Source organism: Coregonus clupeaformis, unplaced genomic scaffold (genome assembly GCF_020615455.1).
Source record: "Coregonus clupeaformis isolate EN_2021a unplaced genomic scaffold, ASM2061545v1 scaf1101, whole genome shotgun sequence".
Lineage (NCBI taxonomy): Eukaryota > Metazoa > Chordata > Actinopteri > Salmoniformes > Salmonidae > Coregonus > Coregonus clupeaformis.
In genome coordinates this window covers 1-51,562 of record NW_025534555.1, presented here as the reverse complement: position 1 = coordinate 51,562, position 51,562 = coordinate 1, and the positions used below count along the sequence as shown (strand labels likewise).

Below are 51,562 nucleotides of genomic sequence, written 5' to 3'. Positions count from 1 at the left end.
CCGTGTTAGCCTGTTGAGCTAAACCTAGGCATCAGCTCGGGGAGCTAACTCAAGTCTTCAGGTCTCAATGTCAGGCTACCCTAGTCACGCTAGCTTACTTACAGTCACAGAAGTGCAACAGGCTCTCAAATTATGGACGAGGGCCCCTTAATGTGCTTGTGGTCCTCTCCACTCCTCTCAATCTCTACCCTCTCTGTCTGCTTTTCTATTCCCACGTCGCCTGTTCAATAATTCAGTAGAACGCTTGCTACTGGCAGAGCATATTCCTGCTCCCCCCTCTCCGCGCTGGTCTTGTTCAGGATATCTAGTGAACAGGGATCTGAAAGCCTTGTAGGATACACATACAGTGGGCTTTAATGAACCAGGGGTAAAAAGCTTCTTCAACATTAAAATGCATGAGACCTTGAGAGGAGAGAAGAGAACGGCATCCTGGGAAGTCAAGGTAAATAAATACTAATAGGTTTTCCTGAAAATAAAACACTCAGATGACGCTGGCTCAAAACAACAAGTGTGTCAGATAAAAGGTTAAGCCAGTTGGCGCTCCTGGCCCTCAAACAAAGGTATTTTTTCCTGCCCCGTAGAACAGTTTTGTGCTTGGCCCGCTCTTGCAATATGCTACTGATTCACAGAGATGCTCTGGCCTGAAGCACAGTTAGTGTATAATGTCAAATAGTGGAGAACATTTCGAAACAGGCCTGTGAGCCCCACAAGCATTCCCTTTTTTGGGGTTGTTTTCAGGGTATACCAGGGTTTTTGGAGGAACCTGAGAGAGAGGGAGGGAAAACGGAGGCAAAAGAAGACAATGTTGCTCCACCCTATTAAGATTCCGGTTCGCTTTCCATGTGTGTGTGTTTCTATATACAAGAGTGTGTTTGTGCGAACGTGTGCGCATGTGTGTATGTATGCGTGCATATATAATAAACACCAGGCTCTCTTCAGGTCGCTGGTTTCTCATTCTCACAGGATAAAAAAATAATTTGTTTCCATGTGAGTCGTTTTAAGTAAGAGAACATTAACTTTATGTACATCACACAGGGTTTAGTTATAACACAAAGCGACTGCATAAAAACTATTTTAAAGGAAGTCATGTAGTCATGGCAATAAAAACAAGTCAACCTCAGGAGGATGGGGTAAAGTGCAGTAATTGCGCTCAGTCTTTTGAACTGGTTGATCATGGATTGTCTCTTAGGCATACAGTGCCTTCAGAATGTATTCACATCCCTTGACTTTTTCCACATTTTGTTTGTGTTACAGCCAGAATTTAAAATGGAATAAATTGAGATTTTTGGTCACTGGCTCACACACACAATACCCCATAAATATCAAAGTGAAATTTAATTTTTACAAATTTATAAAAAAATGTAAAGCAGAAATGTCTATAGTCAATAAGTATTCAACCCCTTTGTTATGGCAAGCCTAAATAAGTTCCCATAATAAGTGTGCAGTATTAGTGTTTAGCATGATCTTTTTAATGACTACCTCATCTCTGTGCCCCACACAATTATCTGTAAGGTCCCTCAATCGGGCAGTGAATTTCAAACACAGATTCAACCACAAAGACCAGGGAGATTTTCCAATGCCTCGCAAAGGGCACCTATTGCTATGGTGTATCAGCACACCCAGTCACTGCAAAGATACAGGAGTCCTTCCTAACTCAGTTGCCGGAGAGGAAGGAAACCGTTCAGGGATTTCACCATGAGGTAAATTGTGACTTTAAAACCGTTATAGAGTTTAATGTCTGTGATAGGAGAAAACTGAGGATGGATCAACAACAATGTAATTACTCCACAATACTAACCTAATTGACAGAGTGAAAAGAAATCATGTACAGAATACAAATATTCAAATACATGCATTCTGTTTGCAACAAGGCACTAAAGTAATATTGCAAAACATTTGCCAAAGCAATTCACTTTTTGTCCTGAATACAAAGTGTTATGTTTGGGGCAAATCCAATACAACACATTACTGAGCACAACTCTCCATATTTTCAAGCATAGTGGTGGCTGCATCATGTTATGGGTATGCTTGTAATCGTTAAGGACTGGGGAGTTTTTCAGGATAAAAAATAAACGGAATGGAACTAAGCACAGGCAAAATCCTAGACGAAAACCTGGTTCAGTCTGCTTTTCACCAGACACTGGGAGATAAATTCACCTTTCATCAGGACGATAACCTAAAACACAAGGCCAAATCTATACTGGTGTTGCTTACCAAGAAGACAGTGAATGTTCCTGAGTGGCTGTGTTAGTTTTGACTTATATCTACTTGAAAAACTATGGCAAGACCTGAAAATGGTTGTTTAGCAACGATCAACAACCAATTTGATAGAACTTAGAAGAATTTTGAAAAGAGTAATGGGCAGGTGTGGAAAGCTCTTACAGACTTACCCAGAAATACTCACAGCTGTAATTGCTGCCAACTGTGCTTCTACAAAGTATTGACTCAGGGGTGTGAATACTTTCTGTATTTCATTTTCAATACATTTTCTATAATTTTTTAAAACATGTTTTCACTTTGTCATTAACAGGGTATTGTGAGTAGATGGGTGAGCAATTTTTTTAAATTTCATCCATTTTGAATTCAGGCTGTAACACAAAATGTGGAATAAGTCAAAGGGTATGAATACTTTCTGAAGGCACTGTATTAAGAAAGAGGGTGGCAGGGGAGCCATTTGGACGTGACACCAGGGACAGTCTCTAGTAGCGTAGAGTAGAGTAGGTCCAGGCCAGGGGAGCGATTTGGATGTGACACCAGGTCTGGAGGTTACGTTCTGTAGTTGTCGAGGCTTTGAAGGGTGTAGGTTGCCACAGTATCAAATAGCCAACCACGGGTGATGACCGTGGCTTTCCTCTGGAGGGCTGTGGAGAAGACACAGGAAGTGAGGATGAGATATATGTTGTTATGGCAACACCCTCAACAACAATGGCCACAGGTGCATTCAACAACAACAGGTAGACACAGTGATATGACATCACACACAGCGGATCGACTTCTTACACCATTTGCTCTTCCCAATGTGAGCGTGGCCTTGTGTTACCTTGTGTATGGGCTGATGTGTGTAGTGTGTGCGCGTGATGTGAATATGTTTGATTAAAATCGATGGTGCAGAGGGGCTAGCAGGTATACTTGGTTACCTGGGAGAGCCTGCGGACATTGGGTAAGAAAGGCCACATGAAATATGCAACTACACAAACCAGACCACCAGGAGAGGGATTTATTGGGTGTGGAGCTGTTTGTAACTTGCTATATTTTATGAAAGAAATCGCATTTTGTGGCACAGAATTGATATTTTTCACAAAATATAGCATGTTAAAAACGGTGCCCCATAGGGATGCTGCTGCACCACCTCTCTCTCCTCTCCCTCTTTAACACCCCTCCCTTTCCACTTTCCTCTTCAGCTTTATTAGTCAATTTGTTACAGTGAACAACAATTTATTTTCTATTTGTTTCTCAGACCCCCGATAGTATGCACAAACACAGCTTTTTCTCCTCCTGACACGCTAGAGGTCTATCCCTGTGCAGTGCTTCAGCCTCAGGGCGTGGATGACTTATGTAACCGCCCTGTCGCTGGCCGGGATGGCACAATAATCACAGCATTTCGGGACGGAGTCTAACGGTGTGTGTTTGTGTGAGAATGTGTGAGAGTGAGAGAGAGAAAAACTTTGAAAATGTGTGTGTGAAAGAGAATAATATTCGAAATTTTATCAAAATTTTTGTGTGACTGTGTGTGCACCCGCGAGTGAGAATGTGTGTGTGTGGGGAAGAGTGTGTGTTTCCACTTGTGAGACTCACCTTGGTAGTTTATTGGTGATTGGTCCGAGCCTGGTTGTACCACTATTAGCTGACGAGTTTTCTGACAAAAGAATAATATAATTTAAAATCCCCTCTTCCCCTCTAGTGTATCCCGAATTATCCACTCAAGTAAAGAACAAGAGTAATTTAGTATTTCTCCACTTTCAGTCCTTTCAGTGCAGTTGCAACACAGGTCTTACAAGTAAAGGCCCACACTGTGATATTTACAGCCGATAGACACAGTAAGCCCTTCTCCAGGGTTCACACACACACAAACATATACACAGAGAGGATACTTGAGCATAGTTTTGGTTGTTGAGTGTAGTAGTGTGTGGATGTTAGACTTGTAACGTGTGAAGAGGGAACTATCTGCATCTATCTTGCACTGACTCTATGCATACTTAGAATACTATATTTACACTATATACAGTGAGTGCCAAAAGTATTGGGACAGGGACACATATTTTGTTGTTTTGGCTATGTACTCCAGCACTTTGGATTTGAAATGATACAATGACTATGAGGTTAAAGTGCAGACTGTAACTTTAATTTGAGGGTATTTTCATCCATATCGTTTAGAAATTACAGCACTTTTTGTACATAGTCACCCCATTTTAGAGGACCGAAAGTATTGAGAAAAATTCACTTATACGTGCATTAAAGTAGTCAAAGGTTTAGTATTTGGTCCCATATTCCTAGCACTCAATGATTACATCAAGCTTGTGACTCTACAAACTTGTTGGATGCATTTGTTTTGGTTGTGTTTCAGATTATTTTGTGCCCAATAGAAATTAATTGTAAATAATGTATTGTCATTTTGGACAATGTGCTGTAATTTCTAAACGGTTCACCCGATATGGATGAAAATACCGTAAAATTAAAGTTACAGTCTGCACTTTAACCTCATAGTCATTGTATAATTTCAAATCCAAAGTGCTGGAGCACAGAGTCAAAACAACAAAAGAATGTGTCACTGTCCCAATACTTTTGGAGCTCACTATATACACTCACTCACTACACTAACACTCTCACACAAACCCACACTTTCATACTCATCATATGCTGCTACTCTATTCTTTATTTTACTCGTATTATTATTACCTATCCTGATGCATCGTTGGGAAGGGCTCGTAAGTAAGCATTTCACAGTAAAGTCTGTTGTATTCGGCGCATGTGACAAATAACATTTCATTGGAAGGTCAGACAGACACTCTTACCTGTTTACCAGTGAAGAGAAGAGGCTCTTTGACCACTGTCGCGCCGCAAAGCTCCACCATCCACTCCATCTGACCTGGAGAAAAGGGAGGGGGCGAGAAAGACATACTTCCTGATTAAGAGACAGAGGTCAGTGAGTTTCCCAGAGCCTTCATTAGTAACGTGGCTCTTAAAAACCTCTGCACGTCTACGAGTGATCCAGACAACTCGTAGGGCAGCCAAAGGGCGTTGTTAGATGCTTTTTTGCCCTTCCGCGTCACATTATTTACAGAACATCTCTGCTAAACATATAATCAAGATGTTTAGGCTCTGTCTGACAGTACAACTTGGTCTCAGAGCATTGCGTATAATTCTGTACGTACATCAGAAATACTCCATATGGTATGCATTAATTTGAGGATGTCCATCACCCATTTCGTATAATATGCTACGAATTACAATTCATATTATGTTATGAATTTTCAAACAGTACAATATGCTACGAATTTGTAAAATGTACTATACACTACATGACAAAAAGTATGTGGACACCTGCTCGTCGAACATCTAATTCCAAAATCATGGGCATTAATATGGAGTTGGTCCCCCCTTTGCTGCTATAACAGCCTCTACTCTTCTGGGAAGGCTTTCCACTAGATGTTGGGACATTGCTGCAGGGACTTCAAATCAAAATCAAATCAAATTTATTGGTCACATACACATGGTTAGCAGATGTTATTTAGAGTGTAGCGAAATGCTTGTGCTTCTAGTTCCAACAGTGCGGTAATATCTAGCAAGTAATATCTAACAGTCCCACAACAAATATCTAATACACACACATCTAAGTAAAGGAATGGAATAAGAATATATAAATATATGGATGAGCAATGTCATTGTCAGAGCGGCATAGGCTAAGATGCAATAGATAGTATAGAATACAGTATATACAGTGGGGAGAACAAGTATTTGATACACTGCCGATTTTGCAGGTTTTCCTACTTACAAAGCATGTAGAGGTCTGTAATTTTTTATCATAGGTACCCTGCAACTGTGAGAGACGGAATCTAAAACAAAAATCCAGAAAATCACATTGTATGATTTTTAAGTAATTAATTAGCATTTTATTGCATGACATAAGTATTTGATACATCAGAAAAGCAGAACTTAATATTTGGTAAAGAAACCTTTGTTTGCAATTACAGAGATCATACGTTTCCTGTAGGTCTTGACCAGGTTTGCACACACTGCAGCAGGGATTTTGGCCCACTCCTCCACACAGACCTTCTCCAGATCCTTCAGGTTTCGGGGATGTCGCTGGGCAATACGGACTTTCAGCTCCCTCCAAAGATTTTCTATTGGGTTCAGGTCTGGAGACTGGCTAGGCCACTCCAGGACCTTGAGATGCTTCTTACGGAGCCACTCCTTAGTTGCCCTGGCTGTGTGTTTCGGGTCGTTGTCATGCTGGAAGACCCAGCCACGACCCATCTTCAATGCTCTTACTGAGGGAAGGAGGTTGTTGGCCAAGATCTCGCGATACATGGCCCCATCCATCCTCCCCTCAATACGGTGCAGTCGTCCTGTCCCCTTTGCAGAAAAGCATCCCCAAAGAATGATGTTTCCACCTCGATGCTTCACGGTTGGGATGGTGTTCTTGGGGTTGTACTCATCCTTCTTCCTCCTCCAAACACGGCGAGTGGAGTTTAGACCAAAAAGCTATATTTTTGTCTCATCAGACCACATGACCTTCTCCCATTCCTCCTCTGGATCATCCAGATGGTCATTGGCAAACTTCAGATGGGCCTGGACATGCGCTGGCTTGAGCAGGGGGACCTTGCGTGCGCTGCAGGATTTTAATCCATGACGGCGTAGTGTGTTACTAATGGTTTTCTTTGAGACTGTGGTCCCAGCTCTCTTCAGGTCATTGACCAGGTCCTGCCGTGTAGTTCTGGGCTGATCCCTCACCTTCCTCATGATCATTGATGCCCCGCGAGGTGAGATCTTGCATGGAGCCCCAGACCGAGGGTGATTGACCGTCATCTTGAACTTCTTCCATTTTCTAATAATTGCGCCAACAGTTGTTGCCTTCTCACCAAGCTGCTTGCCTATTGTCCTGTAGCCCATCCCAGCCTTGTGCAGGTCTACAATTTTATCCCTGATGTCCTTACACAGCTCTCTGGTCTTGGCCATTGTGGAGAGGTTGGAGTCTTTTTTATTGAGTGTGTGGACAGGTGTCTTTTATACAGGTAACGAGTTCAAACAGGTGCAGTTAATACAGGTAATGAGTGGAGAACAGGAGGGCTTCTTAAAGAAAAACTAACAGGTCTGTGAGAGCCGGAATTCTTACTGGTTGGTAGGTGATCAAATACTTATGTCATGCAATAAAATGCAAATTATTCACTTAAAAATCGTACAATGTGATTTTCTGGATTTTTGTTTTCGATTCCGTCTCTCACAGTTGAAGTGTACCTATGATACAAATTACAGACCTCTACATGCTTTGTAAGTAGGAAAACCTGCAAAATCTGCAGTGTATCAAATACTTGTTCTCCCCACTGTACATATGAGATGGGTAATGCAAGATATGTAAACATTATTACGATAGTATAGAATACAATATATACATATGAGACGAGTAATGCAAGATATGTAAACATGATTAAAGTGGCATTATTAAAGTGACTAGTGTTCCATTTATTAAAGTATGTATGCAGGCAGCAGCGCCTCTGTGCTAGTGATGGCTGTTTAACAGTCTAATGGCCTTGAGATAGGACTTGCTTCCATTCAGCCACAAGAGCATTAGTGAGGTCGGGCACTGATGCTGGGTGATTAGGCCTGGCTCGCAGTCGGCGTTCCAATTCATCCCAAAGGTGTTCGATGGGGTGGAGGTCAGGGCTCTGTGCAGGCCAGTCAAGTTCTTCCACACCGATCTCGACAAACCATTTCTGTATGGGCATTGCTTTGTGCATGGGGGCATTGCCATGCTGAAACAGGAAAGGGCCTTCCCCAAACTGTTGCCACAAAGTTGGAAGCACAGAATCGTCTAGAATATCATTGTAAGCTGTAGCGTTAAGATTTCCCTTCACTGGAACTAAAGGGGCCTAGACCGAACCATGAAAAACAGCCCCAGACCAGTATTCCTCCTCCTCCAAACTTTACAGTTGGCACTATGCATTGGGGCAGGTAGCGTTCTCCTGGCATCCTCCAAACCCAGATTTGTCTGTTGGACTGCCAGATGGTGAAGCGTGGTTCATCACTCCAGAGAACGCATTTCCACTGCTCCAGAGTCCAATGGCGGAGAGCTTTACACCACTCCAACCAACGCTTGGCATTGCGCATGGTGATCTTAGGCTTGTATGCGGCTGCTCGGCCATGGAAACCCGTATCATGAAGCTCCCGACGAACAGTTATTGTGCTGACGTTGCCTTCCAGAACTCAGTAGTGAGCATTGCAACCGAGGACAGATGATTTTTACACGCTACGCGCTTCAGCACTCGCCGGTCCCGTTCTGTGGGCTTGTGTGGCCTACCCCTTCGTGGCTGAGAAGTTGTTGCAACTCGACGTTTCCACTTTATAATAACAGGACTTACAGTTGACTGGGGCAGGTCTAGCAGGGCAGAAATGTGACGAACTGACTTGATGGAAAGGTGGCATCCTATGATGATGCCATGTTGAAAGTCACTGAGCTTTTCAGTAAGGCCATTCTACTGCCAATGTTTGTCTATGGAGATTGCATGGCTTTGGGCTCAATTTTATACACTTGTCAGCAACGGGTGTGGCTGAAATAGCCGAATCCATTAATTTGAAGGGGTGTCCATATATTTTTGTATATACAGTGAGGGAAAAAAGTATTTGATCCCCTGCTGATTTTGTACGTTTGCCCACTGACAAAGAAATGATCAGTCAATAATTTTAATGGTAGGTTTATTTGAACAGTGAGATACAGAATAACAACAAAAAAATCCAGAAAAACGCATGTCAAAAATGTTATAAATTGATTTGCATTTTAATGAGAGAAATAAGTATTTGACCCCCTCTCAATCAGAAAGATTTCTGGCTCCCAGGTGTCTTTTATACAGGTAACGAGCTGAGATTAGGAGCCCACTCTTAAAGGGAGTGCTCCTAATCTCAGCTTGTTACCTGTATAAAAGACACCTGTCCACAGAAGCAATCAATCAGATTCCAAACTCTCCACCATGGCGAAGACCAAAGAGCTCTCCAAGGATGTCAGGGACAAGATTGTAGACCTACACAAGGCTGGAATGGGCCATCGCCAAGCAGCTTGGTGAGAAGGTGACAACAGTTGGTGCGATTATTTGCAAATGGAAGAAACACAAAAGAACTGTCAATCTCACTCGGCCTGGGGCTCCATGCAAGATCACCTCGTGGAGTTGCAATGATCATGAGAACGGTGAGGAATCAGCCCAGAACTACACGGGAGGATCTTGTCAATGATCTCAAGGCAGCTGGGACCATAGTCACCAAGAAAACAATTGGTAACACACTACGCCGTGAAGGACTGAAATCCTGCAGTGCCCGCAAGGTCCCCCTGCTCAAGAAAGCACATATACAGGCCCGTCTGAAGTTTGCCAATGAACATCTGAATGATTCAGAGGAGAACTGGGTGAAAGTGTTGTGGTCAGATGAGACCAAAATCGAGCTCTTTGGCATCAACTCAACTCGCCGTGTTTGGAGGAGGAGGAATGCTGCCTATGACCCCAAGAACACCATCCCCACCGTCAAACATGATGGTGGAAACATTATGCTTTGGGAGTGTTTTTCTGCTAAGGGGACAGGACAACTTCACCGCATCAAAGGGACGATGGACGGGGCCATGTACCATCAAATCTTGGGTGAGAACCTCCTTCCCTCAGCCAGGGCATTGAAAATGGGTCGTGGATGGGTATTCCAGCATGACAATGACCCAAAACACACAGCCAAGGCAACAAAGGAGTGGCTCGAGAAGAAGCACATTTAGGTCCTGGAGTGGCCTAGCCAGTCTCCAGACCTTAATCCCATAGAAAATCTGTGGAGGGAGCTGAAGGTTCGAGTTGCCAAACGTCAGCCTCGAAACCTTAATGACTTGGAGAAGATCTGCAAAGAGGAGTGGAACAAAATCCCTCCTGAGATGTGTGCAAACCTGGTGGCCAACTACAAGAAACGTCTGACCTTTGTGCCAACAAGGGTTTTGCCACTTGTACTAAGTCATGTTTTTCAGAGGGGTCAAATACTTATTTCCCTCATTAAAATGCAAATCAATTCATAAAAATTTTCACATGCGTTTTTCTGGATTTCTTTGTTGTTATTCTGTCTCTCACTGTTCAAATAAACATACCATTAAAATTATAGACTGATCTTGTCTTTGTCAGTGGGCAAACGTACAAAATCAACAAGGGATCAAATACTTTTTTCCCTCACTGTATAGTGTATGTTATGAATATGCTAAACGTATGATATGTTACGAATTCTAGGTAGGTGGCTAAGTGGATAACGTTAGCTAGCTGGCTAATGTTAGCTAGGCTATGGGTTAGGGTTAAGGTTAAGTTTAGGAGTTAAGTTAAATGGTTAAGGTTAGGGTTAGTGGAAGGGTTAGCTAACATGTTAGTAGTTGCAAAGTAGCAAAAAAGTAGATCGTAGTTGAAAAGTTGCTAATTAGCTAAAACGCTAAAGTTGTCTGTGATGAGATTCGAACTCGCAACCTTTGTGTTGCTAGACGTTCGCGTTATACGTGCCCAATCTGTGATTTAGTGCATTATTATTGGGTAAGCATAATAAGCCGCCTCAATAGCCTATTTGCAGCCAGTGGCATGTATTCATGGATGCCAAGGGACCCAGGCTACTCCCAAAAAATTGTCTAAGAAAAAAAGAAAAACACATAAAAGAATGTACTTTTCGTCTCTCTGCTTCAATTCACAAGAGCGGAGAAAGCATCCGAGTGAGCAAAACATCGCAAATTTCTGTCTATGTGAAGCCCATCTATCTGATGCCGTCTGGTCAAAAGGAATATGGTATTGTTGCCACCAGTAGCATTGAATACAAGGGAAGCCAGCAAGCATTTGGCCTCCCTTGATATATATATATATATATATATTATTTTTTTACAATTATAGCCAATCAGCGTTGAGCTAAACTGAGTGAGCTCAACTGTGAATGGTCCTGGCGCACCAAAAAAAAAGTCTAAAGGGAAGCCAGTTTAGATTTGGCTTCAGACCAATCATATCACCCCGAAAGCCAAACGTCATTTACAGAAAAAACTTGAATTGTTGCATCTCGTTGTGTTGTTGTCTTCCGGTGGCTAGCTAGCTAGCTAAAAAAGGCCCTTTCCTAAATTAGCCATGGATGGAGACAGGGATTTGGACTTGTGGTTTTACTTAATTCTCCGTACTGGCAAATGATTATAATGTCGATTCTGATCCAACCATAAATTCATACATTGTGCCACTGGCCTGAAAGGATGGAAGTTCAACATGTAGATAGATGTAGTAGGCTAATGTTAACTAGCTGGCCTGGTATTTTATCCAGGTAGCCTAGGACAAAAACTAAACCGTGTACTGTATCATGACAGTGTCATAGACCATTTAGGCAACATGAAAGATGGCATTGGCGTTTCTCTACAAGTAGGGTGAGTCAACATGTTTTTTTTTCTACTTGCGCACACACACACACACACATCATATTTAGCTGACGTTGATTGGACTAAATCTTTGTTGGTATATTTTAGTTGTCACTGTATTAGCATAGGTGATTAGATTATGTTGAAGTTGAAATGGTGATGGAATAGTGGAGGCAGCGCCTGTTTTCTTTGCGATTTGTGGTAACTCTCTGTGGTTCTAAATCAATAGTTGTTTAGTAGTCAGAAAATGTCGGAAACATTAACTTGTTTGACCATGCTGTAGGTCAAATAACTGTTTGTTACATGCAATATGCTTTGTGGACTTCACTAGACAAATTTTGCTCTCATGTTTTGTGATGAAACAAAAGGTGTGGTTGAATGTATTCTGCCACTGTGTCTTCTTATTGTCTCGGCCTTAGGCCTATGCATCACAGTGTCAAGACATATGAACTAACAGGTTATAGAGCAAACAACGCAATTATCACAACACGTAGGTTGTAATATGGCTTATTTTCCTGGCTTCGCTTCTCCAGTGATTTTACCCACGCACCGCTACTGTTTACAGCCATAGGTGGTAATATCTCTCGGAGCTGATCCCTAGTCAGTATTGTGGAATGATTCTAATGTTAATTTTAATGAAAGCTGATCCAAGAGCAGCACTGCTTTTCTTTCAATCCTATCAGTATCGACACATGGTCTAACGACGCACTTAGCGAACATTCTCTCTACATTTAAAAGTTGTCTCGAGGCCCTGTTCATCTTAAGTAACAGTCAAATCAGAAGGCCGCTAAACCTCGTCATGGATAGGTATCGACTCCTTCATTCACCAAGTCACAAGACTTCATTTCCTCTTTATCTCCTCTCCCCCGTCTTCCACATCACCAAAAACGATTTAGAGCATGGATTCATTACAGGATTTGATCACGCGAATGGGAAGAGATAGGGAGAAAAGTATAGCGGGGGATGGACGTAGCAGTGGGTTGGTGGAGAAGGAAGATGGGGGAAAGACCCTCACCATGTGTCAATCACCACATAGAACCTGTCCATGGGACTCCCGAGTGGCGCAGTGGTCTAAGGCTGTGCCACTAGAGATCCTGGTTCGAATGCAGGCTCTGTCGTAGCCGGCCGCGACCGGGAGACCCATGGGGCGGCGCACAATTGGCCCAGCGTCGTCCAGGGTAGGGGAGGGAATGGCCGGCAGGGATGTAGCTCAGTTGGTAGAGCAGTTTGCAACGCCAGGGTTGTGGGTTCGATTCCCATGGGGGGCCAGTATGAAAAATATACAAATAATGTATGCACTAACTGTACGTCGCTCTGGATAAGAGTGTCTGCTAAATGACTAAAATGTAAAATGTAAAAAAATGAAGACCATGTAAATTCTCTCTGACGATGAGATAGTGTAAAACGTGTCCCCCCACTTAAGTTCCCATCTTCTCGCCATATAAATTCATACCCAGAGGTCACCTCGGGTTTAGGTTGGTTTTGCGATGACTACACCGACTGCATTGCTTTGAAGTATTACTTTATTCACTTTGTTTATGTCTTCAGTCTGTCTTGTTTATGTCTGTCTTCATCCACAGGTGGTGGTGTGATGTTCGGGGAGTTTCCATCATATTTCTTAGCTATACCTGGGGTGGCCAGCCATTCTCCTGGAGAACTACTGGGTGGCTTGTCATTACATTCAGTACCCTTTTCACATTAACGAGTCCACACAAACAGAGTCGAAGCCGAGCTGTACTTCCCTTCACTGAGCTAGCCTGGTTATGCATTCACCATAGTGGCTGGAAACGTTTGGCACAATAGTGTGAAAAGGGTATAATGTTGCTGCTCAAGACTCAGGACAGACTGTTGGACAACAAACATGGGGGAAGGAACATTTCCTGAAAAACTATATATTTTGTGGGTCTAGCCAAGTCGTTATTGGAAAATATAATTTGTTCTCTTCAGGAAGAAAAACTTAATTCCAAATATTACAAGGTTAGAAACGGAAATTACATTGTGTGTAAATCAACAAGCTACACAGAGGAACCCAACCGCAACATTGATGATTCTTTGCTTTCTGGGCTCGGTTCAAAGCACTTTGTAATTGCAATCTATATCCCAGAGAAATAACAAAATAATTCTGCACCAACAAAGTGGCACTCGTAGACAAATGCCAAGTCTCCAGCGCAGCCGGTGCACCCAAAACCACAGTTTTATTCATACTTAACTTTTATTCAGCCAGGTAAGTCACGGATAAATTATCTTTTGCAATAACCTCGTTCGTCAACATGCAAAAAGTTAAACATTTTCAGACTAAAAATAACTTCAAAATGTCTGCCTCATTTTCTACTTCACGAGAATCCTCATTTGGGGAAAGCCAAGTAAATGCACATGATGTAGAGATGATATAGATTGCACTTATTGTATATGATCCACACAGTGGAAGCAGGCAGGTAAATAATAGATCCTGTTGAGACATGTTGCAGAGGAGAACAGACTCCAGTTGTGTACCCTCTCCACGTGAAAGAAAGCCACAAACACATGCATGCACGCACGCCCGCTGACACTAGAGACATTTAGCACGCAATCTATAGCAGGGGTTCTAAAAGCGGGGTCCACGGACCCCCAGAGTTACTGCAGGGGGTCCACCCCCTCCGTTTAAACAACAGATTAAATAATTTTGGCCAAGGGATCTGTGGAATAAGTTGAGGAAGGAGTACAATACAATGTAATATTAATCTACCATTTATGTTCTTAACCCTGGGCAACATGGGCCTGGGAGGCTCACAGGGATATTGGTATCCACAGTACTCCACCAATTACAATTATTATTTGTATTTTTTACACTAATTTAAAGTAACTGTCCAGTGAAAATCTAACTTTTAAAAGTTAATATTCTATTAACTCATACCCAAATAATGTTGACTCATCCTATAGGTCGTATTTGTGGCCAATGTTCCCTCTAAGCTGCACGGGTGAGCGGCCGCGCACCTCCTCCAGGACTGCCTCGTAGAAGAAATGCCAGGCCGCGAAGAGACGAAAGAGATTGAACTTCACTGAGTTCGCCCCATTAGTTTGCACTATATAGATCAATGATCTTTCTGTGATCGAGTCAACATTATAAATCGGCCCCTTTTCAATGCAACAAACCAAAACAAATCTAACTTTTCAAGATTGAGTTTGTGATTCTGTTGTAGGCAGAGCCAGAGCGCAATGCAGTAGAATTCTATTGGCAGGGGTAGCCCCCGAGTGGTCTTTCAATCACCCGCAAGTGAATGCGCTTTTCAGATCAGTTCTGATCAGAGATCAGAGCGCAGAGCCGCGTGTGTGCACATTTTTTGATATCCTTTGCTAGTTAGCAAGTTATTAGTCCAGTTATAGATAAGTATAGGTCAGCAATGGGGAGTTACTGCTTCCTACAAGAGCACAAAACGTGTAGGCTACATTTTTTTGAAAAGCCAGTCAGGTAAAAAGCTAATGTCTTAATTAAAGGGCCGGTGTTGTATTTTGCGACAGGATTGAATATGTAAATAAGCCAATAGGCAGAGGGGTAGCCTACAGTGTCTAATTATCTGTATGGTAATAATAATTACTTTTATTTTGTAAAGTGGGTTTTTGTTGCATCATATAACAGAATACAATGCAATTTACAGTCACCTATTTGGCCCATGGGGTTACAGACTTTTTTTTAAAAGTCTCATGCAATGTTGGCCTGCATTGAACACCACATATATGCTCCTGTGGGATATATCATAGAAATCAAAAGCTATTTCCATGTGAAAATGTTATGGGATTTGATTAATTGGTTTTGTTGGTAGGCCTACATTATGCTCAAATAGCCACAATAGTCGGCTAATGTCTAAAACTGTCAGGGTACAGCCTCAAAGTTTACTGTAAACGCATGCCGGAAGAAGAAAAATGTTTTCACAACATTTAAGTTTCCGGTCACAAGACCTAAAATTTGCTCAGTGCCCCAAATAATTAGAGGGTGGAGCCTCCCGAGCGGTGCAGCAGTCTAAGGCATTGCATCGCAGTGCTAGAGGCATCACTACAGATCAGGGGTTCGATCCCGGGCTGTTTCGCAGCCAGCCGCGACCGGGAGACCAATGAGGCGGTGCACAATTGGCCCAGCGTCATCCGGGTTAGGGGAGGGTTCGGCAGGCTAGGATGTCCTAGTCCCATCGCGCTCTAGCGACTCCTTGTGGCGGCCAGGCGCATGCCCGCTGACTTCGGTCGCCAGCTTCCGGGTTAAGCGAGTAGTGTCAAGAAGCAGTGCAGCTTGGTGGGTTGTGTTTCGGAGGACGCATGGCTCTCGACCTTCACCTCTCCTGAGTCCGTACGGGAGTTGCAGCGATGGGACAAGACTAACTACCAATTGGATATCACGAAATTGGGGAGAAAAATGGGGTAAAAAGTACTAAAAAATTGAAATTAAATAAAAGAGGGCACATTGTTTGTAGCCAAAGCATACATTTGAGGAAAATAAAACACTTAAAATAAAACAACCTCAAACTTATATCTCAAAACAGACAGTTTAAAAAATGCTTGCCATTTCCTCATTGAGGATGATGTCACCCTCCTGAGTATGAGCTGGCCAATCAGCAGTCTACTTGCATGACTATTTTTAATGACCGATATATACCCACACCATTCTGTTGTTGGGGTATGCCCACATCATTCCAACAAAGAAAAGCAGATTTTGAACATGCATAATTACAATTTTTTGGAAGGAAAACCGTTTCTCTCATATTGTAATTAGTTATAGGTCATGGTTCATAGAAATCTGGAAACAGTGGGCAGTTACATTAAGCTTTAAAACCGCAAGGTTCTCTCTCTGCCTCATTGCAAAATGTGTAGAATTGCAGGATATTAGCTTTGAAGCTGCAATATTTTCTCTACAATGTAAAGAGCTGGGCTTTTAAAATATTATTTCCCACTGCCCGAGACTTGCTTCGTCCGGCCATGCACTGCCGAAGTCAATGTAAAACTTATTGTATGCTTTAAATCACTTGAGTTGTGTTCTGATTATGAGGGGGTGCCTGATGAATTTGCTATCACAAAAGGGGTCCCAGGCCCCAAAAAGCTTGAGAACCCCTGATTTATAGTGCACACACGGACGCCGAACGCATGCACCCACACCCATTAGCCAAGCCTGCATTGATCCAGCCTGCAGAAATACACAGAAGGAGTACTTTGATGCCCCAGGACCTTCACCCATCCATCCAACCACTCTCCCACTATACGGGGACGAAGGGGAAGAAATGTTTTTGCATGACGGAATATGAACTCTCCTCTACCTCTTCCGAACAGTGGCTCTTCTAATACGGAGTGGACAGGGAGGACAAGATACAGATATCCTTTACAGTCTCTTTCCATCAGTGTTTGCCTCTTATCAAATTTGTGATGAAGGGAGAAGATTGAACCTCTGAACCTTTACTACCTACAGTGCCTTCAGAAAGTATTTATACCCCTTGACTCAGGGGCGCAGCTTTCACTGGGGAAATACAGAAATATCAAATTTAAAGAAGTATTCATACCCCTGAGTCAATACTTTGTAGAAGCACCTTTAGCAGCCATTACAGCTATGAGTCTTTCTGGGTAAGTCTCTAAGAGCTTTCCACACCTGGATTGTGCAACATTTGCCTATTATTCTTTTCAAAATTCTTCAAGCTCTGTTGAATTGGTTGTTGATCATTGCTAGACAACCATTTTCAGGTCTTCCCATAGATTTTCAAGTAGAACATTCACTGTCTTCTTGGTAAGCAACTCCAGTATAGATTTGGCCTTGTGTTTTAGGTTATTGTCCTGCTAAAAGGTGAATTCATCTCCCAGTGTCTGGTGGAAAGCAGAGACTGAACCAGGTTTTCCTCTAGGATCTAGTGGTTTCCTTCCTATCTGGCAACTGAGTTAGGAAGGACGCCTGTATCTTTGTAGCAAATGGGTGTATTGCTACATCATCCAAAGTGTAATTAATAACTTCACCATGCTCAAAGGGATATTCAATGTCTGCTTTTTTTCCCCTCTACCCAAATACCAATAGGTGCCCTTCTTTGCGAGGCATTGGAAAACCTCCCTGGTCTTTGTGGTTAAATCTGTGTTAGAAATTCACTGCTCGACTGAGGGACCTTACAGATAATTGTATGTGTGGGGTATGCAACATGTGACTAAGCACATTTTTACTCCTGAACTTATTTAGGCTTGCCATAACAAAGGGGTTCAATACTTATTGCCTCAAGACATTTCAGCTTTTCATTTTTAATTAAATTGTAAACATTTCAAATGTAATTCATTTTAAATTCAGGCTGTAACATAAAAAAAAGTGGGAAAAGTCAAGGGGTGTGAATACTTTCTGAAGGCACTGTACTTGAGGCTAAAAGGATTCTACAAGAAGAGTGAAAGATTGCGTCTTAAGACAATTAAAACATCTTTACATGTTCAGACCTTTGGCACCAACTTCACTCCACAGTTAGCCCTAAGGGCAAATCATTTCTGTATAATGTACAGGTAAGTGGCAAAATAAAGGAAACACTTGAGTAAATGAGGGATATAAAGTATATTGAAAGCAGGTGTTTCCACACAGGTGTGGTTCCAGAGTTAATTAAGCTATTAAAACATCCCATCATGCTTAGGGTCATGTATAAAAATGCCCAGTTGCCCATTATTGTGGCTACCATGGCTAGAAGAAGAGATCTCAGTGACTTTGAAAGAGGGGTCTCAAAGGAGCATAGGGGGTTTAAAGGGTGTGTGTGTGTGTGTGTGTCTCAGTCACCAGATCTCAACCTAATTAAACCCTTACGGGAGATTCTGGAGCGGTGTCTGAGCAGCGTTTTCCAGCACCATCAACAAAACACCAAATCATGGAATGGTGTCGAATCCCTCCGATAGAGTTCCAGACACGTGTACAATCTATGCCAAGGCACACCTACGTTTTTCTGGCAGCTCGTGGTGGCACAACGCCCTGATAAGACACGTACGTGTTTTCTTTATTTTGGCAGTTACCTGTAGCTCCTCTTGTGACTCTGCCACAAGTGAGGTGATAGGCATATATACTGTACAGACAGTGCCTTTGAATGTTTTCAGACCACTTTTTCCACATTTTGTTACGTTACAGCCTTAATCTAAAATGGATTAAATAAAAAGAAAATCCTTACAGAAAGACAACCATCTCTGCAGCACTCCACCAATCAGGCCTTTTTGGTAGAGTGGCCAGATGGAAGCTATTCCTCAGTAAACGGCACGACAGCCCGCTTGGAGTTTGCCAAAAGGCACCTAAAGGACTCTCAGACCATGAGAAACAAGATTCTCTGGTCTGATGAAACCAAGATTGAACTCTTTACTGAATGCCAAGCATCACGTCTGGAGGAAACCTGGCACCATCCCTACGGTGAAGCATGGTGGTGGCAGCATCATGCTGTGGGGATGTTATTGAGCGGCAGGGACTGGGAGACTTGTCAGGATCGAGGGAAAGAAGAACGGAGCAAAGTACAGAGAAAACCTGCTCCAGAGCGCTCAGGACCTCAGACTGGGGCGAAGGTTCACCTTCCAACAGTACAACGGCCCTAAGCACACAGCCAAGACAACGGAGGAGTGGCTTTGGGACAAGTCTCTGAATGTCCTTGAGTGGTCCGGCCAGAGCCCGGACTTGAACCTGATCAAACATCTCTGGAGAGACCTGAAAATAGCTGTGCAGCGACGCTCCCCATCCAACCTGACAGAGCTTGAGAGGATCTGCAGAGAAGAATGGGAGAGGCTGTAATCGCGGCTGTAATCGCTGCCAAAGGTGCTTCAACAAAGTACTGAGTAAAGGGTCTGAATACTTATGTAAATGTGATATATATATATATATATATATTTTTTTTACATTTGCAAAAATGTCAAAAAAACAGTTTTTTCTTTGCCACTATGGGGTATTGTGTGTAGATTGATGAGGGAGAAAACTATTTCATCCATTTTAGAATAAGGCTGTAACGTAACAAAATGTGGAAACGGTCAAGGGGTCTGAATACTTTCCAAATGCACTGTATTTTTGCATTTTGAAGGTGGATTGCACATTTTTGCTTTTTGATTGACTTTGGGACTATTTTTTGTTAGGATTCTATTTGGACTTGCTGAACTTAGTTTTTGGTCTAGTTGAAGAAAGTGAATTAGTTTGGTGGATTGAAATGCTTTATATATATATATATATATATATATATATATATGTCAATATATGCATATTTTGCTCACTTTATTCATTTTGTCTGTCTTGCTTTGGTTACTCATATGAAGACATAGGAACACAGTATTTCTTTGAACTGTTATATTGTAGCATGGTTTGAGATCCAAGCTGGTTGTTACACTCTAGGTATGACTCATTCACAACTTTTAGTATATTCTCAACCCTCCCACAGACTATCAGCACATTGTCATTTTTAACCATTCAATAAATTGACAGGCACAAAACAATGGGCTTCAAACTGTTCCCAACGAAATGAGAGAACTACTCCTCCATGCCAGTGTGTGTGTGTGTGTGTGTGTGTGTGTGTGTGTGTGTGTGTGTGTGTGTGTGAAGAGAGAGTGTGTCAGTGAGTGAGTCCTACAGTTCACAGTGGTAAATGAGGGGGAGTGGGTAGAGAGAGGTGGATTCATTTTCTTGTCTCTAAAGAGACAGCGGTACTACCAGGAGTCCTGGGGAGGCTTTCCATAAATGAATGTCACCTTTTGTTTTTCATGAATGCCAGGCTTCTTCCTTTTCACTTTAAAAATAAATAAATAAATGAAAACAGCATAATATCTCTTGTTCCATTAGCCGACGTTCCCAAAGTTCAGCCGATTAGCTGTCACCTGCAAAAGGCTCTAGGGGAAACTGATGATACTTCTAGTTCAAATGGATTTCTATTTTGAATGAGGGTGTTAGTAGTGAGAGTAGTGTATTTTTTCCCAAAACATTAAAAACATCCACCACTGCCAAATAAATCAATGGTATTTTCTAAAATAAAAAATTCAAGCAAACCTAAAAAAGTGTTCCATCAATTTCAATCCTCCAACCATTTCTTGGCGAGGTGAGATTGTGTGTAGTATGGTCTGTAGTAGGTTGTTTTCTGGTCGGCGTTGCGGTCACTTACCAGTGGTCATATCGGTGAAAGTGCCTTGGAAACAGATCTCGTAGTCCTTCATCAGCAGCTAGGGAGAGAGACAGGAGCTCAGTTTAGATTTAGTGCATTCAGGAGATAATACCCTTTTCCAGGTGGGGCACAAAGGCCCAAAGCAACATTCAGGCCCTGTGGGACCATAATGTTCCATTGAAATCAGTGAAGCCAAGGTTGGGGGGGTCCACCCTGCCTATATAATTGTGTGGAAAACACTGTTTCAAACCAAAAGCCCTAACTGCTTTTGAATCCAGTATGGTGTCGAAAACAGAACATGGGGACAAAAAAGGCTCAACAGCTGGAACGACCTAGCTGTAATATTTGGAGACGCAGCTAGCTCTACACTTAACTAGCTATCAGTAGCTACTAAGGGTAAGTTATAACCTATATTTATTTTTAATCTGTACATACTGGTAACCAGAGTCTTTCAAAAGGAATTCAAGACATGGGTGATTTAACGTTAGCTTGGCTCTCTGTGTTTAATACCGTGGGGGGAGGGGTTGGTTTGCTGACTGAGAGCAATGGCTAGCTAATATGCTAACTATTCTAGCTAGCTAACTAACTGGCTGAATAAGTTACTTCTGCGTTATGAAAGGAACTAGACACGGACACGAATTATCCGTTGGCAGTTTATTGTAACCAAGTATTGGTGCTAAACCGTGTGATATTGGATGCTAGTTAGCTATGGCGTCATAGGATACGGTGCCCTGTGCGGTTTTCACTGAAGAATACTGTACCAAGTTAGCTAGCTGAATAAACTAAGTTAGAGTCTATTCCTGGAAACATTGATTACAAAAATTATAATTTCTAAAGTGAAAGTTGGAAGAGTTGTATTTGAGTGTTTCCGTGAAAGGTTAGTGAGGGAGGCCTCCCTTCCCCAGATGTTTAGTTAATTTCATTCCGATCTCCTTTGCATTAGTGTAGCCTTTTCTGTAGCCTGTCAACTATGTGTCTGTCTATCCCTGTTCTCTCCTCTCCGCACAGGCTATACAAACGCCTAACACCGCGTGGCTGCTGCCATTCTAACCTCGTGGTCCCTGCACGCATGACCCACGTGGAGTTCCATGTCTCCGGCAGCCTCTGGAACTGCCGTTCTGCGGCCAACAAGGCAGAGTTCATCTCAGCCTATGCTACCCTCCAGTCCCTCGACTTCTTGGCGCTGACGGAAACATGGACTACCACAGAAAACACTGCTACTCCTACTGCTCTCTCCTCATCTGACCATGTGTTCTCGCATACCCCGAGAGCATCTGGTCAGTGGGGTGGTGGCACAGGAATCCTCATCTCTCCCAAGTGGACTCTCTTTCTCCCCTGACCCATCTGTCTATCTCCTCATTTGAATTCCATGCTGTCACAGTCACTAGCCCATTCAAGCTTAACATCCTTATCATTTATCGCCCTCCAGGTTCCCTTGGAGAGTTCATCAATGAGCTTGACGCCTTGATAAGTTCCTTTCCTGAGGATGGCTCACCCCTCACAGTTCTGGGTGACTTTAACCTCCCTACGTCTACCTTGGACTCATTTCTCTCTGCCGCCTCCTTTCCACTCCTTTCCTCTTTTGACCTCACCCTCTCACCATCCGCCCCTACTCACAAGGCAGGCAATACGCTTGACCTCATCTTTACTAGATGCTGTTCTTCTACTAATCTCACTGCAACTCCCCTCCAAGTCTCCGACCACTACTTTGTATCCTTTTCTCTCTCGCTCTCCTCCAACACTACTCACTCTGCCCCTACTCAGATGGTAATGCGCCGTCGCAACCTTCGCTCTCTCTCTCCCCCGCTACTCTCTCCTCTTCCATACTATCATCTCTTCCCTCTGCTAAATCCTTCTCCCTCCAATCTCCTGATTCCGCCTCCTCAACCCTCCTCTCCTCCCTTTCTGCATCCTTTGACTCTCTATGTCCCCTATCCTCCCGGCCGGCTCGGTCCTCCCCTCCTGCTCCGTGGCTTGACGACTCATTGCGAGCTCACAGAACAGGGCTCCGGGCAGCCGAGTGGAAACGGAGGAAAACTAGACTCCCTGCGGACCTGGCATCTTTTCACTCCCTCCTCTCTACATTTTCTTCCTCTGTTTCCGCTGCTAAAGCCACTTTCTACCACTAAATTCCAAGCATCTGCCTCTAACCCTAGGAAGCTCTTTGCCACCTTCTCCTCCCTGCTGAATCCTCCTCCCTCCCTCTCTGTGGATGACTTCGTCAACCATTTTGAAAAGAAGGTTGACGACATCCGATCCTCGTTTGTTAAATCAAATGACACCGCTGGTCCTGCTCACACTGCCCTACCCTATGCTTTGACTTCTCCCCTCTCTCTCCAGATGAAATCTTGCGACTTGTGACGGCCGGCCGCCCAACAACCTGCCCGCTTGACCCTATCCCCTCCTCTCTTCTCCAGACCATTTCCGGAGACCTTCTCCCTTACCTAACCTCGCTCATCAACTCATCCTTGACCGCTGGCTATGTCCCTTCCGTCTTCAAGAGAGCGAGAGTTGCACCCTCAAAAAACCTACACTCGATCCCTCCACTCGATCCCTCAACAACTACAGACCAGTATCCCTTCTTTCTTTTCTCGCCAAAACTCTTGAGCGTGCCGTCTTTAGCCAACTCTCTTGCTATCTCTCTCAGAATGACCTTCTTGATCCAAACCAGTCAGGTTTCAAGACTGGTCATTCTACTGAGACTGCTCTTCTCTGTGTCACGGAGGCTCTACGCACTGCTAAAGCTAACTCTCTCTCCTCTGCTCTCGTCCTTCTAGACCTATCTGCTGCCTTTGATACTGTGAACCATCAGATCCTCCTCTCCACCCTCTCCGAGTTGGGCATCTCCGGCGCGGCTCACTCTTGGATTGCGTCCTACCTGACAGGTCGCTCCTACCAGGTGGCGTGGCGAGAATCTGTCTCCGCACCACGTGCTCTCACCACTGGTGTCCCCCAGGGCTCAGTTCTAGGCCCTCTCCTATTCTCTCTATACACCAAGTCACTTGGCTCTGTCATATCCTCACATGGCCTCTCCTATCATTGCTATGCAGACGACACACAATTAATCTTCTCCTTTCCCCCTTTTGATAACCAGGTGGCGAATCGCATCTCTGCATTTCTGGCAGACATATCAGTGTGGATGACGGATCACCACCTCAAGCTGAACCTCGGCAAGACGGAACTGCTCTTCCTCCCGGGGAAGGACTGCCCGTTCCATGACCTCGCCATCACGGTTGACAACTCCGTTGTGTCCTGCTCCCAGAGTGCAAAGAGCCTTGGCGTGACCCTGGACAACACCCTGTCGTTCTCCACTAACATCAAGGCGGTGACCCGATCCTGTAGGTTCATGCTCTACAACATTCGGAGAGTACGACCCTGCCTTACACAGGAAGTGGCACAGGTCCTAATCCAGGCACTTGTCATCTCCCGTCTGGAAAGTTCTCTCACGTCACCCCGCTCCTCCGCACACTCCACTGGCTTCCAGTTGAAGCTTGCATCTGCTACAAGACCATGGTGCTTGCCTACGGAGCTGTGAGGGGAACGGCACCTCCGTACCTTCAGGTTCTGATCAGTCCCTACACCCAAACGAGGGCATTGCGTTCATCCACCTCTGGCCTGCTGGCCCCCCTACCTCTGCGGAAGCACAGTTCCCGCTCATCCCAGTCAAAACTGTTGGCTGCTCTGGCACCCCAATGGTGGAACAAGCTCCCTCACGACGCCAGGACAGCGGAGTCACTCACCACCTTCCGGAGACACTTGAAATCCCACCTCTTTAAGGAATACCTGGGATAGGATAAAGTAATCCTTCTACCCCCCCTTACCCCACCCCAAAGAAAAATTAAATAAACATATTGTAAAGTGGTTGTCCCACTGGCTATCATAAGGTGAATGCACCAATTTGTAAGTCGCTCTGGATAAGAGCGTCTGCTAAATGACGAAAATGTAATGTAAAAAATTTACAGAATTCTCCAAGGTAACATCATGCTTTTGGCAAAGTGCAACGCCAGTCAGGCACATCTCTAGTGTTTACAGTTAATTTAGGCCTAGAATGGCAAAGGTATGTTCTAAATGGGTATCTCATGAAGTACTTCATTATCAATAGTTAACATTTGTCCAAACAAAGTTATTTATAGCCAGTCAAGCCATATAAAGCCAAGGCTAATATCCACGGTTTGGTTGAATGTTACTGTTTTAGAAGATAAAGCTCCAACCTATTTGACTGAGAAATGCTCAATCTCAACACCTCTGTGCCCATCCATAATGATCATTAGCCCGCTATGGCGGTCTGATGAACAAACGTCTCGCTTACAGATTTCTCATTTAGACACCTAAAGAACAAGGACATGATAACACACACATACACAAATGTGTACAAACGTGCACACACACGCACGAAAAAATACACACAAGTACACACAACCTCCCTTTCACCCACCTCCCTACCAGCCACATCTTGCCATCAGCATTCTGGTGACAAACACCTAGAATACCAATTTATCAGTTTGACTGTCTGTCCTATTCGTCTGGCGACAGCAAGCGAATATGAACACGGCAGTCTGTCTGAAGCCATCAAGGTGGAGAGATTGTAATCGGGTCCTTCAAATAGGCCTGAAATTACTGCTTAATTCAATTAGGGGCCTCCTCAAAGCAGCCAATAATACCAACATGACATCCAGCCATTTCAAATTTTCCTCTTCAGTTGCAAAGTATCCTCTGCTGCTGCTTTCAGGACTGGCCCCACTCCAGCAGGAGACGAAAGCGCCATTAGAAAATGGGTTTGACTTTTTAAAGCGGGACTAGGCGAGCACTCCAAGATGACATATCTAGTGGTTTGAAACATGTGCTGGAGATTAAAAAGTAAAAGGAAGACTGCACACATCTTGTAATATGGGGTGTATTAGTTTGAATGCAATATGGGGTAATAAGTTGTAATAGAATACCGAGGTGTAATTTGGGATGGAATAATGGAGGTGTGATATGGGGTGTAGTATGTATTATGGGGTGTAATAGTGAAGGTGTAACAAAACAGGTGTAAAACTCACACTTGTGTACCCTGTGGTGCGTGCTCTCATGGGCCCTTGGTGATTAAGTCCGTTCACAACATCTCCTCGCACCTCAAATGGCGTCTGTGGGGGGACGAGGGGCGACGAAGGGTTAAAATATTCTTAATAGGGAAGTCGGTAGTATCGTTTGTCATAGAGAGAAAAAAATCAACTAACATGTTGTTGTTTTTTAAACGACCAAGACATTGGAAAAAACAACTAAGACCAAGAAAATTACAAATTAAAATCCATGCTTCACAAACAGCTGCTCCCATCAATAGTTTAAGAGTTTAACTCAATGGGAAACATATAGAATATTCTGTAATCTGCTCTTGGAATATGAATATGACATGCAACCAGAGAACGTACCTCATTTAAGACTTTCCCTTGTTTGAAGCACTCAGAAATCCCTGCGGAGTATAGGAACAAAAAACAATGCTTATAGTCTGCAACACAAACAATCCCTATTTTCCTTGAGCTGTGCTACATAAGAAACCTTCCCTCCCCTGTGGTTTCACATAAACACTGGTTTTCCTAAATCTGTCTGTGGTGGGGGGACTAATTACAGTGACGGAACTCTGAACTCACACTGGAAGCTCACCACCCACTTCCTGCCTGCGATGCCCAGGAAGTACTTGAGCGTGCGCTCACACACCAGATCATCATCTGTGAAGGACAGACAAGAGGTAGGGTAGACGTGAGAAAACATACACATAGAACACGCGCACAAACAGAAAACACACCTTCAATGAATGTCATCCATAGCTTTTCATGAAACAGGCCTCAAAACACTTCTTTAACCTCATACAATGAAATCACTGTTCACAAATACTTAATTGTTGCCATATTGGGGATTTGATGACAAGATTTTCAAATGACAGTAAGATCATGACACCATTTTGTATACATCTGGCCCTTCATTGGACACTGTGTTAACAAACCTTAAAACGAGCTTCAATGCCATACAGCACTCCTTCCGTAGCCTCCAACTGCAATTAAACACTAGTAAAACTAAATGCATGCTCTTCAATCGAATGCTGCTTGCACCCGCCCGCCCGACTAGAATCACTACTCAGCGGGTCTGACTTAGAATATGTGGACAACTACAAATACCTAGGTGTCTGGTTAGACCGTACATTCTCCTTCCAGACTCACATTAAGCATCTCCAATCCAAAGTTAAATCTAGAATCGCAGTCCTATTTCGCAACAAAGCCTCCTTCACTCATGCTGCCAAACATGCCCTCGTAAAACTGACTATCCTACCGATCCATGACTTCGATGTCATTTACAAAATAGCCTCCAACACTCTACTCAGAAAATTGGATGTAGTCTATCACAGTGCCATTCGTTTTGTCACCAAAGCCCCATATACTACCCACCATTGTGACCTGTACGCTCTCGTTGGCTGGCCCTCAATACATACTCGTCGCCAAACCCACTGGCTCCAGGTCATCTATAAATCACTGCTAGGCAAATCCCCGCCTTATCTTAGCTCATTGGTCACCTTAGCAACCCACCAATAGTATGCGCTCCAGCAGGTATATTTCACTGGTCACCCCCAAAGCCAAAACCTCCTTTGGCCGCCATTCCTTCCAGTTCTCTGCTGCCAATGACTGGAACGAACTGCAAAAATCTCTGAAGCTGGAGACACTTATCTCCCTCACTAACTTTAAGCATCAGTTGTCAGAGCAGCTTACCGATCACTGCACCTGTACACAGCCCATCTGTAATTAGCCCACCCAACTACCTCATCCCCATATTGTTATTTATTTTGCTCTTTTGCACCTCAGTATCTCTATTTGCACATCATCTTCTGCACATCTATCATTCCAGTGTTAATACTAAATTGTAATTATTTTGCACTATGGCCTATTTATTGCCTTACCTCCATTACTTACATTTGCACACACTGTATATAGATTTTCTATTGTGTTATTGACTGTACGTTTTGTTTACCCCAAATGTAACTCTGTGTTGTTGTTGTTTTTAATCGCACTGCTTTGCTTTATCTTGGCCAGGTCACAGTTGTAAATGAGAACTTGTCTCAACTGGCTTACCTGGTTAAATAAAGGTGAAAAAAAATAAAAATGAACTGAACTTGGAATTCCAGCAGTAAATGGTAAATGGTAGAGCAGAGCATCAATCGGAAATCCATAGTCGTATTTTACAGTGGAGTACAAGTCAGCATTCTGTGGGAAATGAATGCTTTCCCGCACGTGATCCACAACTAGCTTAGAGAGACATGTCATGAAGTCTAGTGATACTTCATAAATCTGTGTAATAAAGTTTAAATGTTTATGAAGTTACACTAGATATCAAGCATGCTGTGGTTGACAGTGCAGAGTAGACAGCTGACCCAGAAGGCATTAGGAAGGAAATGCTGAAAACCAGGGGCCACAAAAACACAGGGCAATGAGTGCGTAGGCGAGAGCCCTGCTGTGATCTTAGGGATAGTGCCTGGAGCTTCCTCTGCAACAGTCTTGTCATCGGTTATGTCTTTGTCACAATCCATAAACCATCTAGGCCTCCTGTAGCTCAGTTGGTAGAGCATGGCGCTTGCAACGCCAGGGTTGTGGGTTCGATTCCCACGGGGGGCCAGTATGAAACATTTATGCACTCACTACTGTAAGTCTGGATAAGAGCATCTGCTAAATGACTAAAATGTAAATGTAACTCGGAAAGTATTCAGAGACCTTCACCTTTTCCCCATTTTGTTAAATTACAGCCTTATTATAAAATGGATTAAATTGATATTTTTCCTCATCAATCTACACACAATAACCAATACTGACAAAGCAAAATATCACATTTACAAAAAAGATTCAGAGCCTTTACTCAGTACTTTGTTGAAGCACCTTTGGCAGCGATTACAGCCTTGTGCCTTTTACTGAGGAGTGGCTTCCGTCTGGCCACTCTACCATAAAAGACCTGATTGGTAGAGTGCTGCAGAGATGGTTGTCCTTCTGGAAGGTTCTCCCATCTCCACAAACGAACTATGGAGCTCTGTCAGAGTGACCATCGGGTTCTTGGTCACCTCCCTGACCAAGGCCCTTCTCCCCCGATTGCTGAGTTTGGCTGGGTGGCCAGCTTTAGGAAGAGTCTTGGTGGTTCTAAACTTCTTTCATTTAAGAATGATGGAGGCCACTGTGTTCTTGGGGACCATCAATGCTGCAGACATTTTTTGGTACCCTTCCCCAGATCTGTGCCTTGACACAACCCTGTCTCGAAGCTCTACAGACAATTCCTTTGACCTCAAGGCTTGGTCTTTGCTCCGACATGCACTGTCAACTGTGGGACCTTATATAGACAGGTGTGTGCCTTTCCAAATCATGTCCAATCAATTGAATTTACCACAGGTGGACTCCAATCAAGTTGTAGAATCATCTCAAGGATGATCAATGGAAACAGGATGCACCTGAGCTCAAATTTCGAGTCTCATAGCAAAGGCTCTGAATACTTATGTAAATAAGGTATCGTTTTTTTTTTTTTTATACATTTGCAAAGATTTCTAAAAACCTGTTTTCGCTTTGTCATTGTGTGTAGATTGAAGAGGGAAAACATTTTTTTGTTGTTGCCATTTTAGAATAAGGCTGTAACGTAACAAAATGTGGAAAAAGTGAAAGGGTCTGAATATTTTCCGAATGCACTGTATGTCACCACATTGAGGAGTGCAACATGTCAAGTACAGGGTTGTAATCATTAGTGCTCTTCCATTTGGTGCCTAATGAATAGTACCTAGGTGTGGAATTCAAACGTCTGTTTTAGTCTAATGACCATGGTGAGACAACTCTTTCTCGCAGGCAGACCCAAACTTTCCTCCTCCTACTCCTCCTCTCCAACCTTTCACTAGCCCCAAAAGATCAAGAACCTGAACACTTTCATTTGGCGGTTGCCGGGGTAACAGCTGCCATTAACGTGGCTTCCTTAAAGCACTCTTCAGCTAATGTTGTGCTTTGGAGGAGGCGGCTTTGAAATCCAAAGAATCCATCAGAGAGCGCAATTAAGGATGGAAGACTGTGTGTGTGTGTGTGTGTGTGTTTGTGTGTGGAGGGGGGTGTGTGTGTGTTAGGGATGGGAATTGCCATTGAACTGATGATACGATATTATCACGGTACTTACAGTGCCTTCAGAAAGTATTCACACACCTAGACTTTTCCCACATTTTGTTGTGTGACCGCCAGAATTTAAAATGGATTAAATAGAGATTTGTTGTCACTGGCCTAAATAAAATACACCACAATGTCAAAGTGGAATTATGTTTTTTGAAATGTTTACAAATTAATAAAAAAATGTCTTGAGTTAATAAGTATTCAACCTCTTTGTTATGGCAAGCCTAAATAAGTTAAGGAATAAATATTTGGTCCCGTAATGAGTTGCATGGACTCACTCCGTGTGCAATAATAGTGTTTAAAAAATTTTTTTATGACTGTCCCACCTGTGTACCCCACACATACAATTATCTGTAAGTCGAGCAGTGAATTTCAAACACAGATTCATCCACAAATTCTTCTGTACATAATGTTTCTGCCACCGTCTCTTATGACCATAAAGAGCTTCTGGATATCAGGACAGCGATTACTCACCTCATATTGGACAAAGATTTTTTCTTCAACGAGTCGGACGCAAAGGATATCCTACAGACACCCGACAAGGCCGAAATCCCCGTCATTCGCATGAGAAAGAGACGGAGATATCGTGGACGTAGGTCAGGGTGCCTTGTAAGGATCCGACGGTGAGCGAATAAACTGCCTCTTCCATCAATCCTATTAGCCAATGTTCAATAATTTGAAAACAAATTGGATGACCTAAGATTAAGGTTATCCTACCAACGGGACATTAAAAACTGTAATATCTTATGTTTCCCCGAGTCGTGGCTGAACGACCTGGATAACATACAGCTGGCGGATATACGCTACATCGGCAGGATAGAACGGTGGGCTCCGGTAAGACAAGGGGTGGCGGTCTGTGTATATTTGCAAACAACAGCTGGTGCATAAAATATAATACTAAGGAAGTCTCGAGGTTTTGCTCGCCTGAGGTAGAGTATCTCATGATAAGCTGTAGACCACACTATTTACCAAGAGAGTTCTATATCTATATTTTTCATAGCTGTCTATTTACCGCCACAAACCGATGCTGGCACTAAGATTGCACTCAATGAGCTGTATAAGGCAATAAGTAAACAGGAAAACGCTAACCCAGCGGCAGCACTCCTAGTGGCCGGAGACTTTAATGCAGGGAAACTTAAATCCATTCTACCTCATTTCTACCAGCATGTTAAATGTGCAACCAGAGGAAAAAAAACTCTAGACCAACTTTACTCCACACACAGAGACGCGTACAAAGCTCTCCCTCGCCTTCCATTTGGCAAATCTGACCATAACTCTATCCTCCTGATTCCTGCTTATAAGCAAAAACTAAAGCAGGACGCACCAGTGACTCGGTTAATAAAAAAGTGGTCAGATGACGCAGATGCTAAGCTACAGAACTGTTTTGCTAGCTTCCGATAGCAATGAGGAGTATACCACATCAGTCACTGGCTTCATCAATAAGTGCATCGATGACGTCGTCCCCACAGTGACCATACGTACATATCCCATCCAGAAGCCATGGATTACAGGCAACATCCGCACTGAGCTAAAGGGTAGAGCTGCCGCTTTCAAGGAGCGGGACTCTAACCAGGACGCTTATAAGAAATCCCGCTGTGCCCTCCGACGAACCATCAAACAGGCAAAGAGTCAATACAGGACTAAGATTGAATCGTACTACACCAGCTCTGACGCTCGTCGGATGTGGCAGGGCTTGAAAACTATTACAGACTACAAAGGGAAGCACAGCCGCGAGCTGCCCAGTGACACAAGCCTACCAGACGAGCTAAATCACTTACAGTGGGGAAAAAAGTATTTAGTCAGCCACCAATTGTGCAAGTTCTCCCACTTAAAAAGATGAGAGAGGCCTGTAATTTTCATCATAGGTACACGTCAACTATGACAGACAAATTGAGAAAAATAATCCAGAAAATCACATTGTAGGATTTTTTATTAATTTATTTGCAAATTATGGTGGAAAATAAGTATTTGGTCACCTACAAACAAGCAAGATTTCTGGCTCTCACAGACCTGTAACTTTTTCTTTAAGAGGCTCCTCTGTCCTCCACTCGTTACCTGTATTAATGGCACCTGTTTGAACTTGTTATCAGTATAAAAGACACCTGTCCACAACCTCAAACAGTCACACTCCAAACTCCACTATGGCCAAGACCAAAGAGCTGTCAAAGGACACCAGAAACAAAATTGTAGACCTGCACCAGGCTGGGAAGACTGAATCTGCAATAGGTAAGCAGCTTGGTTTGAAGAAATCAACTGTGGGAGCAATTATTAGGAAATGGAAGACATACAAGACCACTGATAATCTCCCTCGATCTGGGGCTCCACGCAAGATCTCACCCCGTGGGGTCAAAATGATCACAAGAATGGTGAGCAAAAATCCCAGAACCACACGGGGGGACCTAGTGAATGACCTGCAGAGAGCTGGGACCAAAGTAACAAAGCCTACCATCAGTAACACACTACGCCGCCAGGGACTCAAATCCTGCAGTGGCAGACATGTCCCCCTGCTTAAGCCAGTACATGTCCAGGCCCATCTGAAGTTTGCTAAAATGCATTTGGATGATCCAGAAGAGGATTGGGAGAATGTCAGATGAAACCAAAATATAACTTTTTGGTAAAAACTCAACTCGTCGTGTTTGGAGGACAAAGAATGCTGAGTTGCATCCAAAGAACACCATACCTACTGTGAAGCATGGGGGTGGAAACATCATGCTTTGGAGCTGTTTTTCTGCAAAGGGACCAGGATGACTGATCCGTGTAAAGGAAAGAATGAATGGGGCCATGTATCGTGAGATTTTGAGTGAAAACCTCCTTCCATCAGCAAGGGCATTGAAGATGAAACGTGGCTGGGTCTTTCAGCATGACAATGATCCCAAACACACCGCCCGGCAACGAAGGAGTGGCTTCGTAAGAAGCATTTCAAGGTCCTGGAGTGGCCTAGCCAGTCTCCAGATCTCAACCCCATAGAAAATCTTTGGAGGGAGTTGAAAGTCTGTGTTGCCCAGCGACAGCCCCAAAACATCACTGCTCTAGAGGAGATCTGCATGGAGGAATGGGCCAAAATACCAGCAACAGTGTGTGAAAACCTTGTGAAGACTTACAGAAAACGTTTGACCTGTGTCATTGCCAACAAAGGGTATATAACAAAGTATTGAGAAACGTTTGTTATTGACCAAATACTTATTTTCCACCATAAATTGCAAATAAATTCATTAAAAATCCTACAATGTGATTTTTCTGGATTTTTTTTCTCATTTTGTCTGTCATAGTTGACGTGTACCTATGATGAAAATTACAGGCCTCTCTCATCTTTTTAAGTGGGAGAACTTGCACAATTGGTGGCTGACTAAATACATTTTTTCCCCACTGTATATGCTCGCTTCGAGGCAAGCAACACTGAAGCATGCATGAGAGCATCAGCTGTTCCGGATGCAGGGCCAGACGAATTACCAGGACGTATACTCCGAGCATGCGCTGACCAACTGGCAAGTGTCTTCACTGACATTTTCAACATGTCCCTGACTGAGTCTGTAATACCAACATGTTTCAAGCAGACCACCCTAGTCCCTGTGCCAAGGACACAGAGATAACCTGCATAAATGACTACCGACCCGTAGCACTCACGTCTGTAGCCATGAAGTGCTTTGAAAGGCTGGTCATGGCTCACATCAACATCATTATCCCAGAAACCCTAGACCCACTCCAATTTGCATACCGCCCCAATAGAGCCACAGATTATGCAATCTTTATTGCATTCCACACTGCCCTTTCCCACCTGGACAAGAGGAACACCTACGTGAGAATGCTATTAATTGACTACAGCTCAGCGTTCAACACCATAGTGCCCTCAAAGCTCATCACTAAGCTAAGGAACCTGGGACTAAACACCTCCCTCTGCAACTGGATCCTGGACTTCCTGACGGGCCGCCCCCAGGTGGTAAGGGTAGGTAACAACACATCTGCCACGCTGATCCTCAACACGGGGGCCACTCAGGGGTTGCGTGCTCAGTCCCCTACTGTACTCCCTGTTCACCCATGACTGCATGGCCAGGCACAACTCCAACCCCATCATTAAGTTTGCCGACGACACAACAGTGGTAGGCCTGATCACCGACAACGATGAGACAGCCTATAGGGAGGAGGTCAGAGACCTGGCCGTGTGGTGCCAGGATAACAACCTCTCCCTCAACGTGACAAAGACAAAGGAGATGATTGTGGACTACAGGAAAGAAAAGAGGACTGAGCACACCCCCATTCTCATCAACGGGGCTGTAGTGGAACAGGTTGAGAGCTTCAAGTTCCTTGGTGTCCACATCACCAACAAACTATCATGGTCTAAACACACCAAGACAGTTGTGAAGAGGGCACGACAAAGCCCATTCCCCCTCAGGAGACTGAAAAGATTTGGCATGGGTCCTCAGATCATCAAAAAGTTATACGGCTGCACCATCGAGAGCATCCTGACTGGTTGCATCACCGCCTGGTATGGCAACCGCTCAGCTTCCGACCGCAAGGCACTACAGAGGGTAGTGCGTACGGCCCAGTACATCACTGGGGCCAAGCTTCCTGCTATCCAGGACCTCTATACCAGGCGGTGTCAGAGGAAGGCCCTAAAAATGGTCAAATATTCCAGCCACCCTAGTCAGACTGTTCTCTCTGCTACCGCACGGCAAGCGGTACCGGAGCGCCAAGTCTAGGTCCAAAAGGCTTAACAGCTTCTACCCCCAAGCCATAAGACTCCTGAACAGCTAATCATGGCTACCCAGACTATTTGCACTGCCCCTCCACCCCACCCCCCTCTTTCACGCTGCTGCTACTCTGCTTATTTATGCATATTCACTTTAACTCTACCCACATGTACATATTAACTCAATTACCTCGACTAGCCGGTGCCCCCGCACATTGACTCTGTACCGGTACCCCCCTGTATATAGCCTCCCTACTGTTTATTTTACTGCTGCTCTTTAGTTATTTGCTTTTATCAATTTTTTACTTAACACTATTATTATTTTTATTTAAAAAACTGCATTGTTGGTTAAGGACTTGTAAGTAAGCATGTCACTGTAATGTCTACACCTGTTGTATTCAGCGCATGTGGCAAATACAATTTGATTTGATTTTTGTTGCCAACAGGATTCATGTTTTAGAATATTTTTTTTTTGTACAGGCTTCCTTCTTGGCACTCTTTCAATTAGGTTAGTATTGTGGAGTAACTACAATGTTGTTGATCCATCCTCAGTTTCTCCTATCACAGCCATTAAACTCTGTAACTGTTTTAAAGTCCCCATTGGCCTCATGGTGAAATCCCTGATGTGGTTGTCTTCCCTTCCGGCAGCTGAGTTAGGAAGGACGCCTGTATCTTTGTAGTGACTGGGTGTATTTGATACATTATCCAAAGTGTAATTAAGAACTTCACCATGCTCAAAGGAATATTCAATGTCATTTTTTTTTATCCAACTACCAATAGGTGCCCTTTGTGAGGCATTGGAAAACCTTCCTGTTCTTTGTGGTTGAATCTTTGTTTGAAATTCACTGCTCGACTGAGGGACCTTACAGATAATTGTATGTGTGGGGTACAGAGATGAGGTAGTCATTCAAAAATCCTGTTAAACACTATTATTGCACTCAGAGTGAGTCCATGCAACTTGTTATGTGACTTGTTAAGCACATTTTTATTCCTGAACGTATTTAGGCTTGCCATAGCAAAGGGGTTGAGTTCTTATTGACTCAAGACATTTCAGCGTTTCATTTAAAATGTATTTGTAAAAACATAATTCCATTTCGATATTATGTGATATTGTGTGTAGGCCAGTGACACAAATTCTAAATTTAATACATTTTAATTCAGGCTGTAAAATGTTGAAAAAGTCAAGGGGTGCTAATACTTTCTGAAGACACTGTAGCTAGTACCTACTGGCTAAAACTTGACATTTACAGATACTAATGAAAGAGCTTGTAGGCCTAATGTGTATTGTGTAGGCTATACAATAAATCCTTTGTCCTCCATGTGTTGTACACTTACCAAACAATATAATCAAGAAGTATAGTTAATGAATTAAGATGTATTGATGACTTTAATGTCCCCCAAAAAACTGTCCACTGGCACTCAGCCAAGGATGCATAAATACAGTGTAATATAATGTAGGCTTACCTGTTACAACTGACCCATGTTACATTCAGCCGTGGTCTCCCCTATGCACTCAACGTGAATGGCTGAGCGCTAAACGCCACTAAACCATGCTACTACAGTGCCTTGCATAAGTATTCATCCCCGTTGGCATTTTTCCTATTTTGTTGCATTACAACCTGTAATTGAAATTGATTTTTATTTGGATTTCATGTAACGGACATATACAAAATAGTCAAAATTGGTGAAGTGAAATGAAAAAAATTGCTTGTTTAAAAAAATTCTAAAAAATAAATAACGGAAAAGTGGTGCAAGTGCACCAGTCCCTCCTGCAGCAAAGCACCCCCACAGCATGATGCTGCCACCCCCGTGCTTCACGTTTGGTATGGTGTTCTTCGGCTTGCAAGCAACCCCCTTTTTCCTCCAAACATAACGATGGTCATTATGGCCAAAACAGTTCTATTTTTTTTTCATCAGACCAGAGGACATTTCTCCAAAAAGTACAATCTTTGTCCCCATGTGCAGTTGCAAACCGTAGTCTGGCTTTTTATGGCGGTTTTGGAGCACTGGCTTCTTCCTTGCTGAGCGGCCTTTCAGGTTATGTCGATATAGGACTTGTTTTACTGTGGATATAGATACTTTTGTATCTGTTTCCTCTAGCATCTTCACAAGGTCCTTTGTTGTTGTTCTGGGATTGATTTGCACTTTTCGCACCAAAGTACGTTCATCTCTAGGAGACAGCCTTCCTGAGCGGTATGACGGCTGCGTGCTCCCATGGTGTTTATACTTGCATACTACTGTTTGTACAGATGAACGTGGTACCTTCAGGCGTTTGGAAATTGCTCCCAAGGATGAACCAGACTTGTGGAGGTCTACAATTTTCTTTCTGGGGTCTTGGCTGATTTATTTTGATTTTCCCATGATGTCAAGCAAAGAGGCACTGAGTTTGAAGGTAGGCCTTGAAATACATCCACAGGTTCACCTCCAATTGACTCAAATTATGTCAATTAGCCTATCAGAAGCTTCTAAAGCCATGACATCATCCTGGAATTTTCCAAGCTGTTTAAAGGCACAGTCAACTTAGTGTATGTAAACGTCTGACCCACTGTAATTGTGATACAGTGAATTATAAGTGAAATAATCTGCCTGTAAACAATTGTTGGAAAAATTACTTGTGTCATGCACAAAGTAGATGTCCTATAGTTTGATAACAAGAAATGTGTGGAGTGGTTGAAAAACGAGTTTTAATGACTCCAACCTAAGTGTATGTAAACTTCCGACTTCAACTTTATATACACCTGTTCTGAAAGGCCCCAGAGTCTGCAACACCACTAAGCAAGGGGCACCACCAAGCAAGCGGCACCATGAAGACCAATGAGCTCTCCAAACAGGTCAGGGACAAAGTTGTGGAGAAGTACAGATCAGGGTTAGGTCATTTAAAAAAAATCTGAAACTTTGAACATCCCACGGAGCACCATTAAACCCATTATTAAAACATGGAAAGAATATGGCACCACAACAAACCTGCCAAGAGAGGGTCCGCCCACCGAAACTCACGGACCAGGCAAGGAGGGCATTGATCAGAGAGGCAACAAAGAGACCAAAGATAACCCTGAAGGAGCTGCAAAGCTCCACAGTGGAGATTGGAGTATCTGTCCATAGGACCACTTTAAGCCGTACACTCCAAGCTGGGCTTCACGGAAGAGTGGCCAGAAAAAAGCCATTGCTTAAAGAAAAAAATAAGCAAACACGTTTGCCAAAAGGCATGTGGGAGACTCCCCAAACATATGGAAGAAGGTATTCTGGACAGATGAGACTAGAATTGAGCTTTTTGGCCATCAAGGAAAACGCTATGTCTGGTGCAAACCCAACACCACCCCGAGAACACCATCTCCACAGTGAAGCATGGTGGTGGCAGCATCATGCTGTGGAGATGTTTTTCATCGACAGGGACTGAGAAACTGGTCAGAATTGAAGGAATGACGGATGGCGCTAAATACAGGGAAATTCTTGAGGGAAACTTGTTTCAGTCTTCCAGAGATTTGAGACTGGGACGGAGGTTCACCTTCCAGCAGGACAATGACCCTAAGCATACTACTAAAGCAACACTCGAGTGGTTTAAGGGGAAACATTTTCATGTCTTGGAATGGCCTAGTCAAAGCCCAATTTTTATGCACGCTCAAGTTGTTTTTTTGTCTTATTTCTTGTTTGTTTTTGCATCTTCAAAGCGGTAGGCATGTTGTGCAAATCAAATGATACAACCCCCCCCCCAAAATCCATTTTAATTCCAGGTTGTAAGGCAACAAAATAGGAAAAATGCCAAGGGGGGGGGGGGGTGAATACTTTCGCAAGCCACTGTATATACTCCGGTTTAAGGAGTTGAGAAATAAATGTAGTCGCAATGGAAAGCTGGGATTCCCCTCTTTCAAAAGTGCTTTGAGAATAATATTCAAATGTATTTTGCATAAATTTACATAAATTATTAGCATAAATGTCAAAGTTTAGGTGATATGCGTATTGGCTTACAGCATCGCATGTCCACACATGCTGAAATGAGGGAAGCACCAGAAAATGTAGCCAACTTTAATTAGACTTAATTATAGGCTAAACGGCAGTCATGTTTGACTAATTTAATGAAGGATAATTAACGTTAACGTCTAAAGGCTTGATTCTGTCTGCATACTTAAGGCACGGTTCGTTCACATAGGAGAGAAAGGAAAGTGCCTGTTGCGCACCGCCTACTGGAATCTGAGTGGAGGCAGTCAGCATTTTGAAACTATTTAACCATAAACTTAATTGTTTAAAACCTGGACATTCTTTTATTTTGTCATTTTATAAAGGCATGTCTAACATTGTTTCAAAGTAGCCTAGCCAAAATCCGACCAAATAAATACTGAGGGAATTATTACTGCCGTGTGCGTATTTATGCAGTTATAATGTTAAGAAATACGTTTTATCAACATTTTATGCTAACGTTCTGATCAGCTGCATCAGCCTCATTACTTTTTTACGTTAATTTTTTATTTACAGCGGTTGTATGAATTTGGGATCTATCGTCGCACAACTGTCCCAGAATCTGTTTTGAACCGTGACAGACATTTTTTTTAATGGTCCCCGTGACGCCCTTAATTTCAAGCCGCCTCGAGATAAATATTTATTTCTCGCACAGAACGACAAGCTGAGCAATAGTATAGGTAACCTTTTCTATGGGGGATAGTAGATTGACATAGGCCAGTAATTTTGCTGTTCGTTTCTCGTCTTGATGGCTGAGGAGAGATAAATGTGGACAGTTCTTCTAACATGTTTAAAGTGTGCCTCGGAATTCAATAAGAAGGACGCGCGCCGTTGCATTCCCTATGTGTCTGTCTTCATTTGTACTTAGGAGCTGTGAGGCCTGTGAGGAGCTGATCACGTGACGGGCATTGGCAAATAAGAATTGAGATCTGAGAAAGCCATTTGAGTGAGAGATGCTTCAGAGCAAGGCGACTGGTAGCCGGGGGAAGGGAATTATAATTATTATATTTAGCCCAAGGACCCAACGGCCACAAGGCATGGATTTTTGGTGGGGGGCATTTTGGCCACACAAGGGGGCATCGAAGGCCCTGCTGCCGTGAAATTCGAGGCCTGGACCTACATGAATTAGTCCAATAAGAAATGCTTGTTTAATTTTCTGTAGCAAAAGGTTACCCCACACTAACCTGTACTCATGATGACGTGGGTGGTCTCGGACGTAACCTGTGAACACACACGGCCTCCCATCCTCTTGGCAAACTTTTTCACCATCGACTGTAGAGAAAGTGGGGGAAAAAATCTGTCATCAGTCAGCAAACTCGAGACTCAAGTGCCACAGAAGTACAAAAAAGTACACAGAAGTACAACCAGTATCTATAAAGTAGATTAAATATGGTAGATTAAAGTTATACTATATTAAAACCTAATCACTTCAAGTATTAACACACATTAAACACCTGGAACGTGTGAATTGAAGTACTAGGATGTGTCACAGAAACATTTACCTGTTCTGGTACACTGAGTCCTGATGCTACCAGCACCAACTTGACCCCAGCAGGTTCCCGTAGTGGAATGTGTATTGATGGGTGTGTGTTAGAGGGCTGGATGACCCCTGAGGTGTCCTTGACCTCCAGCCCAGCTGATGTGGGAGCATTGGTTCCGCTGCGCCCTCTGACCCCTGACGACACCTGGTTGGGCAAATCTCTCATGCTGCTCCTAAGGCTCCGTCCTGACTGTCTGCCAAGCCGCCCTGCTGACGTAGACACACAAATACATTAATATATTACAAAATAACATTTATCAATCAAAACCTTGAACTAACAAACATGTAATACTACTATTGATGTGTACAAACAGACCAGCTATGACCTCCGTAAGGCAACGACAGTACAGGGACAATGCAATTCAACGGCTCAGTCGCAATTCAACGGCTCAGACACAAGACGCATGTGACAGGGACTCCAGACAATCACGGTTTATAAAGGGAAAGCCAGCCACGTCACGGACACCGTCGCCTCCCTCCCGGACAAGCGAAACACCTACTTTGCCCGCTCCGTGGAAAACAACACCTAGCCGCCATTGTGGGCCCCGCCGCTCACGAGGACTGTGTGCTCCCGATCTCCATGGCCGACTTGAGTAAGACATTCAAGCACATTAACCCTCGCAAGGCTGCCAGCACAGAAGGCATCCCAAATCGCATCCTTAGAGCATGTGCAGACCAGCTGGCTGGTGTGTTTATGGACATATTCAATCTCTCCCTATCCCAGTCGGTTGTTCCCACTTACTTCAAAATGTCCACCATTGTTCCTGTACCCAAGAAAGCGAAGGTAATTGAACTAAATGACTATCGCCCTGTAGCACTCACTTCTGTCATCATGAAGTGCTTTGAGAAGATAGTTAACTATCATATCACCTCCACCTTACACGACACCCTAGACCCACTACAATTTTATTTGCATACCACCCCAACAGATCCACAGATGACACAATCGCCATTGCACTGCCCTATCCCACCTGGACAAGAATGATGTTCATAACCTAGAGCTCAGCCTTCAACACCATAGTGGCCTCCAAGTTCATCACTAAGCTCAGGGCCCTGGGTCTGAACCCCTACCTGTGCAACTGGGTCCTAGACTTCCTGGGCCCTCAACAAAACTAAGGAGCTGATTGTGGACTACAGGAGACAGCAGAGAGAGCACGCCCCCCATCCACATCGACGAGACTGCAGTGGAGAAGGTCAAAAGCTTTAAATTCCATGGCGTGCACACCACTGAGGACCTGAAATGGTCCCTTCATACAGATGGCGTGGTGAACGCGCAAAAGCGCCTCAACCTCAGGAGGCTGAAGAAAATTTGGCTTTGCCCCTAAAAGGCGTCCACATGATTCCCAGCCGAAACAGTTCATGCGCATATAGATATATATATATATATATATAATGTGTATGTATGTGTACCACTCCACAAATTTCTTGTTAACAAACTATAGTTTTGGCATGTCGGTTAGGACATCTACTTTGTGCATGACAGATTATTTCACTTATAATTCACTGTATAACAGTTCCAGTGGGTCAGAATTTTACATACACTAAGTTGACTGTGCCTTTAAACAGCTTGGAAAATTACAGAAAATGAGGTCACGGTTTTAGAAGCTTCTGATAGGCTAATTGACATCATTTGAGTCAATTGGAGGTGTACCTGTGGATGTATTTCAAGGCCTACCTTTAAACGCAGTGCCTCATTGCTTGACATCATGGGAAAATCAAAAGAATTCAGCCAAGACCTCAGAAAAAAAATTGTAGACCTCCACAAGTCTGGTTCATCCTTGGGAGCAATTTCCAAACGCCTGAAGGTACCATGTTCATCTGTACAAACAATAGTACACAGGTATAAATACCATGGGACCACGCAGCTGTCATACCGCTCAGGAAGGAGACGCGTTCTGTCTCCTAGAGATGAACGTATTTTGGTGCGAAAAGTGCAAATCAATCCCAGAACAACAGCAAAGGACCTTGTGAATATTCTGGGGGAAACAGGTACAAAAGTATCTATATCCACAGTAAAACAAGTCTTATATCGACATAACTTGAAAGGCCGCTCAGCAAGGAAGCAGCCACTGCTCCAAAACCGCCATAAAAAAGCCAGACTACGGTTTGCAAATGCACATGGGGACAAAGATCGTACTTTTTGGAGAAATGTCCTCTGGTCTGATGAAACAAAAATAGAACTGTTTGGCCATAATGACCATCTTTATGTTTGAAGGAAAAAGGGGGACGCTTGCAAGCCGAAGAACACCATCCCAACCATGAAGCACGGGGGTGGCAGCATCATGCTGTGGGGGTGCTTTGCAGCAGGAGGGACTGGTGCACTTCACAAAATAGATGGCATCATGAGGAAGGAAAATGATGTGGATATATTGAAGCAACATCTCAAGACATCAGTCAGGAAGTTAAAGCTTGGTCGCAAATGGGTCTTTCAAATGGACAATGACCCCAAGCATACTTCTAAAGTTGTGGCAAAATGGCTTAATGACAACAAAGTCAAGGTATTGGAGTGGCCATCACAAAGCCCTGACCTCAATCCTATAGAACATTTGTGGGCAGAACTGAAAAAGCGTGCGCGAGCAAGGAGGCCTACAAACCTGACTCAGTTACACCAGCTCTGTCAGGAGGAATGGGCCAAAATTCACCCAACTTATTGTGGGAAGCTTGTGGAAGGCTACCCGAAACGTTTGACCCAAGTTAAACAATTTAAAGGCAATGGTAGCAAATACTAATTGAGTGTATGTAAACTTCTGACCCACTTGGAATGTGATGAAAGAAAAAAAGCTGAAAGAAATCACTCTCTCTACTATTATTCTGACATTTCACATTCTTAAAATAAAGTGAGCCTACCTGACCTAAGACAGGGAATTGTTACTAGGATTAAATGTCAGGAATTGTGAAAAACTGAGTTTAAATGTATTTGGCTAAGGTGCATGTAAACTTCCGACTTCAACTGCACACACACACACACACACACACAGTGCTATGAAAAAGTATTTGCCACCTTTCTAATTGTCTCTACTTTTGCATATTTGTGATACTGAATGTTATCAGATCTTCAACCAAAACCTAATATTAGATAAAGGGAACATAAGTGGACAAATAACACAACAATTACATATTTATTTAATTTATTTCATAAACAAAGTTATGCAACACCCAATTCCCCTGTGTGAAAAAGTTATTGCCCCCTTACACTCAATAACTGGTTGTGCCACCTTTAGATGCAATGACTCCAACCAAATACTTCCTGTAGTTGTTGATCAGTCTCTCACGTCGTATTTAGTCAGCCACCAATTGTGCAAGTTCTCCAACTTAAAAAGATGAGAGAGGCCTGTAATTTTCATCATAGGTACACGTCAACTATGACAGACAAAATGAGAAAAGAAAATCCAGAAAAAAACATTGTAGGATTTTTATTGAATTTATTTGCAAATTATGGTGGAAAATAAGTATTTGGTCAATAACAAAAGTTTCTCAATACTTTGTTATATACCCTTTGTTGGGAATGACACAGGTCAAACGTTTTCTGTAAGTCTTCACAAGGTTTTCACACACTGTGGCTGGTATTTTGGCCCATTCCTCCATGCAGATCTCCTCTAAAGCAGTGATGTTTTGGGGCTGTCGCTGGTCAACACGGACTTTCAACTCCCTCCAAAGATGTTCTATGGGGTTGAGATCTGGAGACTGGCTAGGCCACTCCAGGACCTTGAAATGCTTCTTACGAAGCCACTCCTTCGTTGTGTTTGGGATCATTGTCATGCTGAAAGACCCAGCCACGTTTCATCTTCAATGCCCTTGCTGATGGAAGGAGGTTTACACTCAAAATCTCACGATACATGGCCCCATTCATTCTTTCTTTTACACGGATCAGTCGTCCTGGTCCCTTTGCAGAAAAACAGCCCCAAAGCATGATGTTTCCACCCCCATGCTTCACAGTAGGTATGGTGATCTTTGGATGCAACTCAGCATTCTTTGTCCTCCAAACACGACGAGTTGAGTTTTTACCAAAAAGTTATATTTTGGTTTCATCTGACCATATGACATTCTCCCAATCCTCTTCTGGATCATCCAAATGCACTCTAGCAAACTTCAGACGGGCCTGAACATGTACTGGCTTAAGCAGCGGGACACGTCTGGCACTGCAGGATTTGAGTCCCTGGCGGCGTAGTGTGTTACTGATGGTAGGCTTTGTTACTTTGGTCCCAGCTCTCTGCAGGTCATTCACTAGGTCCCCCCGTGTGGTTCTGGGATTTTTGCTCACCGTTCTTGTGATCATTGTGACCCCACGGGGTGAGATCTTGCGTGGAGCCTCAGATCGAGGGAGATTATCAGTGGTCTTGTATGTCTTCCATTTCCTAATAATTGCTCCCACAGTTGATTTCTTCAAACCAAGCTGCTTACCTATTGCAGATTCAGTCTTCCCAGCCTGGTGCAGGTCTACAATTTTGTTTCTGGTGTCCTTTGACAGCTCTTTGGTCTTGGCCATAGTGGAGTTTGGAGTGTGACTGTTTGAGGTTGTGGACAGGTGCCATTAATACAGGTAACGAGTGGAGGACAGAGGAGCCTCTGAAAGAAGAAGTTACAGGTCTGTGAGAGCCAGAAATCTTGCTTGTTTGTAGGTGACCAAATACTTATTTTCCACCATAATTTGCAAATAAATTCATTAAAAATCCTACAATGTGATTTTCTGGAGAAAAAAATTCTCAATTTGTCTGTCATAGTTGACGTGTACCTATGATGATAATTACAGGCTTGCACAATTGGTGGCTGACTAAATACTTTTTTCCCCCACTGTAAGTATTTGATCACCTACCAACCAGTAAGAATTCCGGCTCTCACAGACCTGTTAGTTTTTCTTTAAGAAGCCCTCCTGTTCTCCACTCATTACCTATATTATCTGCACCTGTTTGAACTCGTTACCTGTAAAAAAAAACACCTGTCCACACACTCAATCAAACAGACTCCAACCTCTCCAAAATGGCCAAGACCAGAGAGCTGTGTAAGGACATCAGGGATAAAATTGTGCACAAGGCTGGGATGGGCTACAGGACAATAGGCAAGCAGCTTGGTGAGAAGGCAACAACTGTTGGCGCAATTATTAGAAAATGGAAGAAGTTCAAGATGACGGTCAATCACCCTCGGTCTGGGGCTCCATGCAAGATCTCACCTCGTGGGGCATCAATGATCATGAGGAAGGTGAGGGATCAGCCCAGAACTACACGGCAGGACCTGGTCAATGACCTGAAGAGAGCTGGGACCACAGTCTCAAAGAAAACTATTAGTAACACACTACGCTGTCATGGATTAAAATCCTGCAGCGCACTGAAGGTCCCCTGCTCAAGCCAGCCGCATGTCCAGGCCCATCTGAAGTTTGCCAATGACCATCTGGATGATCCAGAGGAGGAATGGGAGAAGGTCACGTGGTCTGATGAGACAAAAATATAGCTTGTTTGGAGGAAGAAGAAGGATGAGTACAACCCTAAGAACACCATCCCAACCGTGAAGCATGGAGGTGGAAACATCATTCTTTGGGGATGCTTTTCTGCAAAGGGGACAGGACGACTGCACCGTATTGAGGGGAGGATGGATGGGGCCATGTATCGCGAGATATTGGCCAACAACCTCCTTCCCTCAGTAAGAGCATTGAAGATGGGTCGTGGCTGGGTCTTCCAGCATGACAACGACCCGAAACACACAGCCAGAGCAACTAAGGAGTGGCTCCGTAAGAATCATCTCAAGGTCCTGGAGTGGCCTAGCCAGTCTCCAGACCTGAACCCAATAGAAAATCTTTGGAGGGAGCTGAAAGTCCGTATTGCCCAGCGACAGCCCTGAAACCTGAAGGATCAGGAGAAGGTCTGTATGGAGGAGTGGGCCAAAATCCTGCTGCAGTGTGTGGAAACCTGGTGAAGACCTACAGGAAACGTATGATCTCTGTAATTGCAAACAAAGGTTTCTGTACCAAATATAAAGTTCTGCTTTTCTGATGTATCAAATACTTATGTCATGCAATAAAATGCAAATTAATTAATTACAAATCATACAATGTGATTTTCTGGATTTTGTTTTGATTCCGTCTCACAGTTGAAGTGTACCTATGATAAAAATTACAGACCTCTACATGCTTTTGTAAGAAGGAAAAACCTGCAAAATCGGCAGTTTATCAAATACTTGTTCTCCCCACTGTAGTTGTGTTTTATGTTTATTGCACATTTATAAAACACAGACTAGACAGCTAGTATAACGGTCTTTGGATAAAATGCTGCTAGCGGTATGTGGTACCCCAATGCCACCGCGCAACAAACTGAGCATTCATTTTCCAGAATCAATGTTCATTGATACTCTCGTTTTTAGTAGTGTCTGCTCTGCTCTCAATTTCAGTAGTTGAGACAAAGGGTATCATTACAAAAGTTAACTTCTCCTCTATTACAGTAAAATAATGTCTATGTGTTTGTGTCCATATGACCAATTCCATTTGACCAAACCTCAAATGCAAATAGCGAGTTGAAAACGCTTGTCAGAGAGGAAGATGTGATTTCGCAACTTTGTTGGCGTGAGAGGCAGGGGGAAGGGCTTGGTGTGTGTGTAAACCATAGAAGAAGAGGCGAAGCTCAAATCTGTCAAAAATAAGGCCAATGCGGTTCTATAGGCTTATTTTGGTCACCTGCCTTCCCGCCTTTGGGACAACGACTCCCATTGTTAGGGCTGAGACATCTCGTCATTATATACAGATCTCTGGTGTAAATGGGAAGCTGCAAACAGCACAGAGGAGCGAAGGAAACAAGACCAGAAATACAACACGAGAACAAGCGGACATAAATGCTCATTAAAACGAAAATTTACAAAACCTCGATTCTTGCGATACAGCATTTGGAATATCGCGCTAAAACATAAAATCTAATTAATCAAATTAATATATCGCCCAGCTCTACCACCCAGTACTCTACCCCCCTTAGAGACTGCTGCCATACGTACATAGTCATTGAACACTGGTCACTTCAATAATATTTACACTGTTTTACCCACTTCATATGTATATACTGTATTCTAGTCATGGCTCATCCTATATAACTACTGCTATACACACCTTTTCTATTCATATACTGTCCATACTGTCTATACACATCATTCACATACATACACTACCAGTCAAAAATGTGGACTCACCTACTCATTCAAGGGTTTTTCTTTACATTGTAGAATAATAGTGAAGACATCAAAACTATGAAATAACACATATGGAATCATGTAGTAACCAAAAAAGTGTTAAACAAATCAAAATATATTTTATATTTGAGATTCTTCAAATAGCCAACCTTTGCCTTGATGACAGCTTTGCACACACTTGGCATTCTCTCAACCAGCTTCATGAGGTAGTCATCTGGAATGCATTTCAATTAACAGGTGTGTTTGAGCCAATCAGTTGTGTTGTGACAAGGTAGGGGGGTATACAGAAGATAGCCCTATTTGGTAAAAGACCAAGTCCATATTATGGCAAGAACAGCTCAAATAAGCAAAGAAAAATGACAGTCCATCCTTACTTTAAGACATGAAGGTCAGTCAATACGAAACATTTCAATAACTTTTAAAGTTTCTTCAAGTGCAGTCGCAAAAACCATCAAGAGCTATGATGAAACTGGCTCTCATGGGGACCACCACAGGAATGGAAGACCCAGAGCTACCTCTGCTGCAGAGGATAAGTTCATTAGAGTTACCAGCCTCAGAAATTGCAGCCCAAATAAATGCTTCACACGAGTTCAAGTCACAGACACATCTCAACTGTTCAGAGAGTACTGTGTGAATCAGGACTTCATGGTCGAATTGCTGCAAAGAAACCATTACTAAAGGACACCAATAAGAAGAAGAGACCTGCTTGGGCCAAGAAACACGAGCAATGGACATTAGACAGGTGGAAATGTGTCCTTTGGTCTGGAGTGCAAATTGGAGATTTTTGGTTCCAACCATCGTGTCTTTGTGAGACATGGTGTGGGTGAACGGATGATCTCTGCATGTATAGTTCCCACCGTAAAGGATGGAGGAGGTGGTGTTATGGTGCTTTGCTAGTGACACTGTCAGTGATTTATTTAGAATTCAAGGGACACTTAACCAGCATGGCTACCACAGCATTCTGCAGCGATACGCCATCCCATCTGGTTTGGGCTTAGTGGGACTATCATTTGTTTTTCAACAGGACAATGACCCAACACACATCCAGGCTGTGTTAGGGCTATTTTTCGAAGAAGGAGAGTGATGGAGTGCTGCATCAGATGACCTCCACAATCCCCCGACCTCAACCCAATTGAGATGGTTTGGGATGAGTCGGACGGCAGAGTGAAGGAAAAGCAGCCAACAAGTGCTCAGCATTTGTGGGAACTCCTTCAAGACTGTTGGAAAAGCATTCCAGGGGAAGCTGGTTGAGAGAATGCCAAGAGTGTGCAACGTTGTCATCATTTGTAGCAACCCTATTACTAGCCTGTTCAACCTCTCTTTCATAATATCTGAGATCCCCAGAGATTTGAAAGCTGCCATGGTCATCCCCCTCTTCAAAGGGGTGACACTCTAGATCCAAACTGTTACCGACCTATATCCTTCCTGCCCTGCCTTTCGAAAGTTTTGAAAGCCAAGTTAACAAACAGCACACCGACCATTTCGAATCTCACCGTACCTTCTCCGCTATGCAATCCGGTTTCGAGCTGGCATGGGTGCACCTCAGCCACGCTCAAGGTCCTAAACAATATTATAACGCGATCGATAAAAAGACAGTACTGTGCAGCCGTCTTCTATCGACCTGGCCAAGGCTTTTCGACTCTGTCAACCACCGCATTCTTATTGGCAGACTAAATAGCCTTGGTTTTCTAAAATGACTGCCTCGCCTGGTTCACCAACTACTTCTCAGATAGAGTTCAATGCGTCAAATCGGAGGGCCTGTTGTCTGGACCTATGGCAGTCTATGGGGGTGCCACAGGGTTAAATCTTGGGCCGACTCTTTTCTCTGTGTATATCAATGATGTCGCTCTTGCTGCTGGTGACTCTCAGATCCACCTCACGTGAGACGACACCATTTTGTATACATCTGGCCCTTCATTGGACACTGTGTTAACAAACCTCCAAAACGAGCTTCAATGCCATACAACACTCCTTCAGTAGCCTCCAACTGCTCTTAAACACTAGTAAAACTAAATGCATGCTCTTCAATCAAACGCAGCTGGCACCTGCCCACCCGACTAGAATCACTACTCTCGACGGGTCTGACCTAGAGTATGTGGACAACTACAAATACCTAGGTGTCTGGTTAGACTGTAAACTCTCCTTCCAGACTCACATTAAGAATCTCAATCCAAAGTTAGATCTAGAATCAGCTTCCTATTCTCGCAACAAAGCCTCCTTCACTCATGCTGCTAAACTTGCCTCGTAAAACTGACTATCCTACCGATCCTTGACTTCGTGATGTCATTTACAAAATAGCCTCCAACACTCTACTCAGCAAATTGGATGTAGTCTATCACAGTGCCATCCGTTTTGTCTCCAAAGCACCACATACTACCCACCACTGTGACCTGTACGCTCTTGTTGGCTGGTCCTCACTACATATTCGTTGCCAAACCCACTGGCTCCAGGCCATCTATAAATCACTGCTAGGCAAATCCCCGCCTTATCTTAGCTCATTGGTCACCATAGCAACACCCACCCGTAGTATGCGCTCCAGCAGGTATATCTCACTGGTCATCCCCAAAGCCAACACCCCCTTTGGCCGCCATTCCTTCCAGTTCTCTGCTGCCAATGACGGGAACGAACTGCAAAAATCTCTGAAGCTGGAGACTATTATCTCCCTCACTAACTTTAAGCATCAGTTGTCAGAGCACCTTACCGATCACTGCACCTGTACACAGCCCATCTGTAATTAGCCCACCCAACTACCTCATCCCCATATTGTTATTTATTTTGCTAATTTGCACCCCAGTATCTCTATTTGCACATCATCTCTTGCACATCTATCATTCCAGTGTTAATACTAAATTGTAATTATTTTGCACTATGGCCTATTTATTGTCTTACCTCCATAACTTGCTACAGTTGCACACACTGTATATATATTTTCTGTTGTATTTTGACTTTATGTTTTGTTTTACCCCATATGTAACTCTGTTGTTGTTTTTATCGCACTGCTTTGCTTTATCTTGGCCAGGTCGCAGTTGTAAATGAGAACTTGTTCTCAACTGGTTTACCTGGTTAAATAAAAAATAAAACATGATTCCATATGTGTTATTTCACAGTTTTGATGTCTTCACTATTATTCTAGAATGTAGAAAAAAGGTAAAAATGAAGAAAACCCTGGAATGAGTAGCTGTGTCCAAACTTTTGACTGGTACTGTATATATTTATATTCTAGCTGGACATTGCTTTCGTTCTGATATTGCTTTCGTTCTGATATGTCTTAACTTTTTGTAATAAAAATAAAAACTTTAGGATTATGTATTGTTATTGTATTGCTATATATTACTGCACTATTGGAGCTAGACACATAAGCATTTTGCTGCATCTGCCATAACATCTGCAAAACTGTGTACGCGTACCAATAAACGCTGATTTGATGCAAATTCATGGCAACACAAACTACCAGATTTAGACAGAGATGGGTATTCTCTATATTACTTGGGCTTGTTACTCGGTATCCTCTCTCCTCAAAACGCATTGGAGAAATATTTGGGAAGGGACCTCCTCCAAAACGACAAAAGGTGGGAGGACATAGAAAGCGCAGGATTTGTGGAAAAGACTAATAGATGGGTCACCTGACAATGTCACAAAAACGATGGGTGCGCTTCAAAGGGGCAGAAGACCGTGTTGTTATGGTTCTGGATTGCCCGATAGCTAGCAACAATGACAAGAAACTCCCATGTGGTGAATTGGGTCTTGTTTCAGCTGCGTTTGATCATGTTCCTGTTTTGAGGTGTTGACTGATGTCACGTCTATGCTAATATGGCAAAACAATGGCTAGCTAACCAACAACTGTAGCGATGTTTTGAGAGACAAGTGCTAATTGTGTAACTTTAATATGTTTTCAATAAACATTGGAGATGAAATATAGTTTACATGTAATCAACGCATCTAAGCCAACCCAGTCTGTTTTGCCCCATAATTGCACACGGTTTTGTTGCTAAACAACCAACACGTCTATTGAGATGGAGCCGCAGTCTTTCTCCAGACATCATTGCAGCACGTGTCACACAGGAAGCATTTTATTAATCTTATTAGGCTAATGCCATTGTAGTTGCCACTGGATCTGTGGACTTACTCCCAGTCCCTCCAGGCCCCTCGTGCTTGGTGCGGCAGGGGCGTGGTGGGGGTGGGCCCAAGGACTCACAGTCTCCAAGAACAGGGGGCGGTGAGGCGGCATTTCCCAATGTTTTGGGCACCTTCCCTGGGGGAGAAGAAGAGAGAAACATCGGTCTATGTGGAAAGTGTTTGGGAAAGAGCAGCCACGGCAAAGAACCACAAGGAAGAGACATTGACAGGTACACATTTTATTAATAAAAGTGTAACTGATCA

At 43.4% G+C, this 51,562-nt stretch overlaps 1 protein-coding gene across 1 annotated transcript; it reads right to left on the bottom strand.

Moving 5' to 3' along the window:
* Positions 1 to 2,577: 2,577 nt before the first annotated feature.
* Positions 2,578 to 40,223, bottom strand: LOC123486287 (breast cancer type 1 susceptibility protein homolog). Its single transcript, XM_045217537.1, has 9 exons — positions 39,981 to 40,223; positions 39,663 to 39,750; positions 26,316 to 26,393; positions 26,097 to 26,137; positions 25,728 to 25,811; positions 20,686 to 20,743; positions 5,013 to 5,086; positions 3,796 to 3,856; positions 2,578 to 2,861 (listed from the first exon to the last, which is right to left on the bottom strand). The coding sequence occupies exons 1-9, from the start codon at positions 40,182 to 40,184 to the stop codon at positions 2,767 to 2,769; spliced, it is 783 nt and encodes a 260-aa protein (XP_045073472.1). The 5' UTR covers positions 40,185 to 40,223; the 3' UTR covers positions 2,578 to 2,766.
* Between the last annotated feature and the right edge of the window lie 11,339 nt (positions 40,224 to 51,562).

What these genes read in the sequence shown, in the direction of transcription:
- LOC123486287 (XM_045217537.1), bottom strand. Translation starts at nt 40,184, where the DNA reads ATGAGAGATTTGCCCAACCAGGTGTCGTCAGGGGTCAGAGGGCGCAGC. An exon ending in GTGGGTGGTGAGCTTCCAGT is followed by an intron (nt 26,138 to 26,315) that starts GTGAGTTCAGAG and finishes TATACTCCGCAG; the next exon opens with GGATTTCTGAGTGCTTCAAA. An exon ending in ATCACCAATAAACTACCAAG is followed by an intron (nt 2,862 to 3,795) that starts GTGAGTCTCACA and finishes TCTTCTCCACAG; the next exon opens with CCCTCCAGAGGAAAGCCACG.